The 72,089-nt window shown below is 40.3% G+C and overlaps 1 pseudogene; it reads right to left on the bottom strand.

Annotated features, from left to right (window-relative positions):
- Positions 1-41,826: 41,826 nt before the first annotated feature.
- On the bottom strand, positions 41,827-59,240 carry LOC139354732 (ileal sodium/bile acid cotransporter-like; annotated as a pseudogene).
- Between the last annotated feature and the right edge of the window lie 12,849 nt (positions 59,241-72,089).

Below are 72,089 nucleotides of genomic sequence, written 5' to 3'. Positions count from 1 at the left end.
TGCTGTGCACGAGAGAAAGGTCGCACACCCAAAGTATTCAAAGATGGTTATCTTTCCGCCCCAGAATGTTTAACTGGTAAATTATCACCTTTCCACAAATGGGTCATAAACATGTCATAAAAGGGATTCAAGCAAGAGCTACCCGAACGTGCGCACCTGTCCATTACTTGACCACAATAAAAGGGACACATGCAGATGCCTGAAGGCGAACGCTCATTGACAAGGTCATGAGCCTCACGCCAACGACCTCACGGCTGAAAGCTCAAATACGTCCCATAATAGGCGTTGAAATCACGACCGCGCAACAACTTGCAAGTAGCCGACATATCTCAGTCAAGGAAATATTTTCCACGCTCCGTACCTGTAATTTTAACTCGAAATAAAAAGTCAGAAGTTTATTTTGTAGCATAATAATATTCATTTGTTCATTTACTTTGGTATTGCGAACATTAATTCATTCTAAAATGAAATACATTTTCTGGCTTCATTCCGGCGATTTGCATAGAAGAGGCAGGCGCACGTTTCCGACGTCACTTCAGGATTACAAAATGAAAACTGTTCACCATAATTCGTAGTTTTGAGATCATGTCCACCTCGATTCATGAACATAGTTATACCCGTTACTCGTAGAGTAAAAGGGTATACTTGATTCGTCGGAAAGTATGTAACAGGCAGAAGGAAGCGTCTCCGACCCCATAAAGTATATATATTCTTGATCAGGATCACTAGCCGAGTCGATCTAGCCATGTCCGTCTGTCCGTCTGTCCGTCTGTCTGTCCGGATGAACGCTGAGATCTCGGAAACTATGAGAGCTAGGCTATTGAGATTTGGCGTACAGATTCCTGAGCTTCTTACGCAGCGCAAGTTTGTTTCAGTAGACTGCCACGCCCACTCTAACGCCCACAAACCGCCCAAAACTGTAACTCCTACAGTTTTGATGCTAGATAGAAAATTTTAACTGAAATATATTGTTCTCATCAATACCTATCGATTGACCTAGAAAAAAGATTGCCACGCCCACTTAAACGCCCACAAACCGCGAAAACTTGTGACGCCCACAATTTGCATGCTAGATAAAAAATTTTAACTGAAATGTATTGGTGTCGTCAATACCTATCGATTGTTCCAAAAACAAATTTGCCACGCCCACTCTAACGCCCATAACGCTTAAATCTGTCTACCGCCGGTAGGTGGCGCATTTTAATCTCGCTTTGCTGCTTGCATATCTCCATTTCCCTTCGAGTAACGGGTATCTGATAGTCGAGGTACTCGAATATAGCGTTCTTCCTTGTTTTTATACCCGTTACTCGTAGAGTAAAAGGGTATACTAGATTCGTCGGAAAGTATGTAACAGGCAGAAGGAAGCGTTTCCGACCCCATAAAGTATATATATTCTTGATCAGGATCACTAGCCGAGTCGATCTAGCCGTGTCCGTCTGTCCGTCTGTCCGGATGAACGCTGAGATCTCGGAAACTTTGAGAGCTAGGCTATTGAGAATTGGCGTACAGATTCCTGAGCTTCTTACGCAGCGCAAGTTTGTTTCAGTAGACTGCCACGCCCACTCTAACGCCCACAAACCGCCCTTAAATGTTACTAATACAGTTTTGATGCTAGATAGAAAATTTTAACTGAAATGTATTAGTCTTGTCAATACCTGTCGATTGAAATTTTGCTTGAAATTTTGCTACTCCCACTCTAACGCCCACAAACCTCCAAAGAAAAAAGCTATGACGTCAGAGCCAGACAATGCGAAATGTTTTTACGCGTGTATGTGTGTGTATGTAAATAGTTGCCGGCCGAACTTAGCGGCAAAGAAAAAAGCCCTGCCGGCGCTCAGAGAGAGCAAAGTGCGCGGCTAACTTATTCTATTGAATAATGAACCCTTTATCCATTTGTCCCATTGACGGGCAAAAACCTTTAAAGATCTGTACATCTTTATTTATCTCTTTCAAAGAATATGAATTAGCTTAATAAATACCTATAGATTGTCCCAAAAAAACTTTTCCGTTTTCAGTCCAATGCTCTCAAACCAAAGTAGTTAGGACAAGCCTTGACACTAGAGCCAGAAAACGAAATACATACATACATATGTATTTATGCATGTGTGTGGACATAAAAAATTGCAATCTAATATCCGCGGCAAATAGAATTCTTTCAAACAAAGCTATTCAACCAAATATTTTGAAATACAGAATGTGCCTTAAAATTGTGTATGTTTAGCAAGCATACATAAATATAAATGTTTTTTGTCTATTTTATGTGTTGCTTTCTCATTCTTGGCGCTGGCTGAAACAAAAGCAGAGCCGAGAAATGAGAGCAAGGGAGAGAGAACAAAGTGCGCGGCTAACTTATTTTAAAGTTTGTTATCTGAGTAACGGGTATCTGATAGTCGAGGTACTCGACTATAGCGTTCTTCCTTGTTGTATTTAGATTGTAATGAAAATGATCACCAATTATCTGTCCTTTAAAATGTTCAATAAATTGGTCAATTTTCTCATGAAATTTCATATTGTTAATTTTGTTGTAGGTCCTTACACATCTAGTTTCAACTTTAAAATGATGTATAAAAATTATTTTATTGTTTTGGAGCTACTTTTAAAAAATGTCAAAATAATGTATGCATTGTTAGGAGCACAAACCACGCCCTTAAGGTGTGTTTCACAACAAGGAAACCGGTTTTCCTTAAACCTGTTTCATAACGGACAGCCCATTTTCTCGACATTAATGAGCTGACGACTCCCAAAAAACGTCTGTAGAAATCGTTTCTTTTCCACACCTTTACAAATAATTTGTTTTCCGCTTGTAATTGTGCTTAGATACTTTCGAGTTTGTGAAAAACTATTTTCTCCATCGTTCCAAAAAATTTTGTGATGTGTATTGGTTAACCAAATTGCAGTCTTTCGAGATTTTGTATTTAGCAAAGTAAAATCATATGGTGCTTCTATTAAAAAAGTATTATTCAAGTTTGGATCTTTTTCGAATACAATTCCAATTTCCTTTAGAATAAAATTATTATTATTATCAAAGAAACCTTGAACATCAATCGAAACAGTATCTTTCAACATTTTTCTAATGTTAAACAACTCGTTGTACTAGTCCGTTTAGTGGGTTATATTCAACTAAACGGTCTTGTATGAGGAGACAGTAAGCTTGGGTATTTTCATGACTTGGTGTCTTTAGTTCTATTGAAATTCTCACATCAATAGGACCAATTTTTACTGATTCATTTTGATATGAAAGATCAACCACAATAATAGGGGTCTTCAATTTAAATTCATTTGGGGTCAAAAATGGTTGTGATTCACGATTATAGTAACTAGATTGAAATCTTGTATACATTTCATATAGGTGAGCATACTAATTCTTACTAAAATCAACATTCAGATTATCATATGGATATGACTCAGAATTCAAGTGAACTTTCAAGTTTGATAAGTTATTTGTGATAAGTTCTCCATTTAGTGTAAATCCAATTATGGCAAATCTTGGTTTTTCGCGGTTAGCCGACAATTTCTCATTGTAGCTGTCTTGACTCCCATACCCCTATTTTGGGTTAGCATATGAATACCAACTCCGAAATGCTGTTGGTAGGCTTACACCACTTTTAATAATATCATACATCTTAAAATTTGCAAAATCGGTCGGAGTTACATGGAAAATTTTCCAGATTTTATTCGTCATTTCCAGTTTAAAAACTTGTTCTTTTCTGGTTTGTTCAAACACATCGCCAAGATTCTTAGTTAGCATCAACACTACTTCGTGCTTACAATTTAACAAAACCTTTTTAAAATCCTCAGCAAATTCCAAACAATTTTTTAATGGTACAGAAAAGTTGAAGTGGGGTCCCATAGAAATTTCGTCTCTACTTCTCCATCCAGATTATAATAGATTTTGACTTTAAAGATTATCCAGAGATATTAAGCTTTTTAGGGTAGTAGACATACAGACAAATCGTGTTTTATCAATCTCACATCCATTTATTTTGTACTTAATTTCATCCAAAAAGTAAGCCATACATTTACGGAAAGTGAAGTGTGTGTCGAGTTTTTTATCAGGTTCCGAGAAAAGTATCCCTTCTTAAGACACCCGCACCATAAAAAACACAAACTTACGGCCAAACGTCGACGCTGTGCTCACTGACCGCAAAAAAGACGGAGGATCCGCAGTGGACCAGCCTACCTCACGAGAATCATTCAGCATTTAGTTTTGCAGAAAGCTGAACTCGGTTTTTACTCTTTTTTTCAAAGAAAGTTGTAAAAAACCGCACCCAAAAAAAAATCCTTGAGTGTCAATTTGATAAGTGTGGGTGAAAATGACATTGCACCTAGGATCAAATTTTTTGGATCAATTTGATCCTAAGCGAGTGTCAAAAGTATACTACATTGTATGAAACATTTTTTTGATCCTAATTAGTGTCATTTTTATTAAATCCAGGGTCTAGTCGATACCAATAATTGTATTTCTATTTTCGAAATTCGAACTGTGCCTATCGTGCACCCAAAAAGAAATCGTCATCAATAGCAAGCGTAGTTATCGATAAATCATTGTGAGCTCGACATTGCGAAAAAGACGTCAAATATTTCAGTGCAAGGTGCTAGTGTTTATTGAATCAGGTAAGTACATTCCTAATAATATAATATGTAACATGTATGTAATGTATGGAATGTGTATCTATTCGTTATTCTTCGAATTCATAGATAAACACTGCACATATATATGTATGTAAGCATGTAAGCACTGACGGTGACATCGCTTGCAATTTTTGAATGCAATATTTTTTTGTCATTTAAGTTCACTATGGAGGACAACGATTCTATGCAGATGGCCCGCCTATCCACGTATGTACACCTGGTCGACAGCAGCAAATTTTTAAGATTAAAAATACACATATAACTTCAATTAAAAAACCAAATTTGTATTAAAAAAAATGAAAAAAAAATATTGGTCTTTTTTTGGGTGTAAAATTACCAATTAATTCGTGTCATATTGATACTAAAATCGTATCAAGTTGACCCTAAAAATGGCCTTTTACACCTCGAATGAGTATCAAATTACTGTGAAATAGTATAAATTTGACCACATATTCTTACTAAAAAATGCAAAAGCGTAGTGTCCTTTTGACACCAAAAAGTGTTAAATTGATATTTTCGAAAATATCAAAATGACACCAAAATAGTGTCAATTAGAAGTTCTTCGTATCAGAGATTTTTTGACACTCAATAGTATCACATTGACACCTAAATAATGGCATATTGATGACGATTTTTTTTGGGTGCGGGAAAAGGCAGGAAAACGCGGATGAGTTGAACCGGCGTGGGAAGAAGTAAACAAGACTAGAGGTGCTATCCATCAACTGGTCGCAGCCGCAGTGAGTTGCCTAACACTCAATGAGATCGTTGAACATATCGGGTAGCGGCCACCACGGAGGGGCGCTAGGTACCTTTTTTATTAAAATAGAGCATACTGCTACGCGGGTAAATAAAAGGTGTTATTAGTCATGTCGAGCTCGGATGAAAAAGATAACTACTTATCACCGGTGCAGGCATCACAAAAGCGGAAGCTGGAGAAAGATCTGACATCAGCTATGTCGAAGCTGCTCGACATAAAGTTAAAAAATCTGCCAACTAAATCGGACGTCGAAGGGCTTAAACAAGAGCTGAAAAGCGATATTGGGGATATTTCTTTGCAGGTCAAACAGCTTACCGACGACAATGCGCGGCTCAAAGAAGAGGTTATAAGCCTTCGCTCAGATAGAGAAGCTGATAAGCGAACCATAAATATGTTGCTAGAACAACAAAAGAAAAAAATGTAGTCGTAAAAGGTCTGAAGGTGGAAAAAAACTACAAATTGGCTGTCAAATCTTTGATTGAAGAGAATCTGCAATTAAAAGGTTCAAGGGTTTCCGATGTGCGAAAGCTTCATGAGCGAGATGGCAAAATGATGGTTCTAGTGGAATGTGAATCCCAAGAAGAAGCGGAGAATATTTTGAAGAATGGCCATAAATTGCGTGGAAGTCAGGTGTTCCTTGACAAGGATTTGACATTGGAAAAACAGGCGAATAAAATGGCTCTTCTAGAGCTAAAAAAGTTTCTTCTGGCCATTCGCAGGGAAACAAAAGTAAAAGTCCAAAACGACAGTATTAACGTAGACGGAAATTTGATGTCCTTTAATAATAATAAGGTGCTTATGTGGCAAGGACAACCAGCTGAAAAAAATTAAAGGAAATATACGGAAACAGTTTGGAAATGTCTCACATTATTTATGCGTCCCTAAGCCAAAAGTCGAAGTCAAAAAACTAAAAAGAAACAAGAATAAATGTAGTAGCTGTAGTCCTTTGTTAAAATGTAGTAATGTTGCAGGTGCAAATGCGAATGAAGAGGCCGATACCATAAAGAGACTGGAGATCAGAATATTGTCCTATAGCGTGGCAGGAATAAAAAATAAGCTTATATATAACGATTTCTTTCAGTACATTGCGTCGTTTCAAATTTTCAATCTATCTGAAACATTCCTTGAAGCCAAATTGGATGCTGTCGAAGTCAAAAAAACTCAAAAGAAACAAGAATAAATGTAGTAGTTGTAGTCCCTTGTTAAAATGTAGTAATGTTGCAGGTGCAAATGCGAATAAAGAGGCCGATACCATAAAGAGACTGGAGATCAGAATATTGTCCTATAGCGTGGCAGGAATAAAAAATAAGCTTATATATAACGATTTCTTTCAGTACATTGCGTCGTTTCAAATTTTCATTCTATCTGAAACATTCCTTGAAGCCAAATTGGATGCTGTCGAAGTCAAATTTAAAGATTTTGTGCTTAGATGGGTGCCGCCATCCGAACTAGCGCAAGAGGACGAGCAAGTGGTGGAAAGTTATTTGGAGTAAAAAAAGAACTTCAAGACCGGAATAGATGACACCAGTACTATCCAATTGAGGACTGTAGAAAATGAAAACCTGCACTTGCTGCCAGTGTATATTAACTGCAATCATTGGGAAAGAGACTCTGAGAAGTTATATGAGGTTTTAAAACATGCTCGACTAAATGAAAGTGCACTGATCATAGGGGATTGTAACGCAAGGCTGGGTGAAGCTCAACTTCATGGATTCGACCAACAGTTAGTCACAAGCTCCCTCAATGAAGCCCGTAATGCCAAAGACAAAGTAACAGACGCCAACGGCCGGTACATAATGGACTTGGTCGAGCTGTTTGGCTTCACCGTAATCAATGGAAAGTCGGCAAGGGATGTTTTGGGCGATTACACTTTTATGAGAGGTGAAGCTCGGTCCACCATCGACCTATGTATGGCACGCGGTACATGGATAGAAACTATCAAGGACTTTCAAGTGAGCAGTCAAATATTTTCTGAACATCTCCAGTTAAAAGTTATAGTCATACTCTCCACAACATCGGACGCAAACACAGCGCCGCTTGGACTTCTACCAAGTTTGATTTGGCAAAAACGAGAGAGTGAAAACTATAGGAGAAGTTGAACCGAAACCTGGCAACAAATTCTGTGGCAGATTTGATAACCCCTGACGAAATTGAAGGATTTCTTACAGAGTGCATTACCAAAGCCGCTAATAATCGAGGACGAAGAAAGCCCAGAGACTTTAAGCAAGAGTGGTACACGGAGCAGTGTGAGGCAGCTCGAATACTTTCCTTCAACTTGCTCAGGCAGGCCAAGTCAACAAACGCAGCAAGTGCAGCGGTAATGTATCATGAAGCAAACGCCGCATACAAGTTTACTTGTCAAAACGATCGGATGCATTGGATTCCATAACAGATAGCAGGGCATATTGGAGTACTATTAGGAAACTCAATGGAAACTCATTTGTAAAATCATTGGAAGTTAATGCAGATGTTCTTGGAAAACATTTCCGTGATCTTCTAGCGCCTCCAAACTGGACGCTATCGCTGCACTTTGCAATGCCGTGGGTAAAGAATACTTCTTTAGATGGATGTGTGACAGGACTAGAAGTGGAAAATGTACTTTCAATGTTAAAAGAAAGAAAAGCACCCGGGCCTGACAGGATACCATCGGAATTCATAAAGTACGCTACTCCTCAATTTAAAGCCAGCCTTGTCACTGCTTTCAACAAGTTCTTAAGATCGGAAACAGGCCCAAAGTGCTTTCAAAAAGCTATAATTTTTTCCATCTTTAAGAAAGGCGACTCTAAAGTGACATCTAACTGCAGAGGAATCTCTTTTCAAAATGCGTTAGCTAAAGTTTTCTCTGCGTTGCTACTCGAGCGGCTAAAAAACTGGGTACAAAACAACAATATTCCTACTGAATTCCAAGCCAGTTTTAGAAAAGGATATTCGACAGTAGACAACATTTTCAGTCTTACAAGTACAGCAAGGTCATATATCGACAGCGGGAAAAAGTTATACGCGTTCTTTGTAGATTTCAGAGCTGCCTTTGACTCTATAGACATATATAGACGGCATATCAACGACATTTTTATATATATGGTGGACGTTGATGCACTACGAGCAGTACAAACAAGTGGCCCAACGACACCAAGCACGTGCTTGTTACGCGCGGGGCCCTTTTATCAATTTGGGCAAAAAATACGAGTTCGCGAGGAAGATACAAAAAACAAAAAGAGACGGGACACAAATGAAAATAAAAGAAGCATCTAAGAATGAAGCAAATGAGTTAAAATATTAGTTTTTAATACCGGGATAGAAGTTGAAGTGCAAATTAAATGATAAAGGTTGTTATAATTATTACATAGAACGCGAAAGGGCTCGTGCAGACAAAAATTAGATGTACATCGTGGCAAATTTAGGGGATAATAATTTCGTGTTAGTCTAACAGGAACATTGAAAGTTAGGCGGTTTACAAGTTCTACAGAATCAATATCACCTCTTATAAGATTTTGCATAAAAGTAGTACCAAGCATTGTTCTACGATTTGCAAGGGTAGGTAAATTAAGCAATAGTAATCTCGACTGATAGGAAGGTAGCCTTATGTTTTGATCCCAGTTCAAACTACGAAGGGCAAAAAGAAGAACATTTTTTTTGAACCGACTCAATACGGTCAATATACACTTGATATTGTGGACTCCAAGCCGAAGAACAATATTCCAAAATAGGACGGACAAGGGAGGTAAATAACAATTTGGTTGTATAAGGGTCATCAAATTCTTTTGACCAACGCTTTATAAACCCAAGAACACTCATGGCCTTGCTGACAGTGGACATTATGTGGCAGTCAAATTTAAGTTTTGGGTCCAGAAGAACGCCTAAGTCATTAACTGAATATATACGATCGAGTGGCGTATTTTGAAGAGAGTAACTAACAAAAGTAGGAGTACCCCTATGAAAAGTCATAACGTTGCATTTAAGGCAGTTCAAACTTAAAAGGTTATACTCACACCATCCCTGAAAACAATCAATATCTGACTGTAAGTTGAAACCCGACGCTATATCATTATGTGATAAACAAAGTTTAACATCATCAGCATACATTAGTACACGAGAGTGTGTTACGATAGAGGGAAGATCGTTAATAAACAAAGTAAACAGCAAAGGGCCCAAATGACTACCCTGAGGCACTCCAGATGTCACATAGATCAGTTTTGAGGCAGCGTTCTTGAATATATCCCTCTGAGTCCCACCATTCAAATAACTTGAAATCCAAGTTAATAGATTACATGGAAACCCAAGCTGATTTAATTTGAATAAGAGAAGAGAGTGGTTGACAGAGTCAAAGGCCTTACTAAAATCTGTGTATATAACGTCAGTCTGCATTTTATTCTTAAATCCATTTATTACAATAGATGACAATTCCAGAAGGTTGGTGGTGGTCGATCTTCGCTTAACAAAACCATGCTAACACGGTGATATTAGCGAGGAACATAAATGTTGCAAATGAGAAGTAATAATACGTTCAAATGCTTTAGGAATTGCCGACAATTTAGAAATAATGTGAAGTGGAATGATAAAAGAGTCCTTCCGGATAGTAGGAAAAACTGACGATGAAATAGACAAATTAAAAAGTTTAAGAATCGGTTTACATATGGTTGACGCACAAAACTTAAGCACACACCCGGGGAGTCCATCAGGACCGGGAGAATAAGTTGGCGTTGATTTTTCTAAGTCTCTTACGAGAGAAATTTCCGTAATTTCAGGGGTAAAGATACAATTTGCCTTATTTAAGGGATTAGGGTAGTTAGAATTTGACCAAGCAGCCGAACTATAAGTAGTTTGGAAAAACTCGGCAAATAAATCAGCAATTTCAGAATCCGTCGATGCCTCCATTGAGTTAAAATGTACCGATGAAGGCAATGCTGACGACTTACGCTTGGCATTGACAAAGTTATAAAACTGCTTCGGATCATTTAAAAATTCAAATTTACATCGACTTAAATACATAGAATAGCAATGACTATTGAGAACATTAAAATCCGATCGAGCCACCACATATTTCGAAAAATCAGATGGCTTACCCGATTTCTTATACTTTTTATAAGTGTTTGTCTTAAGGTTTTTAAGTCTTTGAAGCGCATTGGTAAACCAAGGTGGCCTGTTTGTCTTTGAAGGAAACCTATCAGGAACGCATTCATTAAAAAGGTATTTAACACTACATAGAAGTGTTCAGTGGCACTTTCAATATCCATACAATTGTACAATTCTGTCCAATTATATTGAGAAATCATGTCGTTAAGTTTTTATAGTTACATTTTCGGAAGATTGTCAATTCCATTGTTGGATGATATCGGTCTTCAGGTACAAGAAGAGCGTCAATTCTAGATACCGTGACTTCAGACGGGTCTGAAACAAACACAAGATCTAGTTGTCTATTTAATGAATTCCGTATAAAGCTTAGTTGTTGTAACGATAATTCTAGAAGACCATCTACAAAATCATGGGCGGATAGAGGTATAGCGACTAGTGAGCCAGTAGGAGGAGACCAAGAAATATCAGAGAGATTAAAGTCACTGTTTGTGCCTAACCGAAGTAGACACTTCCGGGTCACACCGCGGGACAAGGGGGTAATGAGCACTTGTCGCTGGCACGGGGACGCTATGATGGCAGGACGATCGCGTCGCGGCAATGGTAACGATGGTTACTGCAATGCCGGACCACAGGCGATGCGGAACTGCTCTGGGGTAGAGCTAACGTGGTTAGCTGCTAGTTGAGATAGTGTATTACGAGCCCTATTCCCAGATGTAGGAAGTAGAACCGCGGAGCTAAGAGGTGTGTTGATAACTGTTTTATTCTTCATTTGGAACATGTTTATATACTACTTGGAACAGGAAGTTTAGTGTAATGATTAGTGAAGTAAGCTATATTCTAAAGTTGGTCAGGGAATTATGATTATGGTAGCAGTCTGCGTAGTTGGCTTTGCGTAAGTGGCTGACACTGCAAAATGTGCTGACTGCATTGGCCGGTCAGTGTGCCGTTGAGTCGGTGAGACGGTGAGTTAGTGAGACATATAATATGCTGATCAGCAATTCTCATATGCAGTGGGTGCTACTGAGCGCCTGGTACTGTTCCCAACTTGGCTACTGCTTGATTTGTTGGGTGTGGTCATGTTGAGTACCTTTGGGTACGAACATTCTCCCCCCCATTGAGGGGTACCCTCATTTAAGTCGTGATGTCGGTCAGCCCTTGACCGAATTGTATCGGAAGCACCTAACAAATCATTGACCAAGGTGGATCGTTCCTTCAACTGAGGTTCATGTTTGTAATTCAGGTCCTTCACATCTTCTTGATGCTGCTTAACACTCCTCTTTGCGATAAAATTGACATTACCGTGGGGACTGAAATTGTGCCCTCGTAGAACTTGATCATTTGACACGTCTATGGTATGTGGACATTCTGCAACAAAACTAAGATCTTCCTTGGTTAAGTTTAGAAATGTTGAACCAAAGTCAGCGTTCTTGTAGGTTTTAAATTGATGAGAAGTCGGTTCTATATTCATTGGACTTTTATCTTTTGTTGGATCATGAGCAGCGTTCGGTCCTGATTCCTTCGATTCCAGATATTTCAATCGGTGACCTTTCCTTAAGAGATAGCAGATCTGCCATTCTCCTTGAGACAAGATTCACCTGTGATCCACCATCTATTACAGCGCGACATGTTTGTAATTGACCGTTTGGCCCTTGTAATGAGACCTTGGCAGTCGCGAGCAGAGTATATCCTCCTTCGTTGTCGTAGCCTGCAATGGTTACTGCGCCGGCCACTGGATTGCTAGTCGGTCCTTTGTGTAACAGTGAATGATGCCGTTGCTGGCAGACTCGACAATTGGTCGGTGATCCACAGTTTTCAACCATATGAGCTGTAGACAAACAATTTGTGCATGCTCCTATTTGAATAATGGCTTGGCGCCGTGTTTTGGGGTCCATTTCCTGGAAACGGCTACATGCTCTAAGATTATGTGGTCCTAGGTGACAAATCTTACAGCTCTCTTCGTTGTGAACTGACTGATGGCGTAGTGTTGCTGTAGGTTGAGCGCTTATCGTCTCCAGCATGCAAGCGCGCCGTTCAATAAACGTTAGTACACTCCTTAACGTTGGAATTTCCGTTGGTGCATCCGCTGAATTTTCTAGAGCAGCTAGAGACTGCTGGTCTAGTTTTCTTCTGATAATAAAACACAGGATTGGATCCCAGGATTTTGTGCTGATATCGAGGTTTTGAAGAGTACTCATTGAGTTTTTTATAGTGTCATGTAAGGCCCTTAGTTGGCGCGAGGAACCGTCTATAGGCGTATGGTCAATAATTTTTGCAATGGCGGCGAATACTAGTATTTTTCCGTTCTGGTACCTGGCCTTTAAACGCAACCAGGTGTCGTCATAGCCACCCTGTGAGAAGGCTGTGTCTGTCAAGACGTTTCTCGCTTCACCACGAAGCGAACTCTGTAGAATATGTAGTTTTTGACTGGCCGAATATGGTTTATTATGTACCAATTCCACAAAGAGATCATGGAACCGTGGCCAGTCTAGATACTCGCCGTTGAACTCCGGAATGCTAATTGGCGGAAGTGCCAAGTTTAGGCTCATTGGCGAGTCGTTTTCTCGAAGCAGGTTCATTTCGTATTCCTCGTATAATGTGTGGAACTGAGCTAGCTCTGCTTCTGCCAGGGCTGCGGCTCCAGGTGTGCTGTCCAATTCGTCGTGGGCTTGCCTCAGCAACGCCCAATGGAGATCCAGGTGCCTTTGTAGGGCTGGGGTGACGGTTGGGGCGTTCGAGGCTAATGTTAATGATGACTCCAATTCGTTGCATCTTCTCTGCAACTGTCGGATCACCGTGTCAATTGCGGAATCTCCTTTGACTTGATCTCTTGTTGTGATCTTGATGTTGGCCGACGTTCGTCTCGGGGCCTACGGAAGCCCGCTTCCAGTCGGCATGTTGTCCAGAAAGATATTCTGATATTTTTCGACCAGCTTCTTAAGTGCTAGTAATCGTGAAGGGTACTCACTTCCAGTGGGTAATGCCGCTTGCTGGACTTCTTCATCTAGGTCGCAAAACTGCTGCCAGAAATCGTTTAACTGCTTTAGCTTACCGGAATAATAGCCGTCTCGGTGGCGTCGGTCGGCAGAATCCTTGCCATAATTCTTAATGAGCTGTTGGATTTTCCCTTGCAGCTCGTTTTGGGTGTCTAGTAATCGATTGTGTAAATCGATTCTTGTGTGACTTGTTTCCTCAATGAATGAAGTAGACATATTGTGTGTCTTGGAAACAAAGAATCTTGTGAAGCTGGATGAAGCTGAGTATCCTGTGAAGCTGGATGCAGCTGAGTATCCTTTGAAGCTGGATGAAGCTGAGTATCCTGTGAAGCTGGATGAAGCTGAGTATCCTGTGAAGCTGGATGAAGCTGAAGTTCCTGTGACGCTGGAAGAAGAAGCGAATCCTGTGAAGCTGGATGAAGCTGAAGTTCCTGTGACGCTGGAAGAAGAAGCGAGTCCTGTGAAGCTGGATGAAGCTGAAGTTCCTGTGACGCTGGAAGAAGAAGCGAATCCTGTGAAGCTGGATTAAGCTGAAGTTCCTGTGACGCTGGAAGACGAAGCGGATCCTGTGAAGCTGGATTAAGCTGAAGTTCCTGTGACGCTGGAAGAAGAAGCGAATCCTGTGAAGCTGGATGAAGCTGAAGTTCCTGTGACGCTGGAAGAAGTAGCGAGTCCTGTAAAGCTGGATGAAGCTGAAGTTCCTGTGACGCTGGAAGAAGAAGCGTATCCTATGAAGCTGGATAAAGCTGAAGTTCCTGTGACGCTGGAAGAAGAAGCGTATCCTGTGAAGCTGGAAGAAGCTGAAGTTCCTGTGACGCTGGAAGACGAAGCGTATCCTGTGAAGCTGGATTAAGCTGAAGTTCCTGTGACGCTGGAAGAAGAAGCGTATCCTGTGAAGCTGGATGAAGATGAAGTTCCTGTGACGCTGGAAGAAGAAGCGAATCCTGTGAAGTTGGATTAAGCTGAAGTTCCTGTGACGCTGGAAGAAGAAGCGTATCCTGTGAAGCTGGATAAAGCTGTGAGTCCTTTAGTGGGAAGGGGGTTGCTTGAGTGTGATCCTTTGTTGTTAAAGGATCACGTCGGGGTCACCAATGTTTGTGCCTAACCGAAGTAGACACTTCCGGGTCACACCGCGGGACAAGGGGGTAATGAGCACTTGTCGCTGGCACGGGGACGCTATGATGGCAGGACGATCGCAATGCGGCAATGGTAACGATGGTTACTGCAATGCCGGACCAGAGGCGATGCGGAACTGCGCTGGGGTAGAGCTAACGTGGTTAGCTGCTAGTTGAGATAGTGTATTACGAGCCCTATTCCCAGATGTAGGAAGTAGAACCGCGGAGTTAAGAGGTGTGTTGATAACTGTTTTATTCTTCATTTGGAACATGTTTATATACTACTTGGAACACGGAAGTTTAGTGTAATGATTAGTGAAGTAAGCTATATTCTAAAGTTGGTCAGGGAATTATGATTATGGTAGAAGTTTGCGTAGTTGGCTTTGCGTAGTTGGCTGACACTGCAAAATGTGCTGACTGCATTGGCCGGTCAGTGTGGCGTTGAGTCGGTGAGACGGTGAGTTAGTGAGACATATAATATGCTGATCAGCAATTCTCATATGCAGTGGGTGCTACTGAGCGCCTGGTACTGTTCCCAACTTGGCTACTGCTTGATTTGTTGGGTGTGGTCATGTTGAGTACCTTTGGGTACGAACAGTCACCCAAAACAATCAAAAGGTCACTGTTAGAAAGAAGGGATAGTACAGATTTTATCGCAGACAGGTGGTGCTCATAAATTATTAAATCAGAGCCAGGTGGAATATAGGAACATGTAACAAATATTGAGAATGATTGCAAGGAAACTTTCACACTAACAAATTCAATTTCATTAGGAGTATCAGAGTGAATTCTCTCGGATGTTAGGCTAGTGCTAACGGCAATCAGCACACCGCCTCCCCTACGTGAGGAACGATCGGTCCTATAGGCATTAAAATTGTTTGACAGAGCTTCATTGTCAGATATCTCTGGTTTCAGCCAAGTCTCCGTAAAAGCCAAAATATCAGCAGTAAATGCAGAGGAGTCAGCATAAAGCTTGGGTAGCTTCATATTTAGTCCCCTAACATTTTGATAAGCCAAAAATAAACTTTTTAGTTTTTTGGCGCAGTGGAAGGTCTGTTATTTGTTCTCGGTTTATTGGGAACAAATTCTTTTATTACTAAATCATCATTAAGCCAAAAGCTTTCAGAAAGTAGTACCTTAAACACATCAGGCGGAGCAAATATTTTAAACGACGATATACTACGAGCATATAAAAATCTAAGTTGTTCCACTGAAATATTCTCGGATGGGAATTTTTCACGAATAAATTCCAAAACATCCTCAGATGTGGTATCTGGGGTGAATCTCGAAACAAATAATTGTTTTCTATGTGGAACAACTGATAATTTCTTACGTCCCCCAGCAGCAGATTGCACCTCACTAAGCTGAGAGCCAGAAACGGTAACTTCTGTACCTATAGGTACGGTCGGCACCGTAGCCGGCACTGAAGGTTTTTTTACCACCCGACTTCGAGAAGCAGTGACTTCACCTAAAACAGCTGTATCCATAGGTGCAGTAGGTTCACTTACCACAGTGTCAACAGAGACTGCTGCAGCCACCAAGTTCGGATTTGGGGTGGATACCGTGACCGTATTAACTGCCGCTAAGCTGGTTTTTTTACGTTTAGGCGACTCAGTTAGTAATTTTTTATTATTAAATTGGGCACAAACGGAATTGAACCCCTCATTGAGTTGTTTAATAGCACCAGAGAGATTCAAAAGGCTGTCTCGAGTCTGCTTCATAAAGCCGCTCATCTCAACAACCATTTCCTTGCAGGATCCACATGACCACATGAGTCCAGAATTCAGATCAATGAAGTCTTTGACTCTACCAGTAAATCCTGCGCATTTAACGTGCATCGTCGACTCGCAGAGCCAGCAGAAAATAAAAGGGTCTTTAGTTGAAGACGAAAGAGTACAATTTTTCTTAGAGCAGACAAGAGCCATTTTAAGGAAATTAAATAAAATAAAATAATATATGAAAAATACCTCAAGTAAATTTGGCACTGGGATCAAATTCCAAAACCACAAAGGCACAAAACACGAAAAAAAAATAAGAGCTCGAGATCGCGTAATAATTTAAATGTAAGAGAGCACGAGAGAAAAAATCTTCTATCGATTGAGCGTTGCTTGTGGGACACTGACAACTTTACGCAGGAACAGTTACAATGTAAAGCAAGCAAGCAAGAGAGAGAGAGAGAGAGAGAGACAAGAGCATAGCACACCAAAAGTCTACCAGAAATTTGGCAGGTTCAGAGAGAGTTTAAGTTACAGTTGTAATATAGAGCGGGAGAGAGAGTGAGAATCAAAGAGTTTAAGCAAGTTTAGTGAGAATAAGAATTACACTAACAAAGCTAGGAGATTAAACAAATCTAATATAAATGTTAAAATAACTATAATCTCTGGGAGATCTAGTAAAAAACACTAAACACACTAACCCAGCGGTTAGACTAAGCTTTGTTAATAAACAAACACAAAACACTCGCAAAAAATCACAGAATAGACAAAAATTCAGAGCGCAAGAGTAAACACAACCGTTCACAAGCGACGCTAAATCGATTTTTAAACGTCCTACAAAGCTTGTATACGGATAACCTGGCGGCAGTATGGGATGGAGAACAACTATCCGAGTGGCTTACCACGGAAGCTGGAGTAAAGCAAGGATTTCTACTCAGCCCCCTCCTTTTTTTCCATTTTTTAAACGACATAACGGATAGCCTGCCTTGCGATATTCAAATATGCGGATGCGCGATCAAGGCTCTGTTGTATGCAGATGACATTGTGATCCTCGCCGAATCCCCCGTTGAACTGCAAACAATGATTAATGCTCTGCACAAATACTGTTTGTTATGGGGATTGTTAGTAAACACCGAGAAGTCGAAAGTTCTGATTTTCAAGAGGCATTGGAGAAGGCTAGCACAAATCGAAAAGTGGAATTTAGGGTCTGTTCAGCTAGAAATTGTCAAGTCGTATGAATATCTGGGAGTCTAGGAAAAAAGGACGTTCCAAAGAGTAGCAAGTACAAGCTGTTTAGTGTAGCACGCAGGTCTGGGGCATCTCACCTTATGAAGAAGTTGAAAGCCTTCTAAGATTGTTCTTAAAGAAAATATTTTGTCTACCCAGATTTACTCCGAACAGGATGCTATATCTTGAAACAGGATTGTCGCCGCTGCATATCTTTACAGCTGAAATCCATTTCAGGTACATCCAGAAAATGGTAACCATACCCGAACATAGGCTGCCACGAATTGTAGCGAACTTTCTGGTGCAGGAGCGTAAGCATTGCGTCATAGAATGGGAGACGCTTGCCGAGACCTACGGAGAAAGGCTACAGTTAGGCGATCCTTCACAATGGTCGCAATGGGCGAAAAATATTCTAGCACATATTGACGAAACCTATAGGACTCAGTTCAAAATGGAATCAAGGAGAAGCACAACTTGGATGACTCATAGGTCCCTTAATTATGATCTGGGACTTGATAACAATTTTACTGACGCTTTCACCGTTGAGAAGATTCGTACCATTTTCATGGCCAGGGGAGAAATCCTCCCACTAAGCTATATCCCAAACGTGACAGCCAGAGACACGGTGTGCCCAAACTGCAATATGAGGGAGCAGGAAAACGTCGTGCACTTTATAGGACGCTGCCCCATTCTACGGGAGATCCGCCTGCTGCATTTTGGTAAGGCACAGCTGCAACCGCGGGATGTATTTAATTCGCTGGATGGGCAATGTTGGTCAACTCTCTACGGATACATCAACCATTCTCTAAAGTACCGAAACAACATTTTAACGGAAAGCTTTTAAACACTTCATATTATAAATCCAACACGTAACTCAGCTAACCTAGTTGTTAAACTGATTGGTAGAACGATCTGATATCTGGGGAAGACCCGGGAAGTCAGGTGTAGTACACTGTGCGGTTTTGACACTGGGAGAGCGGAGATCGACAGACGGTTAAAATAACCAAGTCGATATATTTCATTTCCTTTTTTAATTCTTGTTTATATAAAAATTTGTTAATCTTTTTAATTGTACACTTGAAATGCCGTTTGTTCAATGTTTTTTATAAATAATGAACACTACTACTACTACTACAATTATTTTTAAAATAGTGGTAACACTATCAGTTTTAGGTCCATTTGGTGAATCTTATCTAATAGTTCCTTGAAAATTAAGGTAACTTTCGTGAGGAAGCACGTATAAGATTTTGGATAGTAATTCGAATTTCATCGTTCGAAAACTCTTTCTTTGAAATACTCTCATCTTAGTAAACCTTTTCTCGAACATTAAAAATATCGTTCATTGTTTTTCTTTCCACCTTTTATATTATACTCGAAGCTTCAAGCCTAACGACTTTAAAAAATTTTTTTTTTTTAAAGTAAGTAAGCTTTTTTTACTGTTGATCTTCTTTGTATAGCTTTACAATTAGTAATTCTTGGCTGAGGACTTAAGCTACGTATTTTATTATAAATAATCATTCTGTTACCCGAATTTGCCTACGAATCGAAACGTTTTCAACACGTTAATTCACCAAATCTCCGTTTTGATCAACTAAGCCTATAGTTAGTGTACTAATTTCATAGTTGATTGGTAAATAAATTAGGTTATGTGGTGTCACTGTCATTTTATACCCAGGCGGAACATTAATGCCAAATTCATGTAACGTATGATTCGATTGAAGTGTATTATTACATTGAATTTTAAATGTATTTGTTGAACTAATAAGCTTTTTTATTAGTTGTTGCTAAATTAAAATACGAATTTCAGGTTGCTTTAGGCTTGTTAACAATTTATTAGCGAGAGAGAGTACAGCAGGCGAGACGAGAATGCGTTTTATGTCGAGATCAGAATTCGTACTGATTTTACAAACGGACAGCCAGCCGAATGCAGGGCCCAAGAATGCAAGTACACAAAAAACGAGAGAGCTAGAATGGCAAGAGCTACCTTTCGCGATGCAATTAATATAAGAGATCGAATTAAGACGTTAATTAGCTGCTGCGGCTGCGTGACCCAACATACTCCCCCCGTTGGAAGCCTGGGTTTCAACATCATCCTTAAGGGGTAGCAGACACAGCTTGTTTACTGCTCGCTTTGTCACTCCTGATGCTGTCTTCAGAACGGCAACTCGAGCAACCCCATCTCCACCGAAGAGAAGCTCGATCACTCGGGCGAGGGGCCACTTCATGGGAGGCAAGTTTTCGTCCTTAACCAGAACTAGGTCATCGACAACCAGGCCAGGTTTTGGGGTGCGCCACTTGGAGCGCTGCTGCAGTAATGTTAAGTATTCTTCCTTCCATCGGGACCAAAAGATCTGCTGCAAGTATGCCACGCGTTGCCATCCATCCAAGCGATTGAAGTTAAGACTGGTCACATCCGGCTCGACGAAAGAGGAAGACGGACCACCATTCAAAAAGTGCGCTGGGGTTAATACATCCAGATCAGCCGGGTTTTCTGAAATCGAGACTAATGGTCGAGAATTAACAACCGCCGAAATGTGACACACCAGGGTCCGCAGCTCCTCAAAGGCTAAAACAGCAGTGCCAACAGCGCGGTAGAAATGATGCTTAGCGATCTTCACAGCCGCTTCCCAAAGACCGCCAAAGTGTGGCGACCTAGGAGGAATGAAACACCAATCAATAGCCTCCGCTAGGCAAAAGTCCAATGTAGCTCTCTGATGATCACTGCTGAGGAATAGGCGCCTTAGTTCGAGCAACTCATTGCGAGCTCCAACAAAGTTGGTTGCATTATCAGACCAAATCTGCCGCGGCCTTCTTCTAGTGCATATAAATCGTTTGAGGCCATGTAGAAAAGATACCGTAGAGAGATCCTTGACCAACTCCAAATGAATAGCCTTCGTGGCGAAGCAAATGAAGACACAAACGTAGCATTTTACTGGAGGCTTGCTTCGCACCTCTGACTTGTAGAGAAATGGCCCGCAAGAGTCAATGCCAGTGACTTCGAATGCATGAGATCCATCAAGTCGTTCCTTTGGAAGATCCGCCATTATATGCTCCACTACTCGAGGCTTCATTCGAAAGCATCTAATGCACTTGTTTACCGCCTTCATTACCGTCTTTCTCCCCCCAATAGGCCAATATTGGGATCGAATTATGCCAAGTAATGCCCGTGGCCCAGTGTGCAGATTGCGTTCATGAAAATGAGTAATAATGGCAATAGTGACCGAATGACTCCGTGGTAATATAATTGGATGACGCCCATTAAAATCCAGAGAAGAATTCCTCAGCCGGCCATCCACTCTAAGAAGCCCAAATTGGTCAATGAATGGCGAAAGAGATGCGAGCGAGCTGGAGGAGTGCACCATTCCCTTTGACTGCAATGATTTGATGTCATCCCATAAATGTGAGCGCTGGACAAGACGAAGCAACAGCAGTGTACCGCCTTGAAGGTCAGACACCGTGAGCGTAGGGCGATGGATGCGATTACTAAACTTATAGACGTATCCGAAAACTCTTTGAAGGGCAGCAAAGGAGTTGGCAAATTTGGAACTGGACACTATGTCTTCATATGGAGATTTTATTAGCAGGATCCTCCGGCGAACCTCAAGCGTTGGCTTTTCAGCAGTGATTGGGGTCGGCCAGTCAGCTTTGGGACCACAGAGGAATTTTGGTCCATGAGTCCAGAGAAGAGACTCGTTGAGCTCAGCAGGAAAAGCACCTCGGGAGAGAATGTCAGCTGGGTTTAAAGAAGTTGGAACATATCGCCACTCCACTGACTCAGTTAGCTCCTGAATGGCAGCTACTCGGTTCGCGACAAAGATATTGAATCTGGACGGCTCGTCCCGGATCCATGAAAGCGCAACAGCAGAGTCGCTCCAGCAATAAACCTTTCCCTCAAATGCATTCGTCCCAGACACTTCTGCGATGAGCCTAGACAGGAGCTCCGCCCCACACAGTTCCAACTTGGGCACAGTGAGTGTTTTCAAGGGGGCTACCCTTGACTTTGAGCAAAGTAATTGAGATCGGCCTTTGCAAACGATGTAGACACAAGCACCATATGCTTCTATGCTGGCATCACAAAATCCATGTATTTCACTCTCAGAGTTTGGAGAACGAACCAGCCGAGGAAATGACGCATGCTTAATCTGCCCAAAACTCGTACATATAGCACTCCATTCCGTATTCTGTGACTCAGGAAGGCTTTCATCCCAGGATAACTTCTCCTTGCACAGTTGTTGAAGGAAAATTTTCGATTTTGTGATCACAGGTCCAACCAACCCGAGAGGATCGTAGAATCGCGCTATTGCAGACAGGACAGATCGCCTGCAGGGGCTTGAGGTTGACTGTAAGACCGAAAAGGAAAACAGTAGTTGGTCAGAGACTGGATCCCAAGCGAGACCTAAGGTTTTTGCAAAATCAGTGCCATCATCAAACTTCAAATAGGACTCCTTATCCTTGTCTGCAACTCCATCCAAAACAGCCGACACATTGGAGCACCACTTTCTAAGCTTAAATTTTCCCTTGGCTAGAAGTTTTGATGCCTGATCCATAATGATGACTGCCTCTTCCTTGGACTTGGCTCCAGATATCAAATCATCCACATAAAAATCGCGACGTATGACCTCAGCCCCAAGCGGAAACGCTGTATGCTCGTCTGCTGCCAACTGATGCATAGCTCGCACAGCCAGAAATGATGCTGGCTTCGTGCCATAAGTAACGGTGTCTAGCTTAAACACCCGCAATTGATCCTGGGGGGAATCCCTCCACAAAATGCATTGCAAATGGCTGTCCTCAGGCTGAACCCTAACACAACGGTACATTTTGCAAATGTCTCCTGTGATTGCTACTGGGTGTGAACGAAACCGTAGAAGAATCTGGAACAGCTTAGGCTGAATAACAGGGCCTGCCATAAGAACATCGTTGAGAGAATAGCCTGAGGAACTGGCTGCCGATCCATCAAAAACTACGCGAAGCTTTGTAGTGGAGCTATCTTTCTTTATGACGCAATGATGAGGCAAGAAGTATCGGCACAACCCAATGTCAGCGGCAGAAACTGATGACATATGTCCTAGATCGAGGTATTCTTTTATGAATGCTGCATATTGAGCCTTCAAAGATGGCTGACGATTCAACTTTCTCTCTAGGGACAAAAATCTTCGATAAGCTTGCTGGTAGGACTCTCCCAAAAGATCTAGATTAAACTTGGCAGGCAGCCGAACAGAATAATCACCAGCTGGCAAACGATTGACGTGTCTTACGAAATGTGCTTCACAGTCCAATTCTTCCTTAGTAGCGCGTATAATTGGCTCGGCGCAGCTTTCCACTTCCCAAAATCGTCGAAGAAGATCATCTAACCGATCGAAACTATTCTCTCTACTAGCGAGAAGTTCATCTTGAGACGACATTAAAACCGAGCCATTGGAAAGGCCATAGCCTCCAGAAACAACCCAACCCAGACGCGTCTTTTGAATTAGGGGTAATCCAGGTGGGAGCTTGATTTGGCCAACGCACAACATCTCGAAAAAGAGGCTGGCTCCGATTAAAAGATCCACCCGCTGGGGAGCATAAAACCTTGGGTCAGCTAACTGTATATTTTTGGGTATGTTCCAGCTGCCAATGTCGACGTTGAAGCTAGGCTGTCGCTCTGTTATGTTCGGAGCAATCACCGCGGTAATGTTGGCCGAGTATTCGGAAGTTCGGGACTGAATCGTAATATTGACCGAGTGACCGTCCGTCACAAAACTGGAATCTCCTATTCCAGTTACAGATGCTGAGGATTTTATTTTCTTTACTTGAAGCTGATTTGCGAATCGGGATGTTATTAGATGCAGTTGGGAGCCCGAATCGAGTAGAGCTCGACAGGGAACGAAAACCCCAGAACGGTTTTTTACTAAAATGCTAGCCGTTGCTAAGAGCACAATATCATTACTAAATTCCTGTGCAATAAGAGCAGTCGAAGTGGAAGGCAGTGCAGAGGGTGAAGCAGAAGGAAGTGCTTCTTGAAGCTGTGCTCCTTCTTGTGAAGGAAAAGAAGGTGAGTTTCCCAGGTGAAGCAGGGTGTGGTGCTTAGATCCGCATGAACGACAACTACTAGAGTTGCATTGCCGAACTTGATGACCAACCTTAAGACAATTTATGCAAAGACCGAGCCGCTTCGCTTCTTGAAGCCTATTCGCAGGAGACAGGATTTTAAAATTCTGACAATAAGAAATGGAATGCCCTGTATCATTACAGAATATACAAATCCAGGGGTTAGCGTTCGAGGCAACAAATGCTGATCTACGCGCATTGGGTATTCTGTTACTTCCCACCTGATTGCCCGGCGTATAGTTTGCCATGGCGAAATCCATAGTCTCCAACGTCCTGCATCGCTGCTCCAGAAATGATGCCATTGACTCCCACGTAGGAATTAAATTGACGAAGGCAGGGTCCTCTAAACGCTCTTCCCACTTTGCCTGACTTGCCGGATCCAACCTTTGGAACAGGACTTGGACGATGATGCATCCTGCGATTTGTTCTGTCGTGCCCAGTCCCTTGAGAGCACGAATATGAGCATTGAATTTATCGGACAGATCCCGAAGTGTCGAGCCGGAACCACTCTGCACCGCCTTTAGTCCCAGGATCTCAATAATGTGTGCCTGAAAAACCAAACGTCGATTATCAAATCTATTTTTCAGCAAATCTAAAGCAATTGCGTAGTTGCCATCCGAAATTTCCAATGAGCGAATAGTTTCCAACGCTGCGTCCCTCAGGCATGATCGTAGATGCTGCAGCTTTTCTACGTTGGTGAGGTCCGGATGACTATCTATGATCGTGGTAAACATAGAATAAAAGTCAGACCAATTTGCATAACCTCCAGCGAATTTTGGAAGCTCCAGTGGGGGCAGCAATGCTGCCCTATGTCGAGGCTGACGCTGCTGGGGGCCGAAAACTCCCGGAGTGATGCCGTCAGCAAAAGTTGAATGCGAAAGAAGCTGTGAGGTGCGCTTTGAAATTTCGGATCGAACCGATGACTTCAGAGTTACGAGAATGTCATCAAATTTCTCACTTAAATCACTTTCAATTTCCTCTAAATCCAACTCTTCGAGCTCACCGAGCACCTTTTTAAATGACTCTTGAAGCTCATCAATCAACTCTAACCTCACATGAAGACCGGATTCGTCGCATGAAGTTAACGCCGCACTTGATAGGGAATCCACTAAGCGCTCCACTCTATTAAATAAAGCCGTTGCCTTGCGCTTTAAAAATATTGCCCTGTTTGCATCAGCGGTAACATCTCCAAAAGCTCCCGTAGGCATGGCTACAACAACAACAGCAGACGAAATGCCCGAAATTCGGCTCAAGCGGGAAGATGAGCGCAAAGCAAACGAGGGAATAACAGCCCGTTACTTGGCTATGTACGCTTCTATGTATAGCTGATTTTGCGCCTTATATGTAAATTTCCGCAATCACCAACTGCTATTTATTTATAGCGCTCACTGCATTTAAGGCCTTATGATTGTTGCTACGCCAATGCACCGCAGCAGCAAGAATGAAAAAAGTCAATAAATAGACTTATATGATTTGCACTTAGTATTATTTATGCACAAATCACGTCGGGGTCACCAATGTTGAACTAATAAGCTTTTTTATTAGTTGTTGCTAAATTAAAATACGAATTTCAGGTTGCTTTAGGCTTGTTAACAATTTATTAGCGAGAGAGAGTACAGCAGGCGAGACGAGAATGCGTTTTATGTCGAGATCAGAATTCGTACTGATTTTACAAACGGACAGCCAGCCGAATGCAGGGCCCAAGAATGCAAGTACACAAAAAACGAGAGAGCTAGAATGGCAAGAGCTACCTTTCGCGATGCAATTAATATAAGAGATCGAATTAAGACGTTAATTAGCTGCTGCGGCTGCGTGACCCAACAGTATTTTCAAGGTTATAGTCTTTTAGTTTATTGTAAATGAAATCGGTGATATTATTCAATTCGTATGATCCAGTAGTAATTGTAATAACATTGTCACCGATGTGAAAGAGATTATTAAGAGCACACTCATATCAGTAGTAGATATTAGATGATATAGTCTGTTATAATCATTGCAAAGTACTCTAAAAGGTTCATGCATTGCGTAATTAGAGATACAGTGATTTTATACTAAAGGAATATAGTTTCTAGTGAATCTATTTGGCACATTAAAATGCAGGCGACCATTCAATTCGATAGGTGGAAAAAGTTTGTATTTATAACGGAACTATTTCCTTTCAAGGATAATGCAAGGGATCTAAACATATTGAAATATCTTGATAAACTGTGGGATTGTAAGTATCTAGCCCAGCCTTATACTGAAAATTCTCCTTAAATCATAATAAATTGATCAAATCATTTTCTGTATCTTTTTTTTTATATGGACGTTGATGCACTATGGTCAGTACAAACAAGTGACCCTACGACACCAAGCAAAGCTTGTTACGCGCGGAGCCCATCACCGTTTTGGGCGAGTAAACATAATCGCGGACAAAGAAAAAGACAATGTAACAATAGACAATTAAAAATATAGGTCAATATACGAATAGACAAAATACATCAAGTAAAACTAATTAGATACTAGGGAGGATAGTATTATTGATTTAAAGATAGGAAGTGAGTCAGTAGTAGATATTAGATGATATAGTCTGTTATAATCATTGCAAAGTACTCTAAAAGGTTCATGCATTGCGTACTTAGAGATACAGTGATTTTATACTAAAGGAATATAGTTTCTAGTGAATCTATTTGGCACATTAAAATGCAGGCGACCCAGTAACTCGGGACTCTCTACATCACCATGATTAAGATTTCTAATAAACGTAATACCAAGCATAGTTCTACGGTTAGCTAACGATGGTAAGTTAATTAGAAGTAGTCTACTAGAGTAGGATGGTAGTATTAGGCTTGTATCCCAGTTAAGTCTCCGTAAGGCAAATATTAAGAAGTTTTTTTTGCACAGACTCAATCCGGTCTATATGCACCCCATATTGGGTCCTCCAAACAGGAGCGCAGTACTCAAGAATTGGTCGGACTAATGAAATAAACAAGGTCTTTGTGACATAGGGATCATCGAATTCCTTCGACCACCTTTTGATAAATGCAAGCACGCCCCTGGCTTTATTTACCATAGTAGTAATGTGATCGGAAAATTTAAGTCTAGGATCCATGTAGACTCCAAGGTCGTCAGCATGCGTTATCCTATCTAACGCACAACCACTCAAAGTATACGTTGAGTAGTGGGGGCTGACACGAAAAAAGGTCATTAGTTTACACTTAGAACCATTTAAATTCAATTCATTATCCATGCACCATGTTTGAAATGCATTTAGATCCGATTGTAAAGCTAAACTTTGTGCGGGGTCATTATATTGCAGGCACAACTTAACGTCATCTGCGTACATAAGAACCCGTGACTTCGTTAAGACTAATGGAAGGTCATTTATAAATAATGTAAACAGGAGCGGACCAAGATGACTTCCTTGTGGTACACCGGAAGTAACTCGGATTAGGGATGACAAAGAGTTTTTAAAAATGACCCTTTGAGTCCTATCATTCAAACAACTTAAAATCCACCTAAGAAGATCACCTGAAAACCCTAAAAGGTCCAATTTCCGGATCAGTCTGACGATTCTTTCTAAAACCTCCTATAACAAATGAAGTAAACTCCAAAAGGTTGGTTGTCGTTGACCTACGTTTTATAAATCTGTGTTGACAAGAGGAAATAAGGGACCTACAACTGTGTTGTAAATGAGGCGAAATAATGTTCTCAAAGAGCTTCGGTATAGCTGATAGCTTTGAAATACCTCTGTAATTACATGCGTTCAATTTACTCCCTTTTTTATGAAGCGGGATAACAAACGATTCCTTCCATCTGTGTGGGAAATCGGATGTTTCTAAAGACAAAGTAAACAGTTTGTGCAATGGTCTACACAAAGTCTCAGCGCAATACCTAAGCACACATCCAGGGACTCCGTCAGGACCCGGAGAGTAGACTGGTTTGACCCTTTGCAATTCTAAAAGAAGTGAGCTTTTACTTATAACAGGACAACAAATAAAGTTTGATTTAGGAATGACATATGGGTAAGACTGATCTGGAGGACTTGATGTTGAATAGGTGGTTTGAAAAAACTGTTCAAAAAGATCGGCTATGGCTTGATCAAATTTTCAAATTTAAGTGATGATGGGTAACTAGAAGATTTACTCTTTGTGTTAACAAAATTATAAAACTGTTTTGGATCCAGTGTAAACTGGGTCTTGCAATGAGCTAAATAGTTTTTATAACACTGGGCGTTAAGCACGGTGAAATCAGAACGAGCACTTAAGTATCGGGAAAAGGCAGCTTGTGAACCTGAAGCTCTAAACTTTTTGTAGAGTCTAGACTTTACATTTTTAAGTCGTGCCAGCTCTTTGTTAAACCACGCAGGTTGGTTTGAAATTTTAGGATAATACGTATGAACGCATGTATCAAAAACATCATTTAATATGTTATAAAATATATTAACCGCTTCATTTATATTACTAATAAGGGTCTTCTGGTGAAGTAATTGCAGAGGTTCTAGCTATGCAGACACAATCTGGACTGGAAACAAAGCATAGATCCAGTAATCGTCCTAAGAAATTTAATACATGATTTACTTGAGACAATGAAATATCAAGCAAACCGTCAAGAAAATCATGCTGCTTTGAAGGTAACAATATATTTGAGGTTTCGACGGTGGACCATGTCGCCCTAGGTATATAAAGTCACCTAAAACTATTAACTGATCCCTATCTGATAGTTTACTTGAAATAAACTGGATAGCGGACAGATGATTCGCATATGTCGGGAATTCCGATGATGGCGGAATATATGAACATGTTATGTATATAGAAATACCCGGAAGGGATAGTTTTATACACAGAAATTCAATGTCATTTATTTCGTCGGACGTTATTACTTCAGACGTTAATTCTGAGTCAACTGCAATTAAAACTCCACCTCCACGTCGGGACGGACGATCAAGCCTGTAAGTTGTGTACTTACTTGGAAAAACTTCGGAACTTAGAACTTCCGGTTTTAACCAGGTTTCAGTAAAAACAATAACATGGGAAGACAAGGAAAAACTATCAGTATACAATTTGGTCAACTTACTTTGTAAACCTCTTGTATTCTGATAATAAAGCTGAAGAAAAGAATCTAGTTTTTTGAGATAGATGAGGATGTAGATGTGGATGGCTCTTTAAAGGGATTTCCAACTTCCTTTGAACGAATTTTCTTTTTTTAGCTTCGTACTCTTTAAGAAAAATGCCAACAGGCCAAAAATTGGCTGAGCACATAGTTGCAAAATGAGCACAGGGAACACCGATCTTAAAAGATGATACTTCCCTAGCATATGGAAAATTAAATCGTTCAACCTTTAGATCATCAATCTGAACTTTGTTAGGGATATAGGCCGTAATGTCCAGCGATGAAAGGTCAGGATGTAGCCGAGAAACAAAAATTTGTTTCCGCTGCGGTACACAGGTGACTGTTTTAGGTACCACGCATGTGACAGGTTTTGGTACTACGGCATTTACGGCTGCACTACCAGTTTCATTCGGTACTCCGGACGTTAAGTCAACATGCGGCGTTGGAATTATTAAAGTATTGTTTATAGCAGATTTTTCGGGCGTCTCATGCGGCAAAATCTCGCGTCCTTTGCATTCGGAAACCGAATCTTTTTTAGCTTTCGATCTCAGTACCATTTGTGCGGCGGCTGAGATCGACTGCTGTGCTGCAGACCCCGGATCGCCAGAGAGAGTTACACTAGCGGCAACCGTGGGTTGTCTATCGACCGCGATCTTTTTACGCTTAGGAGAATCGGGCTCAGATAGCATACGGCTAGTGAGCTGCGACTCAAGCGCCACAAGCAGATCCGTATTTTTACGGCTGTTCCGGATTAATTCCGTAACAGTGTTTTTTGTAAGCCGCCTTATAGAGAGTGCCTGGGTTTCATAAGCAATGCATTTATCACAATAGTAGCGCAAGCCACTTCTCATGTCGATTGCATCGCGTACCAGGCCCGAATAGCCAAGGCATTTAGCATGAAAAAAATTCTCACACGAATGGCACGGAATGCTCTGTTGTCCAGCCGAAAATAACGACTTGCATTTCTTTAAATTGCAGACAGCCATTATCGCGATATTCCGAACCACAGTGCCAAGAGAATAAAGCTACGCAAGTAAAAGAGAGAGTTAGAGAGCGGGAGAGAATGAGCGGGAGTAAGTAAGCTGGGGGAGCGTAAGTTTTAGATGTTCCAAAAACAAAGTTATAGTTAGAGAGCGGGAGAGAATGAGCGGGAGTAAGTAAGCTGGAGGAGCATAAGTTTTAGATGTTCCAAAAACAAAGATATAAGCGGGAGTGCGGGAGAGTGGGTAACTACCGTTTAGACACTTACCGCTCCAAACAGCGTTTGGAAGAAAAGAAGAAGGCAATTAGAAAAAAACAATAACAACAAACACTGCACAGAGATTAGACGTGCAAACTAATTTTGTTAATTTAAACACAAAACAATCACTATGCACTCGCGAAGCGAACGGATGTTGTTAGGGACATAAAAAGTTATATAGACGTTTAAAAATATGAATTAAACACCGATGGTTTATGGACAAAAAGAACAAAAATTCGGAGCGCAAGACAAAAACACGACCGTTCACTGAAAGGTGATTAGGTGTTCTTCCGTTATCCATTTCGTTTTTTTTGCTAATTAATAAGAATCCGTGCTTGTCCTCCCAACATTTTTGACAAATGTTCACAAATGTTTCATAGTTCATATCAGTGTTAATATGGTCCCGATATATATGCCGCATATTTAAATCATCTTGTCTAACCATATAATAAAGTTGGCCTTGTCACGAATCAGATGTTTCGGTATATGACCATATGTTTGACATAAATAAAAACAGTCGATATTTTTAAAAAATACAAAAATAAGATCTTATGTTATCTTGTTTTTCACAAGCTACGTCATCGAATATCATAATGGAATTGTTTTCGGTTTCACTGGGGTCTAGTACACCGTCATTATGAAAGAATGTATGATATCCCATTCCTTTAAACGGTTTGATTAATTTCTCCAAGTACTCAGATTTAGGTTGATATAAACTTTTTGAAAATATATAAACTGGTGATGAATAAAAACGTTTTGTTTCCCGATTTGAGTGGACTGTATTTCACTTATTAAATTTTTGACATTTTCTTGGTGTCCGATGCTTTTTCTTGTAGTCATAGCACTAAGTCCTTAAAAAATCTCTAAAGTGTGACGCAGCGCCAAAATATATTAAAAAGGGCAAAGTTAGTATTGCATATACCAAAGATAGAATAAGATTCAAAATGAAATAACGGCTGTAATGCGTTCATCAACATCCCGGGCCGCCCTGAAACATTGTTTCAGAATTAGGCAGTACAGCTAGCTCGGTGATGGGCCGGGTCATCTCTCCAGTAGAGTTGAGTCCTTGACGAGGACTACATTGTCTACTGCGATGTTTCGTTCCTTGTTGCTCCACTTTCAACGTTGCTGTAGGGATACATCCTTGACACATCGATTGCAAGTGCTGCCAATAGTCCAGACGGTTGATCGGCAAATGAGTCAGATCTCCCTCTGGAATAGTTGTGAATGGACGTCCAATTAAAAAGTGGGCCGGAGACAAGTACGTAAGGTCAGTGTCAAGTGTGTAGCATAACGCTTGCGAGTTTACCACTGCACTGATCTGAGTGATCAGAGTTTGCATTTGTTCAAAGGTTAGAACAGTTTTTCCTACAACTCGACGCAGATGTAGCTTAACGGAAGGTACTGATGACTTCCACTTCCCTCCCCAATGTGGCGAATGGTGAGGTATAAAGCTCCATTTGATTCCATCATTAGCCAGCGATTGTGTTAGATTGCGATGATGCTCCTGCGATGATAAAAATTACTGCATCTCATCTAATGCCCGTTTGGCACCAACAAAATTCGTCCCGTTGTCGCTGAAGATCTGTGAGCATTTTCCTCGAAGAGACATGAAACGCCGAAGACATGCCTGGAATGTGTCTGTGCTAAGATCGATGGCCAGTTCCCAATGTATGGCTGATGTTACAAGGCAATGAAAGAGGCATATGTAGCTTAGTTTTTCGGGGACTGCGCCCTCTCCTTTCCTTTAGTATAAATGGTCCAGCGTAATCACAGCCTGAGTGCTGGAAGGGTAAAGCTTCTGTTATTCGGATGCCTGGTAGATTGGCCATGAAATGGTGCTCCGTGAGTTTACGTTGGCGGAAACATTTAATGCAGTTGTGAACCAGATTCCTTATCAGGTTACGCGCACCAAAGATCCAGTACTTTTGACGAACAATTACAAAAAGTGCAGAAACTCCTGGATGAAGATTTGTCGAATGCTGTTCGACTTCGGAAGCAGTAAAGGGTGTTTTACATCAGCTGGTAATTGTGAGTTGTCCAGTCGTCCACCAACTCGAAGAAGGCAATCCTTGCAGATTATCGGCGAGAGCTTCACCAACTGGGAGCGGCTGTGAAGTGGCTTGTTTTCCGTCAGTAGTTTGCGGTCTTCCATGAAACATTTCTCAGCCTCTCCGCCGGATTCTCCTTTGTGTTTACATGATGCCATGCGTTGCGCGGTAAGGTTTCGAGTATTTCTGAGGTAATATAACCTCAATATAACCAACAGGCTACAAATGTTTTAAGCTTTGATAGTGGATGTGAAAGCCAGGCCAAGACTATGGTTGAGTTCCACCATGCATGTACTTCAATGTCCTTGTGTTGTAGCGCAGCCTTGACTGATAAGAACAGTCGGCTCAGTAGCAAAGCGCCACATAGTTCTAGACGCGGTAGAGACTGCTGCTTCAGCGGAGCAACTCTGGTTTTTCCTGCTATGACTGAAACAGATACGGTGCCATCTGCTCGCACCACGCTTCTATAGATGACTGCGGAATATGCCTTGATGGGTGCATCTGAAAATTGATGCAGTTCGATGTGATCTTCATTGTTTTGGACAAACCGTGGCAGAAGTAGATCTCGAAAGATGTGTAGGTCGTTGCGGCATTTATTCCACCAGTCCGCAATTTTTGGAGGAAGCTCCGTACCCAGCCGAGATCGAGTAGCCACAATTCTTGGAACAGAATTTTAAGCTGCACTACCATTGGCGACAGAATACCCAGCGGGTCAAAAATGCGTCCCACATCAGTTTACCAGTTTACCCTGCTGCATCCTGGCCAGAAAAAGGGAAAGACGGGTTCTGGGACAATTAGCATATTAATGGCCCCCGACCCCCCTCGTTATCATATGCAGGTTCTAGGACAATTAGCATAATTCAATCAATTAACTGATTTTAATGTCACGATCATGTCCATAAAGAGTGTACTTAATTGCCCCCATCGCCTTTACATCCCCATGTGACAATATTGATCATGTTTCCTTCCCCTCATTATGTGCACTTAATAGTCAGGTGAAAAAGGTGCACGTGAGAAAGGTCGCACACCCATAGTATCCAAAGGTTGCTATCTCAGAAGAGATTTTCCCCATTGCCCCCACATCCCCATGTGACAATATTGATCATGTATTCTTTTTCTCGTTATGTACAATTAATAGTTAGGTGAAAAAGGTGCACGTGAGAAAGATCGCAAACCATAGAATTCAAAGGTTGTTTTCTTAGAGGAACATATCCGATCATGTTGGGGAAAGGTGTGATCACGTACCCTTTTGCCTCATTATCACAGGTGTTGCTGTGCACCTGAGAAAGGTCGCACACCCAAAGAATTCAAAGATGTTTGTCTTAGATGGACATGTCCGATCATGTTTTCTATGTGGGAATCGTTAGATTCACAATGTTTTATTGGGATAAAGTTTAAACATAGAAGTGCTTAGATTAAATTTTAAAGAGATCTGTTTGTCGCTGCTGACTCGTGTGGGTATCGGCGGCATTAAAAGAATCGAGTACTTTATCGAGGATTTTAGATTGCAAACTGATTAAGAGTTGCCATATAACTTAACCCGCTTCGAGTGTGCCGTGTAATAAGCCCGCCAGATTCAAATCCTACATCTATGATTGTAAAACTAATTTAGAAATCAAAAGAACCCCAATAAAATAAATCTCACAAGTTAATGATTCTCAGATGTGGAATATTTTCAAACAGATAATTTTGTTTCCGCCCCAGCACGTTTATTTAAATTTCGTAAAAATATCACTTTATTGTAAAATGATCAATCCAAAACTTAGGTATATGAAATTCCGGAATATAATACGATTGAAATGCTTTGCATTCGTTGGTCCACAATTAATTTTTTTTTGTTGCTTCACTGCATCGCAATCTGGACTTGTCTACAAGTTAACAACCAACCCCCAGCTTAGGCTGAGCAGGCCAGTTCTTACTTACCTTATTAATGTTAATCATTTATCATGTTTACCATTCTCTAGTATTAATCACTTTTTATTATTATCAATATTATTATTACATTTCTCCCTCATGCATGGTCCACCCTAAATCGGGTCCGACTTATTGGCCCTAGAGCTGAGCCAGCACATTGTACCATTCCGAGCCGTGGCTCCCTTTCATTGGCTGACAACGATCGTATGACTTTTGCAAAATGTGCAAGGTCAGCGGTCTGCCACGGGCATGCGGCTATGCATGAGTTTTTGTTCAATCTTAAGTTTAGTTTTAATTTGGATTTGAAATAAAGAGCTCCAGCTCGTTCATAAAACTCCGGCCTTAGCCGTTATATTATTTTGATTATCGAGTTTGGTTATCGTGCCTTAAGGGCCGTGACATCGGAGATAAGTATCTCCCACCGTATACTTCGGAAGAAGCAAGGGAGTCGAAGCTACCACCCGACTCCGCTGTGGCTGCCAATCTTGGTGGCCGCCAACAATCAATCAGCGGGCAGTACTCTACTGCCACCCCCCTACGGATATATCACCTACCGGCTCTACCCCTGCCGCGGAGGAGCCGCCAGCCGGCACGGATAATTAAATAATTGTCGCCCAACGGATTAATATTATTACTAATATTCGAATCCTACCCCTGAAGTTGTAAATTATGTAAGTAGCTGAGCGCCGACAATAGCCAAGGTCTACACATACACAACACACATATGCCATACAATTTCCTACGCCCAGCAATAGGAATTTTTTACGTATAAAAAGTGACTCGATTTTCGATTTCTGATTCAGATTTTTATGAGTGCGTGGCAAATAAAAAATATACATATAACTCAAGTTACGTACACTCGTACTGGCAATTTTTATGTGAATAAATTATTCAAATATTAAATCACAATACACTTCCATGTTCTGCGTGTTGATTTAATTTTGTTCGATCTGGATTTTTTTAAGTGCATTATAATAAAAGAAACCATACGTCTCAAATAACGCACACTGGTGCCAAGGCGATCGACATTTACACGATTTAGTTATGCAAAGGAATATTGTATTTCTTTGTTAAGGTTGGTTCCTATACGCATTCAGAGGGCCCAGTCGTTTTTCTCCTTGTGTTTGTTACAAATTTACCTACTGTGCTTATATTGAGTTTCGTACCAAAGTTATCCAGTGTGTCTGTGCTAATAATATACCCAGTCGAATTGACCTATACTTGTTGTCACCGTTCTGTATTTTAATTTTGTTCTTGGGACAAATTAATCCAACATCTTTGTGTTTTAGGTGACGATCTATTATTTTTCGCTAAATTTTTCGACTTTACATCACCAAAGTGGCCCGTTAAAACCTTTTGTCTTGAGCCCAATCGTCAAATCCTCGTATCTACCTCGCGCCCTTTAACTGCCAATGAGTTTGGAGTATAGAGAAGTAAAACAGGAAATTGATAGCGACGATAGCGAAAGTAGCGAAGAAGTAGGATTTCGCCCCGAAGTTAGGGACACAGATCAACCAGAAATGAACGCAGAAATGGTCCAAGCGATTGTCGCAAATGCGGTCAGCAACGCTCTTAGCGAACAAGAGGAGCGGTTAAGAATCGATTTCGCCACAGAATTAGATGCGGTTAGAACACAGGTTAGCGCGCTGTCAGTCCAAGCGCCGCAGGTGGAGGTTTACAAAAGAGTAGTACCAAACCCTGCAGTAAGATGCGATGTCAAGTTGGGCATAGTAAAGTCTCTGCCAACGTTCAGTGGAAGCCACGATGAGTATGTTTCGTGGAGGCAAGCTGCATCAGATGCCTATGAGGTATTTAAGAAATACGACGGCAGCGAGGCACACTACGAGGCCGTGGTCATAATTAAAAACAAAATTTGCGGACCCGCTCGGTCACTACTCACGTCCCACAATACAGTGCTAAACTTCGATGCAATTATAGCCAGACTAGATTGCACATATGCGGACAAAACGTCCTTGAGAGTGCTGCGGCAAAATTTAGAAATGGTTCGGCAAGGAGACTCCGATCTTATGGCATACTATGACGAGGTCGAGAGGAAACTCACGCTTGTCACTAACAAAATAGTCATGTCACATAACTCGGACACAGCAACTATCCTAAATAAGGAGGTTAGGGATGATGCCCTTCCTGCATTCATTGCAGGGCTTAAAAGACCACTCAAGTCACTCGTGCTGCCAGCACAACCCAAAGACCTTCCGTCTGCACTAGCGTTAGCGCGAGAGGCCGAGAACAGCATTGAGAGAAGTGCGTTCGCGGCATCCTACGCGAAAGCTATAGAAGACAAGTCCCATTGCAATAAGGGCAACAGGCGCAATAGTAAGAGTCAGGGAAAGCAATGGAGAGGCGAGGATAAGAATCCGCACTTTGTCCCTAAACAAAACCAAAATAAATCTCATGAGAACAATCCCTGGCCAAAGCACAGGGATACTGAGCCACTAGACCAGGGTAAAGTTCAACCCATGGAGGTAGACCCCTCAACGGCTAGATTTAGACAAGAAACAAGCTGGGGAAAGCCTCAAAGTAACAACAACTACAAAAGGCAGAACTCGTCCCAGCGTCAATCAGGCCAAAGACGCCAACGCGTCAACAATATAGCCCAACCCCAACAGGAGGCGACGGATTATGCCACCACAGCTGAGGCCGAGGTTGCCACCATCGAGGAAGATAGCGACTCCGCCGAGCTTAACGACCTCCTCCATTTTTTAGGGAGCGTTTTCGACTGCCGTTCGTCGAGCGACAGTTGGCTGGCAAATCAATAAAAATTCTCATCGACACCGGGGCGGCAAAAAGTTACGTGAAGCCCGTAAAGGAGCTAAGAAACGTAATGCCGGTCGAAACCCCCTTCACTGTGAGCTCTATTCACGGCTGATGTCAAATACAAGTGCATAATGCGCATTTTTGGACTAGACGTCCCATTTTTCCTCTTGGATACATTGAGCACGTTTGATGCTATAATAGGCTTCGATTCGCTAACGCGAGCAGGAGTAGCATGGAACCTAGGCAGCAGCGTGATAAAATATGCAAATGTCACTGAAAAGCTCAAATTTTTTGACTGTCAAAATGTCAATTTCACCAGAATCGATGACATAGTGGTGCCAAGTTCGGCTAAAGCCGAATTCAAAAAAACTATTCTGAAAAGAATTAAGGTGTTTTCAACCTCTAACGAGGCGCTCACCTTCAACACATCGGTCATCGCTACTATTCGAACTACGAGTAACGAACCTGTCTACTCCAAGTTATACCCCTACCCTATGGGGGCAGCAGACTTTGTAAACAACGAAATCAAAGAACTGCTGCAAAACGGCATAATCAGGCCGTCCAGATCCCCATACAACAGCCCTGCCTGGGTAGTTGATAAAAAAGGGACTGATGATAATGGCAGTAGAAAGAAGCGATTAGTAATCGATTTCAGGAAGCTGAACGAGCGAACAGTCGCCGATCGCTATCCCATGCCGAGCATACCCATGATTCTAGCAAACTTGGGAAAAGCCAAATTTTTTACTACCCTAGACCTGAAGTCAGGGTACCACCAAATATACCTGGCTGAAAAGGACAGAGAGAAAACCTCGTTCTCAGTTAATGGTGGGAAGTACGAATTCTGCCGACTACCCTTCGGCCTAAAAAACGCAGGGAGTATTTTCCAAAGAGCCATCGACGATGTGCTGCGGGAAGAAATCGGCAAAATATGCTACGTCTACGTTGACGATGTTATCATCTTTTCCGAAAATGAAACGGAACATGTCAAGCATATCGACACGGTGCTTAAGCGCCTACTCGATGCCAACATGAGGGTGGCACGAGAAAAAACAAAGTTCTTTAAAGAGAGCGTTGAATTCCTAGGGTTCATTGTTACCAGAGGAGGGACAAAAACAGACCCAGAAAAGGTTAGGGCAATAAAAGAGTTCCCAGAACCAAAAAATCTGTTTAGCCTCAGGTCCTTCCTAGGCCTGCCGAGCTATTACAGAAGCTTTGTAAAAAACTTTGCATCTATAGCTAGACCCCTGACCGCCATCCTCAAAGGGGAAAACGGGACGGTCAGCAAGAATATGTCGAAAAAAGTAGCTGTCAGGTTTAATGAAACCCAGTGAAATGCATTCGACCACCTTCGTAACATTTTGGCATCCGAAGATGTCATATTGACATACCCTGATCTCAAATCACCGTTTGACTTAACCACTGACGCCTCAGCGAGTGGAATAGGCGCGGTACTGTCCCAGAATAATAGACCTATTACTATGATTTCACGCACGCTAAAAGACTGCGAGCTGAACTACGCCACAAACGAAAGAGAATTATTGGCGATAGTCTGGGCAATAGGCAAACTCCAGAATTACCTGTACGGTAACAATGAGGTACGGATCTTCACAGACCACCAGCCTCTCACGTATGCGGTATCCGAAAAAAATACCAACGCTAAAATCAAGCGATGGAAAGCATTCATTGATGAGAACAACGGGAAAGTATTTTACACACCCGGAAAACAAAACCTGGTAGCTGACGCATTATCAAGGCAACCCCTGAATAACTTAGAGGCTGAAGCCCAGTCTGACGCGGCTACGGTGCATAGTGAGCTTTCACTCTCGTACACCATAGATACCACAGATAAACCTCTTAACTGCTTTAGAAACCAAATTATTTTGGAAGAAGCGGACCATCCGCTTCGGCGAGATTTCATAGTCTTTGGAAACAGAACTCGTCATATCATCAATTTTAATAACAAGGACTTGCTTGTTGAATCCGTTAAAGAGATCATCAACGCCAACGTTGTGAACGCGATTCACTGCGATTTACCTACCCTAGCTCGCATCCAACATGCCTTGAGGCAGGAATTTCCTGCGACAAAGTTCTGTCATTGTAAAACCTTTGTCAGTGACATAACCAACGCTAATGAACAGTTGGAAATCACTAACACCGAGCACAATCGCGCCCATAGGGCTGCCCAGGAGAACGCAAAACAAATTCTCCGGGATTATTACTTCCCGAACATGTCAAAATTAGCTAGCGAAGTAGTCGCAAATTGCAAGGTCTGCAATAAAGCCAAATACGACCGCCATCCCAAGAAACAGGAACTGGGAACTACGCCCATCCCATCATACGTTGGGGAAATGTTGCATATCGACATTTTTTCGACCGACAAAAAAATTTTCTTAACTTGCATTGATAAATTCTCCAAATTCGCTATCGTACAGCCCTTGATTTCCAGGGCAATAATAGATGTACGAGCACCTATTCTTCAGTTAGTAAATTTTTACTCTAACACCAAAACTATATACTGCGACAATGAGGCCTCCTTTAACTCAGAGACAATCACGTCATTGCTGAAAAACCAATACAGCATCGACGTTGTCAATGCGCCACCGCTACACAGTAGCTCCAATGGCCAAGTTGAGAGATTTCACAGTACCCTGGCGGAAATTGCCAGATGCCTCAAAATTGATAAAAAAATCGAGGACACTGTGGAACTAATATTGAGGTCTACTATAAAATACAACAGGTCGCTACATTCGGTCACAGAGTCTAGGCCGATAGAGGTCATCCACGCAAGCAGCGATGAGATGAAGCTGGCAATTAAAGCCAAGATTGACAAAGCACAACAATCCAACCTAGATAGGGTTAATCCTTCTAGGCAAAACAGAGTCTTCGAAGTCGGCGAAAGAGTACACCTTCGCAACAACAAAAGATTAGGGAATAAATTGACACCGCTTTATTCAGAAGAGCGTGTAGAAGCAGATCTGGGAACATCTGTTCTCATTAAGGGGAGGGTGGTCCATAAGGACAACATTAGGTAGGCACTCCACTCGCCACATTCGCCCTTATATTAAAACCCAATCTTTGCTAAATTCCCACAGGCTCTCCATTATATGCATCATACTGCTGTCCACCGCGAGCGCGAGAATCACTGATTTCTCGCACGCTAAATACATCCCGGTGCTAGATGGCAATGTCTTAATATGGGAACAGTACGGCCTGGTCAGGCACTCGACAAATCTGTCCGAGTTTGCCATCATTATCGACTCCACAATCAAAATGCTAGAACTGTTCCCACAGTCCCATATGAGGAAGCTGCTGGAAGTGGACATTGAGCCTGCTCAAAACCTATTGGAGGAACTAAAGATACACCATAGAATGGCCAGGAGCCTTGATTTTTTGGGCTCAGTCCTTAAGGTCGTAGCGGGTACACCCGACGCGGAAGATTTAAGTAGAATCAACACCAATCAAGCGTCGCTTATCGAGGCTAATAACAGACAGGTTGTAATTAACACAGAGACACAGAAGCACATCAACCTACTCACAGACACAGTAAACAAGATACTCAGGGAGAAGAGGGACGGGCTTGTCGACTCAGGCCATTTGTATGAAACACTCCTTGCCAGGAATAGAATGTTAATATCAGAAATCCAGAATTGCATGATCACCATCACTCTTGCTAAAAATAATATCATCAATCCTACCATTTTTAATCACAATGACCTAAAGGCTATTTTCGACGAACAGCTAACAGAGGTCCCTATAGTTAGCCTTATGGATGTATCTAAGATTAAAATTCTTCAAAATAATGTTCTTGTCCACGTTATAGTCCAGTATCCTAGAGTTAAGCGTATTTGTAAAAAGGTCCTGCTCTTCCCTGTTGCACATTACCATACTATGCTACAAATAGAAAACAACATCGTGGCTGAATGTGATGACGGAATCCTAGCAGTCTCAGGTTGCACTTCTACCAATTTGGCCACATTTTGCAAAAAAGCGCCCCAAGACACCTACATGCAGGCGGGGCGGCTACATGCCGGACGCGGCCCAGCAATCTGGAACCCCTTACAATTGTGGACGACGGAGTAATTATCATTAATGAGAAACTGACGAGGATTACCATCGATGACGGTCCCACAACGACCATAATAGGGACCCACCTCATTACTTTTGAGAGAAAGGCGGTGATCAACGACTCCGTATATTTGAACCTCAACCACTCAGTGAATATGAGCCCGGGAATTGCGGCCTCCCCCTTAATTAACATCACGGGACACGATCACATACTGAGTCTACCATTGCTACAGCGGATGAACGAGCATAACCTGCGTTTACTGCAGGAGCTACGGGATGACGTGTCGGATGGAGGTTCCCCGAGGATTTGGTTCGCCGCAGGAGTTGCCGTCAGCCTCATGCTATGCGGCTTGGTCCTGCTCCAACAACACTGCAGGCGCAAACGAGAGGCAGCCCAGCTACAAAAGTCCATCGACGAACTGGCTGTCACCGAGGACGGCGTCCAATTTAAGGGGGGAGTAGTTAACAACCAACCCCCAGCTTAGGCTGAGCAGGCCAGTTCTTACTTACCTTATTAATGTTAATCATTTATTATGTTTACCATTCTCTAGTATTAATCACTTTTTATTATTATCAATATTATTATTACATTTCTCCCTCATGCATGGTCCACCCTAAATCGGGTCCGACTTATTGGCCCTAGAGCTGAGCCAGCACATTGTACCATTCCGAGCCGTGGCTCCCTTTCATTGGCTGACAACGATCGTATGACTTTTGCAAAATGTGCAAGGTCAGCGGTCTGCCACGGGCATCCGGCTATGCATGAGTTTTTGTTCAATCTTAAGTTTAGTTTTAATTTGGATTTGAAATAAAGAGCTCCAGCTCGTTCATAAAACTCCGGCCTTAGCCGTTATATTATTTTGATTATCGAGTTTGGTTATCGTGCCTTAAGGGCCGTGACATCGGAGATAAGTATCTCCCACCGTATACTTCGGAAGAAGCAAGGGAGTCGAAGCTACCACCCGACTCCGCTGTGGCTGCCAATCTTGGTGGCCGCCAACAATCAATCAGCGGGCAGTACTCTACTGCCACCCCCCTACGGATATATCTCTACCCCTGCCGCGGAGGAGCCGCCAGCCGGCACGGATAATTAAATAATTTACATACTAAGTGATGTATAAGTTATCAAACAACCAATATGTACAAAAATACTATAACATTGAAAGTAATGCAATAGCCTTCAAGATACTATATGTAAGGTTTAGCATCTCAAAGCTTAAACAATTCGCTCCGATTCGGAAGCGGAGGCTTCGTTCATTTTGGGCGCACAGATTCGTTTGTAGAGATAGATCCCGAGCAGCGGGAAGGGCGTCATCACGGCCACCGCAACCGGCACGACCGTGGTGAGATCCGACTCCGGAGATTCCAGCGTGGTTGTGAGAAGGAAGATGGCGATACCCGTGTTCTAGATGCCGGTCTCAATGGCTATGGTGAAGGCGTCGGCAGCATTCTGATGGAGCAACTTGGCCGCCAGCCAGGCGAAGATGTAGCCCAGCCCAGGCAGAGCCAACCCAGCTACGACAATCTGCCAGGAAAACAAATAGAACAGGTAATAGTTGGTGATGATGGCGAAGACGACGATGAACAGGATGAGGCAGGTGGATATGGGCTTGAGCAGGCGGACCAGCACCCTGGCGATCCGGGGCAGTCGCCTCTGGACGAGCAGCCCGACCAGCAGTGGAAAGATCAGGCCGCCGCAGTAGGTGGCGATCTTTTGGTAGGGCACCTCCGTGCCCACCCGCTCAAAGACCAGCTGGCCGAGTGTGAAAAGCCACATTGGCATGGTGGCAAAGGCGGCTACATTGCTGATGGTGGTCATTAGCACCGACAGGTGCATATTTCCGATGCACCGCCGCTGGGCGAGATTCCGGTGAAGAAGAGCCCCAGCTGCATGGCCGGTGCATTGGGGAAGATAAAGATGCCCAGTGCGTAGCTCAGCAGCGGCATGCCCACCACCTGCATCACGAATCCGATGCACGGACCGAGCGGCCGGGTGATCAGACCCCTCAGCACCTCCAGATCCAGGGCGGCTCCGAAGTTGATGTACAGCAGCGTCATCAGCACAATGACGGTGTGCACGAAGACGAGATCCACTACACGTCTTGGACGCAGAATCTTCACATCCAGCGTGCTGTCGTTGCTCCAATTGGTGGGCAGTTCACTGGTGTTGCCCCGGTTGTCATACAGTCGCACTTGCAACTTCGTCTGGCCAAGGAAATGAGCATTGACCACGATCGTGCCCGTCCAATCGCGTGTCTCCGCGTGGTAAATTGTCTAAGATTCTCTCCTTTCCACAAATGGGTCATAAACATGTCATAAAAGGGATTCAAGCAAGAGCTACCCCAACATGCGCACCTGTCAATTACCTGACCGCAATAAAAGGGACACACGCACAACCCAGAAGGCGCACCGTCATAGACAAGATCATGGGTCTCACGCCAATCATTCATTCATTTATTTTGGTATTGCGAACATTTTTGTTATACATATCTGCTTTGATTCCGGCGATTTGCATAGAAGAAGCCGGCGCGCGTTTCCGACGTCATTTCTGGATTACAAAATGTAAAGTGTTCTCCATAAATCGTAGTTTTGAGATCATGTTCACTTCGATTCAAGAACATAGTTTTTGTGTCTAGAAGGTATTGAAAATGCTGACCAATTATCTCTCCTTTAAATTGTTCAATAAAATGGTAAATTTCCTCATGAAATTTTATTTTGTCAATTTTGTTTTCTTGTAGATTTTTACACATCTAGTCCCAACTTTAAAAGGATGTATAACAATTATTTTGTTGTTTTGGAGCTACTTTTAAAAAATGTCAAAATATTGTATGCATTGTTAAGAGCACAAACCCCGCCCTTAAGGTGTGTTTCACAATAGGGAAACCGGTTTCCATACAACCTGTTTAATGACGGGCAGCCCATTTCCTCGATATTAATGAGCTGACGACTTCCAAAAAACGTCTGTAGAAATCGTTTCTCTTCCACACCTTTACAAATAATTTGTTTTCCGCTTGTAATTGTCCTTAGATACTTTCGAGTTTTTAAGAAACTGTTTTCTACATCGTTCCAAAAAATTTTGTGATGTGTATTGGTTAACCAAATTGCAGTCATTCGAGATTTTGTAATTACTTAAATACTTATTCTATCTTGTTATTATGTTTATTCTATAATCTAATTTTAAATATTGGTTGTTGTTTAAGATATTTACAAAGAATTATCTTACAGTTCGGCCATCCTGACATTTAATCGACTTGATTATATCTCTATCTAAATTTTCTGTTTTCTTAAATTGTATCTTGGATAAGTCTTTTGTGTCCTGTTATTTTCAACATTTCTGCAATATTTTATATTGTTTTTAACCTCTGACCTTGTTTCGTTGTATTCTTATTCTTTAATTTGATTTTGCATTTCAACTTCCTTTCCGTGCTTTTCAATATCATCGTCTAAGTCTTGCTTTTCAATTTCATCGTCTAAATCTTCCTTTTCAATTTCATCGTCTAAGTCTTTCTTTTCAATTTCATCGTCTAAATTTGTCGTTTCGCTTTCTTTTCTAAAACTTTCGTTTCACTTTCTATCCATATCTTCATATTCGCCGCTTCCCATATTCCTTTATAAGGTATTTGTGATAATTGAAATCCTTCGACATCTGATACTGCATATCTATCATTTTCTAAAGCCTCATCCACTTTGTACGGACCTTTATATTTCGGTATTATCTTCTTGCATGCCCCTGGTACTCAAACAAAATTGTTCAAAACAACGTAGTCACCTCTTTTAAATTTTTTAATAATTCTACCCTTATTTTTAATTTGTTCATTGTATTTTTGACTATTTATTATTTTATTGCTTGCATTGTTTCTTATCTCAATAAGATTTCTTTCTCGATTCCATTCGTCCAACTCTTCTTTTAAGAAGCCGATTACTACTCCTCTTTGGCGTACACCAAATAGTATCTAGCATGCTGTTGTTCCAGTACTTTTATGTGACGTGTTGTTTAAAGCAAACTCTATTTCTGGTAGTACATTGTCTAAAGTTTTCTCTGTTCCTGCACTCGTTAATTTGGCTAACATTGGTCCGAGACACCTATTTATGCGTTCCACTTGCCCATTTGCTTGAGGTGAACCGGTGGCTACTTTTATATGCTTTATATTATGTTTTCAGAAATTCTTCAAAGTCTTTTGAAGTGAATGCGGTTCCCCGATCTGAAACTATAACCTTAGGACGACTTTAAGAAGTAAAGAAATTTGAAAAACCTTTTGTTGCACTTTTAGAATCAGTTGATTTAGTTCCATATAGTTTAACAAATTTTGAAAGTCCATCAACCGCTATTAAAACATGTTTGTTTTGTCCGTTTTTAATTTTTTGCGGGGCCGAAATGATCTATATGTACTATGTCAAATGGTTTGTCACCCTTTGGTATACTGCGTAATAAACCTTCGCGTTTCCCACATTTAGATGAAAATGTTATACATTTTAAACAGTTATGTATGTGTTGTTTAAATTTATCAGATAATTTAGGAAACCGATAAGATCTTATTATAGCATTGTATACTTTTTCGTAACCTCTGTGTCCCATGTTGTCATGATATATCGTTAAAATATTTCTTTCCATGTTTGCTGGTACATAAAATAAAATATTACCAATAAATTTTCGATAAACATTTTCATTTCATTTTTTTTCATTTCAAACGCATTACTTTCTTCTTTCTCTAATCTTTGACGTATTTCATGGATACCACTGTCTTTGTTTTGGCAAATTAAAATGTTTTGTTCTAACGTGTTTTCTTCTAATACTAATATATTCGAAATTCTACTCAAGGCATCGACATGCTGCATTTGGGTACCATCACGGTGTTCAATATCGTAATCGAAGTTTTCTAATTCAAGCGCCCATCTAGCAATTCTTGGGTTTATTTCTCATTTATTTAATGTTAAAGAATTGAATTGAATTTCTTTCCCTGTAAGTATATTTTGAACCTTCTTAAAGCGTATATTATAGCAAGCGTTTCGAGCTCAAAGCTATGATATCTTGATTCGTAATCTGACGTTTGTTTTGAGAAAAAAAATATTGAATGCATTTTATTGTCGTCTTTTCCTTGCATTAACATTGCTCCAAACCCAATTGAACTGGCGTCGCAATGTAGTTCTGTTTCATGTTTTGGATCGTATAAAGAAAGGATTGGAGCATTTATTAACATGTTCTTCAGGTTTTCGAAACACTGAATTTTATCTTCACCAAACTCGAACTTTGCGTCCTTTTTAATGATATTATAAAGTGGTTTTGCTTTAATGAAAAATTCTTTTATAAACTTTCTAAAATAGGAACAGAGTCTTAAAAAGCTGTGAACTTTTTTTGCATTTTTTGGAATCGGGAAGTTTTTTATTGCTTCTATATTTTTGTTATCTGGCCGTATTCCTTTCTTAGATACAATATAGCCAAGATATTCACACTGTTCTTCCATAAACCTACACTTGTCAATCCTAAGTTCCAATTTATTCCTTATTAATCTTTGAAATACTTCCGTCAACGTAATTAAATGTTCCTTAACTGACTTTGATGCTATCATTATATCATCTAAGTAATTGGCAACCTTTCCAGCTCTAATCATATCATCAAACACCCTATTTACGAATCTTTGAAATGTGGCTGGCGCGTTTCTCAGACCGAATGGGACTTTAATATATTCGAATTTACCCATGGGCGTTACAAACGACGTATACTTTACAGAATCTTCGTGAAAAGCACTTTTTAGATCTAGCAGTGTAAATATTTCTTTGTTTGCAAGACTATCTATCAGATCCTCGATCAACGGTAAAGGGTAATTATCTTTTTGAGTATTTTTATTTAATGTTCTGTAGTCAAAACATAGTCTAATATTACCTGTCTTTTTTCTAACCAATACAATTGTAGAAACAAACTCTGACTGGCTTGGCCTTATTATTTCATTCTTTGTTTACTCATCTAATATTTCTTGGACTTTTTCCTTTTCTGAGTACGATAATCGGCGGGCTTATAATGGTAAGGCTTCTCATTATTAAGAATCAATTTTAAGGCATTTAGTTTCCGGCTTCTTAGGGATTTCAGTATTTAAAAAGTATTGCTCAAAGATTTGTTGTAACTTAAAATGATATTTTTAATGTATATTAGTATTGTTAATAATTAATGTATTTTTCTCGTTATCTAATTCAATAGCCATTAGGTTTCGACATTCACTTTCTATTTCGGACATATGTTCTTTTTTTTGGTTCAAGTACAACTCGTTGTTACATTTTTTTTGTTGGCTAATTTTTCTTCCTTGTCGTATAGTAGTCTAAATAATTCTTTCATATTTTGTTTACTTTCGTCTTTACTTACTTTGTTTTCTAATCTTAGTTTACTTTCTTTTATTAACACAAATCTTTCCTTTTCTAAAAAAATCTGTTCCCAAAATTGCAGGCTATTCCATTGTTTCATTAGGTACAACAACATTTTTTTTTATTAAATTCTTGGTTTTCAAATATGTTTTTACATTTAACTATTCCAATGAAAATCAGTTTACTTTTATTTATCCCATAGAAGCTTTTAAGAAAACTATAACTCTCGATGAATTCGGTTGGTACATGTTCTTCACGTATAAGAGAAATGGGACTTCCCGTGTCGATTAGGGTTTCTAATGAGAGGATAAGATTGTTAGTTTGTTTAGTAAATAAATACTCTATTTTTCTTACAAATGACTTTGAATTGCTTGTGCTCTCCAGTGGGTTGATATTCTTGCGTTTCGGACAGTTGATTGAAGTGCGCCCCATCTCAGCGCAGACGAAACAGGATTCAGGTTCCCACTTGCTTTTGCGACATTCATTGGCCGTGTGTCCCTTTGAATTGCAATTATAGCACTTAATTACAATTGCAGATTTATTGGTATCTGCCTGGAGCGTAACTTTGTTGTTGTTCTTGACAAAAATCTGCTTCAATTGAATTTTCCTAAAAGCATCCAATAACTCAGCTGTATTTGAAAATCGTTGCATTTTTGCCTGGTTGCTTAGCGCATAATCCGGTATTCCGTCAATCAAGTGCTCCAGTAGTTCTTCATGACTTAATTTATTTTATTTGATAATATAAGTTTTTCGTAGAAATATTTTTGAAATAATTCATCACTTTGCCAAATTTTCTTTTTTTGAAACTTACGATTCATTGCAAGTTGGGACCCACGATTATCAAAAATGTTTTCCATTTCATAAAGCAATTCATTTACTGGCATTGTCATCGACTCTGAGCAGCTCTGTTGCCATTTGACAGCTTTTCCTTTTAAACGATTGGAAATTAATGCACGTACACTGTGATCATCAAGTTGATAAATATTTTGCAAAGATATAATTTGCTTTTAAAATAGGTGAATGAATATAAGTTATTCGTAGAAATATTCTTGAAATTATTCATCACTTTGCCAAATTTTCTTTTCAAAATTTCATTCCATTTCCATCCCTCTCTAACTAATATCCTTTTATCAATCATGTAAACAGGTTTAGAATTGTATTGCATGCTTCAACCCCTAGCAACACCCACAGATATTGAAAACGTGGAAAATCGAACCACCGATTTGATCTTCACGATGCGGAAATCGAAAATAATCCGCTGTCACGACTGCTACTGGAAGTTAGGGAGATAATTTTTCGTATAAGGGATTCAATATCAGACTTAAAATGTCTTAAATTTAATGGTGAGGCAGACCAATATGAGTTGGACTAGCTTAATATTAAGAGACGGAAATATGTTGGCATTGCAGATACCTTAAAAGTCAGTTCTATGAGGCTGTAAACCAGTGACTGAATGGTATGGAGTTGGCAGCCATCTTGTTAAAAAATTGGTATTCACCAGCGGGAATCTGTGAAATCAATAAATTAGAAAATTCAACTGCAAGTACTAAACCAGGGATTGTAGATGGTAAATTGAATTGTAGGTAAATCCTGACTTTTTAGTGTCTGATATCTTTGAATATATTCTGCTAGTTACATGTTATGAGTTAATATCTGGCATTTGGGGTGCTCAATAATCCCATAAAATGATATAACGAAAAGAAAGTAGAGGATGTCATTAAGAGGGAGGTCAGAACCAGTTTAAAAATTGCGTACATTGCTTAGAAAGGAAAAGGAAAAACCAAATTAAACTTACAGTTTAGGTAGCTTGGGGCAGCCATTGGAAAAGTCAAATCTGTTACAGTGGTGGGTGTGGCTAGGGGTTGAAGCATGCAATACAATTCTAAACCTGTTTAAATGATTGATAAAAGGATATTAGTTAGAGAGGGATGGAAATATCTTAAATATTAAACACAAGTACCCATCTATGTTGCGGAGGTTGGTCGGGGTTGGCAAACCATCATTATTAAATATGAGCAACATATATTTCATCGGCGGGGAACTAGATGGATCCAAAAGATAAATTTTATTTAGATAAGACTAATACTGTTCTTAATAAATTAAAAAGGCACATGAAAACTCATTACTCAATTAGTTAGAGAATATTAAACAACTAGTTTTATCAGGCATTTTGATCTTAAAATCGAAATGAAGGGGTAATATTCCATGAATTTTTTTCCAGTACCTTGACCTTTGCGCCTGCGTCGAGGGATTTAGCGTCAAGGCATTTTAGCAATCCTTTACACCACCACCTGTGTTTATTGTAGATAACCAACTGGACTCTGGGACTTAATGGGATTTAAATTATCGGTGACAAATTTTTAAGTGGAAGTCACAGACATTTTGGACACAGGATACAATTGGTCATTTAGGTGTGGGTATAGACATATGTTATGGTGATAGAAAATGGGATAATCACATTGTTTTTGTTTTTACTGTATTGCGATTTACGATTTCAATTACTTTCCCAATTATAGTTAGTTTTAAATCGTTCTTTGACATTCATATATTTTGTTCTTTATAGACATTTTATTGTAGCTAATAACTATAGTTATGGGATGTAAGGCTAGCTGTCGTAGTTAAGGATACATTTATTATACCTACATAAGACGAAAGAATATGAAAAAAGGAAATGTTTTATTTTTACTATATACTAGTTCAAGTGTAGTGTTGTCTTTCCAATTATGTTTGCCATTATGATATTTTAATTGAAAGATTTGTAATTTGTTTCTACTGCCATGGGCAGATCTTTATTTGGGAATCGTCAAAGTATGAATGACTTACAGCTAGCTATTTTGCGGCTGCGCTGCCTGCAAACATTGGCAGCGGCCGTCATATATATATCGAAGTATATGCTCGCAATTGTATTTGTGCTGTTAGCACTGAGAGCGCGAGAGAAGTTGTACATGCATGCCTTGTATGTGTCTGCACTCAGGCCATGGGAATATGCTGACACTAGCACTTCCCATAAGTTGGGCTCTGAGGCGTATTCATATTTCGGCTGGCCGCAAAAGTTTAGCGGCCGGCACTTTTGTATTTGTTTAAGTACACTGTAACACAATGTTGGTGTCGGTACAGTAGGTACTCGCTACAACGATACATGCATACTACATCTCCCTCCTTTTGAAAAATAACGTAATTCTATGAAGTTATTTTCTTACTATATGTATATGAAATATAAATGAACATCTTGCTTTATAATAATATAAAAATATTTTTTTTTTGTGTTATTTTTTTAATTTTTTTTTTTTTTCGAATCAAAAAGTATTATTTTTTTGTATTTTTTTTTTTTTTAATTTTGTATTATATTTCCATTATAATTATGGTTCTTAATTTATGTATGGTCATACGTGTTATATTTATAAGAGAATTAAAGTGATTATGAAATAACAATTTTTAACCTATCCTTATGTACTGTTTGTTTATTATTTTTGTTATTTGAAATTACTATGTTATCGTTTTCTTCTATACTTTCAACCTTATAAGGTCCAGTATATTTAAAGTCTAGCTTATGCCCAGTTTCATTTTTCAATAAAACCTTATCTCCTATTTTTAAATCATAATCTAAGGTATTTTTGTCATATCTAATTTTCTGTTTCTTTTTATGAGGTTCTAACATTAACCTAGCTCTCTTAAATGCTTGTTCTAGTCTAAACTTAGATTCTTTTGCGTAGTCATCTACATTATATAGAGGTTTTATTTTATCTATGCTATTAATTTTAACAACATTTGTTGAGGCTAATTTGTAGTTTTACCAAACACTAACTCATATGGACAATAATCATGTGCCATAGAGGGTGTCGTGTTGAAACAATAAACAAAATATTTTAGCCATATATCCCAATCCGTTTTATCAGTTGAGATGTATGTACGTATAAATTCATTAAAGGTTCTGTGACTTCGTTCCACAGTTCCGACAGTCTGATGATGGTGTGCTGTCGATGTTATATGTTTGATATTTAAGTTTTTGCATAGGTGTTCGATTAAAGAATTTTTGTATTCTGTTCCCATGTCCGTAATGAACGTCTTCATTGGACCGTACTTTAGAACAAATTCTTTGAATATAGCCTTTGCTACCGTTTTTGCATTTTTATTAGGTACTGGTATGGCAACAAGGTATTTTGACAGATCACATATTAAGGTGACTGCATATTCATTTCCTTGATCTGATTTCGGCAGTGGACCGATCGTATCCACATTTACCTTATCGAATACCATTTCTGGTGTTTCTGTAAGTGTTAAAGGAGTTTTAGTATGTCTTGTCGTTTTTGACATTTGGCATTTTGGACATTTACGTATGTACTGGGTTATGTCTTTACTCATTCCTTTCCAATAGTAGTGTCTTTTGACCTTGGCCAAGGTTTTTGTTACACCTGAATGTCCTCCTTGAATAGGGTCGTCATGTAATGTAGACAATATTGCTTCTTTTTCATTATTAGTTGTTATTAGGGTCACCGGGTTGAGTAGCGCTACTCTTAATGATTTTAATATTTTGTTGCCCATTTTTTTAAATCTATCTATTGAAATATTTTCAAAGATATTTTCCCATGGTGCCACTTTGAGTTGGGTAATTTTTTGTTTACCAGCCTGCAGTTCAAGCCTTTGGAAAAACTGACCTAAGTCAAGACTTCCATTAGTATACAAATCTCCAACATCATATCTTGGTGTAATTTTTTTTCCATGTTTGAAAAAACATAGATTATTATTCACATGCAAGGTCACTACTTTACGTACTTCGTCATTGTTAATGACTTCATATACGATGGGCTTAGAAGCTTTTACTTGAGATTGCCTAGGCAATTCTACTTTATCTTTTCCTGCGCAGGAATTTTGTCTACTTTTTGTCTTGTAGTGACTTGTAATATATTTCCCGTAATATTTTGAAGATCCTTAATTATACCCGTTACTCGTAGAGTAAAAGGGTATACTAGATTCGTCGGAAAGTATGTAACAGGCAGAAGGAAGCGTTTCCCCATAAAGTATATATATTCTTGATCAGGATCACTAGCCGAGTCGATCTAGCCATGTCCGTCTGTCCGTCTGTCCGTCTGTCCGGATGAACGCTGAGATCTCGGAAACTATGAGAGCTAGGCTATTGAGATTTGGCGTGCAGATTCCTGAGCTTCTTACGCAGCGCAAGTTTGTTTCAGTAGACTGCCACGCCCACTCTAACGCCCACAAACCGCCAAAACTGTGGCTCCTATACAAATTTTAACTGAAATGTAATGTTCTCATCAATACCTGTCGATTGACCTAAAAAAAAATTTGCCACGCCCACTTTAACGCCCACAAACCGCGAAAACCTGTGACGCCCACAATTTTTATGCTAGATAAAAAATTTTAACTGAAATGTATTCGTCTCGTCATTACCTATCGATTGACTCAAAAAAAAGTTTGCCACGCCCACTTTAACGCCCACAAACCGCAAAAACCTGTGACGCCCACAATTTTCATGCTAGATAAAAAATTGTAACTGAAATGTATTGGTCTCGTCGATACCTATCGATTGATCCAAAAAAAAATTGGCCACGCCCACTCTAACGCCCATAACGCTTAAATCTGTATACCGCCGGTAGGTGGCGCATTTTAATCTCGCTTTGCTGCTTGCATATCTCCATTTAGCTGAGTAACGGGTATCTGATAGTCGAGGTACTCGACTATAGCGTTCTTCCTTGTTTTTATTCTAGAAAGGGCGTCTGCCACAAAGTTATCTTTTCCCTTTAGATACTCGACTGTGAAGTCATATTCCTCTAATTCGAGCCGCATGCGCGTGAGTTTTGAACTAGGATTGACCATTGAAAATAAGTATGTTAGTGGTCTGTGATCGGTTTTAACTGTAAAAAGTTTGCCATAAGTATATGGTCGAAAGTGTGTAATTGCCCAATGAATTGCTGCTAGTTCCTGTTCTGTAGTGCTTTTATTGCTTTCAGCTTTTGTAAATGAACGTGATGCATATGCTATCGGGAGTTGGAGTCCGTTATGGTTTTGCGTGAATACCGCTCCACATGCTTGTTTACTTGCATCCGTTATTATTCAAAATTCTTTAAGGAAATCAGGATATTGTAATAAAGTTGGTTCTATAAGCTTATCTTTTTAATATTGAAATGATTTTTGGCATTCGGAAGACCATTTAAATGGAACATTCTTTTAACATAATATAGTTATGTGCCGTGAATAGTCGGCGAAGTTTTTAATGAAACGTCTATAATATTTGCAAAATGCTATAAATCGTCTAGCGCTATCTGCATCATGTGGGACTGGATAGTTTCTTATGACCATATATTTCTTGTCGTCTGGTAAGATTCCTTTGTCTGTGCATTTATGACCAAGGAAGGTCACTTCATGCATAAAAAATGAACATTTTTGTGGGTGTAATTTTAAGTTGTATTTTCTGCATATTTCAAAGATGTCTTTTAGGTTTTTGAGCATATGTCTTTCGGAACATCCAATGACTATTAAATCATCCATATAGAGGAATGCTTGAGAAGCTCCAAGTCCAGAAAATGCAATAGTCATCATTCTCTGAAATGAATTTAAGGCTATTTTTAAACCGAAAGGTAATCGCATTAAACGATATGAGCCATTGCTCGTTGTAAACGACGTTATGTTTCTTGAATTTTTTTCTAGTTCAATTTGATGGTAACCTGACATTAAATCAAGGCATGAGAAATACTTTGCCCTACCTAGTTGGTTCAAGATGTCATCAATTCTTGGGAGTGAAAATTTATCAGACAGAAGTTTTTTGTTGATTTGACGATAGTCAACTACTAGTCGCCATTTCTTTTCGTTTGAACCCGGAAGGGTTTTCTTGGGGACAAGTAGAAGTGGGCTGTTGTATTCTGATACATTGTTGTTGTTGTTGTTTAAATTGAATTGGAAAATTTTTCTTCAGTTCTTCTATGATGTTTTGCTCTCTATTACTTGAAGTGTTTTAAATTACATTATAATCGGAAATTGGTTCACATTTTAAATTTGTTATACTAATCAATTTATCAGTACTGGTTGTGTTGAGTAATCGGACAAATGTATTCTGTTTTGATGTGATAGTATTGGCAACGTAAATACCAGGTTGAATCTCCTGATTTGGTATTAATATAGTATCAGTATCGGACATTATTTTGATTTTTCGTACTACTTGAGATCTGGCTGGTAGTAGAATTGTATTATTACCAGAAGTATATGTTATTGGAATATAAATATGAATGTCTATATTATTTGGTCTTATTATAAACCAATGCTCTGTAGGGTTAAGATCTATTTGACAGTTTAATTCTTTTATAAAATCTATTCCTATTATTCCATCACATGGAATTGCAAAATCTTTACTTACTATATGAAAATTATATGGAATTATATATTTGTCTGTTTGGAGTTCTACTGGTGCAAGTCCTTTGGATTTTATGATTTCCTCGCCTATTCCTTGAATATTTATTGTATTTTTTATTTGTATGTTGCTAAAGGTATCTGCATTTTCTTTTAAAAGTGAAATATTTGCTCCCGTATCCACAAGGAACGTAAGCTGCCTTCTTGTTTCTGAATTAGTAAATGGTACGAAGATATTAAGATTGAGGTTTATGGTATATACCGTTGGTGTTTTTAATTTATTGTTTCTAAAGGGGTCTGCGAGTTTCCCGAAATTGGCTGGGTAATGCGGACATTATTGTTGTGTTGTGTGTTGCCGTAATTGCTGGTATTTTGGTTATTGTTGTTTTGTCTATAATTTCCACGACCTCTATTATAGTTATTGGTCTGGTTGTTATAGTTTCGATTAAAACCATTATTTTGGTTGTAACCGCTATTTCTGTTGTAGCTGTTATATTGGTAATACCCATTATTTTGGTAGTTACCACGACCATTTCCTCTACCTCTATATATATAGGCCGGTCCTTTTCTGGCAAATAGTATTGCGTTGGCATTACCCGTCGTTTCCGTACTACACTGTATATATTTGGTGACAGCCTCATTCATTGATGAGAAGTTGCCTGCCTCAAGGATTGTTTTGAGTCGGCCATGCTCACAACTTTTAACCATTGTGGTAATGGCTTCTTTTTTGCTGAATTTGTCAGCGTGTTCGGCTGGTAGGCCTTCGTCAATGTACGAAGCTTCAAGGAGCTTTCGTAAGTTGTCTATTTCTGAAGTAAATTTCTCGGCTGTTTTGCCTTTCTGGCTTGTTTTCGCCATTTTCGCTTTGACTACGTCGGATGTTTCGCCGACTATAGTGTCTTGCAATTTCTTTATTATTGAATTTATTGATGTTTCGTTCTGTACTTTGTATAGTGTAGATCCTATTACTTTGGATTTAATGACTTCTACAGCCAAATCTTCGAATGTGCTTTTAGTCAAGTTAACCAACTTCAAGGCTGTTATGAATCTTTGAAGATGTATCTTTTGCCCGTTAAATTCCGGGATGGCATTCGAGATATCTTTTATATATGCCCTTTGGGCTGCTTGACCTGCCATTATGTTTTCTTTTGTGTCTGGCACGCTTACATCTGATTCTATATCTTCTTCTTCTTCATCTTCTGTTATTGTTATAACTGCAGGAATTGTTAGATCATGTAGATCTTTTTCTTTTATTTCGATTCCTTCGCTCGAATCGGAATCTTCCTTTTCTGTTAGGTCTATGTCTTGATCTATTGTCAAAGGTGTATTTAAAATAGTCGGTATCGATATATTGAAATTATACCTATCTTTGACCGTTATTAGATTTGTACGTAATTTGATCAGTAATTTAGATCATTTTAACCAATTCGTTTTATTTATCGCTGCCCTATTTTCATGTACTAAAGTTCTTGCAGTATTGAAAGAATCTACAAGAATCTTAGCATGTTTATTAATAGTGTCTTTATGTATTGGCCTATTTTGGCTTATACATTTGTAAGACTTGTCAAATGTGTCCTTTAATTCTCGTATGTGGAGAGTTAATTGCTCCCATTCCATACTAAGGATTTATTTTGTTTTTGTGTATTAGTTGCGCATAATTTTTAGCACATTTATATGTCCTAGCACTGGGTGTATGTCTACTTCCGAAAATACTTTACAGTTTCTTACTGTAGACAGTACTATTGCTTTTTGCGTACCGCTGCAATGAACAAGCGGGGAAAAAGCTAGGTCGTACCTATTCATATATTCTTCTTCAAAATCTGAAATTGATAGAGGCTCTGCTCTGTTTCTAAGTATGGCTAATACCCTATTCTCAAAATTTGGTTGATTAGCTTAAATAATTCTTATGCAATCTGTGGTTTCATGTTGTTTGTTAATATATTTTATTTTTATTTTATTTCAAAATTTTAATTCTCTTATTTTGGTATGTCATTGCATACATTTAAAAATATTGGATTTTCATTTTTATTTTGAAACATATTCGAATAATAATTGTTTGTGCTCTATTAATTTAAATCTTATCCAGATCGTTAGCCTGGTTTCTATTTATAGCTCTTTTTGATACACACTTATTGTGGTAGCTATTAAAAGCGGTTGCGGAGGTTTTTTAGGCGGTTTTAAATGTATTTCGTATAAGTTGTTTTTAATTGCAAGCGTATATTTATTTATTTATTTATTTCGCCAACAGTTGGTACCTTAACTGGCTACTTGTCTATTACTAAACTAAATACTAAGGGACGAAAGGTAATTGTAAAGGGTTTTCTTAATTAATTCGCTAGGGGAGTATGGGTCCAGCCGCATGTGAGATGGAAGTTTGTTCCAGTAGAACAAGGCTATACACAGAGGCTCATTAAAGGCATAGTTAGCTCTATATGCCGGAATAAAAAAAGGTTCAAACGACCTTAAAGACCTACCAGGTACGGAAAAGCCTATGCTACTCAGCAATGCAGGGCAGTCTATTTTGGAGGACAGCAGGTCACAAATAAAAACTAGTGCGCCAGTTGTTCTACGATCTTGTAAAGAAGAAAGGTGTACAAGACAACATTTCGCAGAGTAAGAGGGAACCGGGTCATTAAAGTTTAGAGAAAGAAGGGCAAAAGATAGGAATTTTTTTTGAACACGCTCATTACAATTGATGTGTGTAGTACCAGTCGGACTCCAGACAAACGAAGCATATTCCAATCTGGACCTAATGAACGAAGAAAATAGGCTTAGTTTTGTGTACGGAACCATACATAGCGTATGCCTTTGGAATTATGTAATTTATGTGATCAATGAAAGTACATTTGGTATCAAACATAACTCCTAGGTCCAGTGATTCATTTCTTAAGGAAAGAACATGGGAACTAATGGAATACGAGGTAAGGACATTAATTAATCGTACCTAACGTATAAACATTTTGACACGTTCAGAGGCAACTTATTACGAGAACACCAATTTCCCACTTTTACAAGGTCATTTTGAAGAAGTTCACTATCGGAGATTGAATTCACAGACCTAAAAATTTTAAGATCGTCCGCAAGCAACAGGAATTCAGAATTGGTTATGCAATAGCTTAAATCATTAATGAAGATGATGAATAGAAACGGACGCAATGCACTTCCCTGAGGAAGGCCAGAAGTAGCCACATACGGGTTTGAGAAAACACCATTGCACTCTACTCTATAAATCCGCCCATCTAAATAAGATTTAAACGTTAGCTTTAAATGTTAGCTGCTTAGCTACAATTCGTTTAAACATTTTTGAGACATTACTTAGCTTTGCAATTGGCTTAAAATTTGAAACAATATTTTTGTAACCAGACTTGAATATAGGAGAAACTGTGGCAAGTTTCCATCTATGCGCAAATACCCCAGTAGAAAGAGACTTGTTGAAGATAATTTTTAGGGGCTCACAAAGAACACCTATACAGTTTTTCAAAATAAATGGAGAAAGGCCATCGCAGTCTAATTTTCCTGAGTCGTTAAAACTCTCAGCCGCCATATGACAGTCCAAATCAGTAACATCTAAGCACCCAATATTTAGCATCGTGGCAATGGCACCGAGTGAATCATCGTCATCCCACAGCAAGCTCGGTTCAAAGTTAGATGCAAAGTACTTAGCAAATAGATTAGTGACCCCAATATCAGAAGAAGCTGAAAGACTTTCGTACGACATATGGGAAGGAAAGTAGGAGGTTGTACGTTTAGAATTGACAAAGTGCCAGAATGATTTAGGATTGGTTATTAGTTTACCCTCTATATCAGCAATATATTGGCTGTATAAGAATTTATTGAGGAACTCAAACTCACTCTTATGTTGTTTGTACCGATCAAAGTCAGCAGCTTCACCGCTTTCTATGTAGCGCTTATAGAATTTATTTCGGAGGTTTTTGTATTTTTTTAGTCCTTGTGTGTACCATGGTAGTCTATAAGAACTTTGAACTCTAGTTTTAGCGTATCTGCCTATAATAGTAGAGAGAAAAGATATAAAAACTTCATAGGTTGTATTCACATCCGCATGCGAGGGGACTTCCGCCCATCTGATATTAGAAATATCACTACGGATAGAATCTAAGCTGCTAGAATTAATATAGGTAAGAGGCAAAAGAGAATTATTTGGTGAGAAAATATAACAAGTAATTAAGATTAATAGGGGCTTGTGATGAGCATCACACGCGGCTAGAGGATTATCGCTGCAGCATAGAGTAAGACATAAATCAGGGTGTACTAAAATTAGATCTAGAAGCTTATTTAAGTTATTAAAAACATGGTTAATCTGGACTAATCCCATACTGAGAAGCTCATCGATGACTAAGATTTCGTGGGGAAGATGCAGATTACTGGGAACCATTGCTGAAGACTCAAGATCATGAGCCCACACGAGCGAAGATAGGTTGAAGTCGCCCAAAACACATATATATTGGCCATCTTCCAGCTCCTGGTATAGGTGGGCAATGTTGTCCACATGCGCTTTATATAAATCAAATCTACTGCTTGGGGGTATGTATGATACTGTCAGGAAAATTGTTTCCGTAGGACCAGCGAGAGATACACAGAGTTGGTCGAGCAGGGAATCCTCGTTCTGGAGACAAATAGCAATGCAACGCAGCTCACGCCGCACAGCAATTAAAACTCCGCCACCTCGTGTTTTATCAGAATCTCGATCCTTACGGAACACATGATAAAGATTTGTATCAAAGAATTCATTATCGAAGAAATCTACGTTGAGCCATGAGCCATGAGCCATGAGTCATGATCACCATGAGACGTTGCCTGGAAAAGGGATTGAGCTTTCGTACGCATACCACCGATATTTTGAAAATAAATATTGAAATTTGTATTGTTAGCGCATATCCGGTCATCCATGGTCATGCTATCAATAACTGGTCCAGCATCATGGTCCGAATCCGTAAGAGGCCTTTACCTTCAGTAAAGTAGTGGTACGGATACGAATAGGCTGGTGATCGGCGCTCCAAATATTAGGTGGGCAGTCAATATTAGCATTCAAGATATAACTGCACGCAGGTGAATCCACTCCTGGTAATAATGAGCGAGAATGTACTACAGCAGCCTCAGTCCATTGTTGTTGTTGATGGCGAAAGCATCTCCAGAGAGCACCTTCAGAGAGATCACTCTGAGAGGCTCGCCATTGTAGCGCGTAACGTTCGACTGAAGTGTTTTGAATCGAAGGATCTGTACTTGCGGGGCACGCTTTAGGGTCCGGCACTAACTCGTCGGCTTTGGGGGTGTTGTTCTTGCTTTATACTGACCCTGACACTATCTACACATTATTATTAACAGACTAAGAATTGAGCGTGCTTGCGACAAAATTATAAGTTAGTTAACTAAACCGGAAGAAATATAAATAAATTCGGAAAGAATTAGAATTTAAAGACTCAAGAAAAGAAAAGAAAGACAGAAATCTTAATGCAGCGAAGACACGGATGTTATTGTGCTCGCATGTTGCCCACCCTACCTATGATCACCTGCCGCAAGAGCATGACTCTGGTGAGCCCTTGTGTACCCGAGAAAACATCAGCGGAGTTCAGTAAATTTTGGAATTTAAGCTTCCATTTTTATAATAAATTCAAGGAAAGAAAACATAATTAATAGTAATTCAGTAATAGGAATAATGTTTAAACAATGGTATATACTATTAATTAAGAGAACATATATATATGGTTTTTGTAAGATTGTTGTTTCAAAGTTTAGAATTTCAATTCGTTTCAGGGTGAGCTATTAATTTAATTTGCTTGGTTTAATTTAATTAGGATTAATAAAAAAAATATTTTTTTTATAACATTCAAAATTAAATTCAAGTTAATTCTCTTTAAGTACTTAATATTTGTTAGATAATATTTTCGTTAATTTAATGCTTCATTAGATTTGGGATTCGTTTATTATTATTTTTGGACGTTCAAATAAAAGTTTGGTTTAGTTTTCAAAAGATAAATGTGGATATAGAAAATAAACATTTAGTTTTCAAACTCACGGCAACATTTCCATCGGCGAAAGATCGATCTCCAGACGCAGGTGTGCTGGAAACAGATTATGGCGTTTTGCACCATAGGGTTAAAGTTAACTTAAGAATATATTTTGAATACAATTTAAAAAGTAACTTTCTTGCCATTATATCCCGATTCTTTAGAGGCGCAAAATTGTTATTTAAGTTTAGGTAGTATCTACAATAAACTAATTATGATTCACTCCATTATATCTTAAAATTCCCTAGATATTTTCCCAAATGGGGTTCACTGTGGTTGCAGGTTAAATATGCTCGCAATTGGAGCAAAAGATTGGGTTGATCGCCAGAGATAATACAAAGAAATAGCAGAGGGTTAAACCCCGTTAAAATTTGCGCCTATGTGCATTGGGGTAAAGCTGCTGCTGATGTGTATGTGCGGCCTAGATATTTCCCGCGGTGTAGCTGCGTAAGTGTGCGCCAAAAGATTACACGTCCATGTGTATAAGTAGCGGCTCGTGAATGCGCGCATGTGCTAAAGGGTTAGCTCCGCATGCGTATTCGTTGGTGCCAGGTTAGGTACACATGACGTTTATGGGGGTGCTCCACGGTGCAGGCGCCGGATTTCGGTGGTACCAGGTTATGTACGCTTGTAGCTAGGGGGTGCTCCTCGGTACGTGCACGTGGGTTTCCGTTGGTGATACCTGGTTTACATGCTCCTCGTCTCGACGACCTTACATACTGCTAACTGGGCACAACCTGACGATTGGGGAACGGTTACAGCAAATACCAAAAAAAAATACACTATTCTCGAGCATATCTACCTTACGATTGTGCCCCGAAAACGTCTTGGGGGTTTTGGGATTTTTTTTCCCGGGCCGTTGCCGGCAGAAATCTCGCCAATCCAACCAAAAAAAATACTATAACTTGGTGCTGGCCTGCTGGCCGGAACACTCTCGTAGCCGGGACGACTCTAAGTTCCTTCTCTTCAGCTGCCTGAGACACGGGCGGTGGTTAGACACAGAAAGAAAACCAATTCGCCGGGAAACTTACTCGATCTAAGCTTTGGCGGGTGTCTTTACTTAAATTTTTCACTATCGAATCGCAATACTTGCGAGATGCACGCGTACCCGAGTTAAAGTTTCGAACTTGTTTGGGACTGGGGACTTAATTTTTTTTAGTGCATGTGCACTCCGCACTGCTCGATTGAAAAGAAATAGAGCGGAACCGGGTAATGTGGGTCTAGGCTGCCAGCGGAAATGCACCGCAGCCGGTAATCACTCCATGTTGGTAATTAAGCTTTCCAGAGCTCCCCTGGTGCAGCTGATCATGCCAGCCCTGGACAGTTGGTATTCCCAAAAAAAAAAATACTAAGTAAGCTGGGCTTACTAACATCTGTGGTTTGAAACTAAGCATAACAGCGCTACCCTAGTACAGCTGATTACTATCGCCACGGTCAGTTGTCATCTCAAAAAAATACTAAACCGGGCTTACTAATATTTGTGGTTTGAAACTAAGCTAAGCTCAAAAAAAAACTTTTAAAAAAAATATTTTTCTGGGCCGAACTAAAAAAGAAAAATTTCGTTGCTTCAGTCGCCGCTACAAAGCCCTTCCGAAAAATCAGGCTAGGGTATGATGCCCTAGACTGATAACGACTGAAGGCACGTTACTGGCGGATATCTTTCGCATGATATGTGCCTAATAAACGTCCTTGTAAGTCTTCTAGTTCGTAATAAGCATTTCCCAGCTTCTTCCGAACCCTCGATTTCACAAAAGAAGGACCGAACTTGGCATTATAGCCTGTCTGAAAACAGCTTTGTTTAAAAGTTCGGCGAAATACTTCTTGCCCTTCGGCAAAGGACACGATTCGAGATCGAAGATTATACCGCTTTTCATTCTCATCGTGCTTTTCCTGCATTCGCCGACACGCCTTATCACGAACGATGTCAAAAGAATCTTCCCGATTAAATTTTAAGGATCGATCATCTAATAAGTTTAATTTCCTTAACAACGAATAAGTGGAACCGGAGGTAATCATGTGCTGGCCGAAAACCATGTAGTATGGAGAGGTACCTATACTAGCATGAACCGATGATCTTAAAGCACAACATATCCTACCTAGATACTCGTCCCAGTCCTTCTGATCAGGACGCAAATAAGCCCTAATTGCAGAGATTACAGAACGATTTACGCGCTCAGACGCGTTAGCCTGGGGCGAATGCACTGCAGTCAGTGTGTGAGTAACCCCGTACTGTTGCATACGCTTCTGAAAAGCATGAGAGCGAAATTGCGAGCCGTTGTCGGACAACACCGTTTCCGGAGCTCCATACGCCATAAACAACTCCCCTTCGAGGTACTTTATAACGACACTAGTTTCAATCTTTCGAACTGCTTTTAGAAACACATACTTGGAAAAATGATCTAAAACGATAAAAATACCAATGTTCCCACTTCATGACCTAGGATAAGGTCCAAGGAAGTCAATAAAAAGACGTTGGAAAAATCGCTGACTTTCAGGGGCTTTTCCTAAGGGAGGACGCAGTACGAAATTTGGAGCTTTTGTGGTTTTACACACTTCACAGGCATTTATATAAGTCTTTATATCCGACACAAGGCCAGGCCAGAAATAGTATCGCCTCACTCTCTCAATCGTTTTGTGTATGCCACAGTGAGACGACAAAGGGCTATCGTGCGCTCGCGAAAGGATTTCGGGCACTAATTCTCTGGGAACCCACAGCTTCCACGCATACTCATCGTGAACTTGCTCTTCTGTCAAGTGTTCGGCTTTGCGATAAACGTAACCGCTGTCGGTCCTAAGATCGGGAAAACTAGCTTGGTTTGCCGCTACTTTCTCTACAAGATCAACATACCCAGCGCACTTAAAATGTTCCGAACTAAGATCAACGAGCAACCCTTCACGCAAGTCTAAGGCGGCTACTGTATCCTCGTTAACGCGAGACAATTAATCGGGAACTATGTTAAGGGATCCCTTACGATGCTCAATATCGAAACTATACCTCTGCAACGCTAACGCCCATCGAGCCAAGCGAGAATTCAGGTCATGATTAGACATTAACCACTTCAAAGATGCGTGGCCGGTTATGATTTTAAATTTATGTCCTTCCACATAGGCCCTAAAATTTTTTAGAGCTACAATCGCTGCTAGGCATTCTTGTTCAGTGACCGTATAGTTACGCTGAGCCTTGTTCAATTTCTTCGAAATGAACGCAATCGGACGCTCGTCTCCTTCCTCAGAGATTTGTACTAAAACTGCACCTACACCGGTTTTACTTGCATCGCAATGTATCGCAAAGGGTGTAGAAAAATCGGGGCTACATAAAACCGGAGCCTCACTAAGACACCGTTTTAACTGTTCAAAAGCTTTAAATGCCTCGTGATGGCAGTCATCTTTTCAGGATCGGTGCGTATTCCACCGTCACCTGTTATATGGCCTAAATAGCGCAACGCAGCATGCAGAAGTGACTTTTGCCAATATTGATTGTCAAACCGACACGCCTTATGTGAAGAGCTACCTCTCTAAGTACTTCGAGATGCCTTTCAAACCTTGCAGAAATTACCAATAAATCGTCTAAGTAAATGAACACCTCGCTCCTGAGATGAGCTGGGACGACCTTGTCCATCAACCGCGACATTGTGCTCGTGGCATTGCACAGCCCGAACGGCATGACTTTAAATTGGTAGAGGGGTCTACCAGGTACTGTGAAGGCCGTCTTGTCTCGAGATGCAACATCTAAAGGCACCTGCCAATAAGCATCCTTAAGATCAAGACTAGATATGTACTCTGCCTTTGGCAAACGGCTTAAAATGCCACTAATTTGGGGAAGTGGGTATGCATCCTTTTCAGTGAAACTGTTTACCTTACGACAATCCAGACAAATTCTAACTTTTCCAGGTTTCGTTACCATTACGATTGGAGAAGACCAAGCACTTTCTGACTCCTCTATCACCCCCAATTGTATCATTCTATCGATCTCGGCGTACATAGCCTTTTCTACTGCGGGAGAAACAGGGAAATTACGTTGTTTTATTGGTTTAGCCATACCCACATCGATCGAATGCACAATTAAATTGGTCTTGCCGAGACCTTCTTGGGCAAACGATGGAAAACAACTGATTACGTTTATTAGTTTGGCTCTCTTAGCCTTGGACAAATCATGTTGATCGGTTTCGACCTTTCCGTTACTATCGATAGACTCTAGCTCGGAAATATTTAAACATTTTGGAAGCAGATCGAACAGCCTCCAGAAATCTATTCCCAAATACAAATCTTGTTTCAGTGAGGGTATTATGTAAATCGTCAATGAATTTTTGACGTTATTATATTCAACATCCAAGTTTAATCGTCCTACTATCTGTTGAGATCTTCCATCTGCAGTAGCTGCATTAGCTGTTATCGTTTTGTAATCGTACTTGTCTAATACTTCACAAGCTAACTGTCCTCCAACACAACTAATCGCTGCGCCAGAATCTAATAATCCATAAACGGTACGATTGAGAAGACGAATTTGCAAGAATGGGCGAGGATCCTAAGGCCTTTCAATAAGAGAGCTGAGGTACGCTACGCCGAGTTTACATTCCCTAACATTCTTCCAAAATTCTTTTATTCGCTTCGAACTAGGAGATTTAAGCTGTTCCAACTCAGGTGTGTGGTCAATGGTCGTGATAGCCACGGTTTTTAATTCTAAGATTTTGCTGTGTAGCAAAGGACTAGCAGATAATTTTTGTTCGTCAGGGAGGGTGAGTGACACAACTGTGGCTGCGTCATCTATTCGTCGGTCATTGTTGCTTGACTTCGAACGGTGATCGAAGCCTTCTGTCTGAATGGCGACTTCGACATGCTGGTTTTTTGAACACTTACTACAATTCGATATGTATGTGTTGGCTGTTCCACAGCCGTAACAAAAGATTCGTCTCTCAGATACACAGTCCTGATATCGGTGCCCTTCCTTGCGACAGTTCCAACATAACAGAGAAAAAGCCTCGATATCCACCTCATTTTCGGATTCTATTTCTGTTTCCATGTTTTCTTGTTCTTTATTAAGCTCGGAGACTTCCCGCTTAAATAGAGTCCCTCGAGCGTATCCTGAATATCGTTTAATATCGGCCAAAAAGTCTTCACGTCGACGACAAATCTCTCTTAATTTCGAAACTGATCTAATCTCGATATTTAAAAGTTCATGTCTAATTTCGGGACGTAGGTTGTTCTTAAGGACCCGTACTAATTTATGCGGCGTCCATGGAACTTCTAGCTGATCAACTAGTCCTGATATAGTCTCATAAAAGCAATCGAAATTTTCATTTGGCTTTTGCTTAGTGTTCCTTATCAGTTCCTCTATATCCCCATCATCCCTACTTGGTCTAAACTGTTGACGAAAGGCTGCACAAAATGCATCCCAGACAACTTCGCCGTGGGCTTTGTGATATCGCCAATAAAACTCGTTGGCTTTCCCTTCAAAAAGCACGCTTGCATTTTTACAAAGTACCGTGAAATTTCCTTCAAACGTTTCCTTTCTGAGTGTCTCTACTCTGTATATAAAATTGTCGACAGACACCCCTACTCCAGAATATTTAATTTTCCATCCATTAAGTATATGCACAACTTTATCCGGTCGGGTTAGCAAATCAGACGTGATGCTTCTTTGATAACCTGGAGATACCGTAAGAAGCCGGGTATTTTCCAGTGGTTCATTCGTTAAATCGGACTGACTATCCATACTTTCAATGCCTCGAGCAGCAGGTTGTTGAATGTTACCATTGCTACTAATTTGAGACGCCAAAGCTCTTGTTATACCGTCTGTCAATGAACTCTGAATCAATTCTGTCACTTTTTCCGAAAGGGTAGTTAGTAGTCTCCGCTCCATGGCAAGTAAAGTCATAGCGTTAGCGGTTATGAAGCCCGCCGCATTATTACTGGAATTTGTATTAATTCCTGATGTGGAAGGTCCCTCATCCGTTGCTGTTTTATCACTACTCTCTGAAGGCTGCTTACTTTTTGAGCGACTTCGAGTTTGTAGCCCTGAACTATCAAGTGGCTTACCGACTGCAGGCCTACAAGCTGATTTGCATACTGGACATTGTGCGCTTCTATGCACTTCCTGTGAAATTCATGTTGACACGAGGCTACGAAAATTTCGGCGACGGTAATATCGGATTTACATATCGGACAAATCGTAGCTGGGCCACCTTCTGCCCCTTTATTCGGCGATCGGTCCACACCCATAATGCACACCGACAAAAATATTCTCAGGACAATTTCCAAACAAAATTCTTGCCCCAACGTTAACCAACTACAACCAAATTTTTAACCAAGTAAGAGTGTTTATGTTTCTATAAACAAAAATTGTTAAACCAAAAAAAAAAATGTTTATACGGAAACGATATTAGTTGTTTCTATAAACAAAATTTTAAGCCCCAAAAAATATATGTACGGAAAAGATATTAACTGAACTCCTCGCTAGATGTCCTACGAGTCGAGGGTGTTTTTTTTTTAAGTTTTTCGGAAATTTGAAATTACAGAAATAAAAGATTGTTTAGGCTTTATAAAAAATAACCTTTTCTAAAAAATACAAAAGGAGGGAAGTAGTTACTTTCTTATTTCGGACAGCGGACAGCGACCTGTTCAAAACATATTCGCATGTATTCCAGCCTATGAAAAGGGAATATAGTACTTCAGAAAAATGATAAATAAAAGATTGCCACTAACTATTTGTGGATACGGCACTGCTTTCAAGTGATGCCAGTATTTTCCGAACAGTTAAATTAATGTCTATCTTTAATTTACAGAGCATGGTTAGTTCAACGACTTGGTATTTTAAGCTAGGACAGAAGACCTAAGTTGATTTTTGGATTTTCTGTTTTCCTCAGACTAATAGACACATCATCATCTCTGCTAAATTTAGAAAAATTCTTTAGTTAGCTTATAATTCCGGACAGCTTTGAATACTTATATTCACAAAGCATGTTTTCCAAGAACTAAAAATATAAAAAGAGAATTTTTAGAAAAAAATAAGAAAGAAAGTTTTAAAGACATTGAATTTATCTACCAGTGAGTCTTAATGAATAAAAATTACTCAGTAAGGCCCCTACACGTTGAGCGCCACTTTTTCTTATTAATAATAATGAGTTATAACTGTAGCGTGTAACGTTCGACTGAAGTGTTTTGAATCGAAGGATCTGTACTTGCGGGGCACGCTTTAGGGTCCGGCACTAACTCGTCGGCTTTGGGGGTGTTGTTCTTGCTTTATACTGACCCTGACACTATCTACACATTATTATTAACAGACTAAGAATTGAGCGTGCTTGCGACAAAATTATAAGTTAGTTAACTAAACCGGAAGAAATATAAATAAATTCGGAAAGAACTAGAATTTAAAGACTCAAGAAAAGAAAAGAAAGACAGAAATCTTAATGCAGCGAAGACACGGATGTTATTGTGCTCGCATGTTGCCCACCCTACCTATGATCACCTGCCGCAAGAGCATGACTCTGGTGAGCCCTTGTGTACCCTACGACCGAGAAAACATCAGCGGAGTTCAGTAAATTTTGGAATTTAAGCTTCCATTTTTATAATAAATTCAAGGAAAGAAAACATAATTAATAGTAATTCAGTAATAGGAATAATGTTTAAACAATGGTATATACTATTAATTAAGAGAACATATATATATGGTTTTTGTAAGATTGTTGTTTCAAAGTTTAGAATTTCAATTCGTTTCAGGGTGAGCTATTAATTTAATTTGCTTGGTTTAATTTAATTAGGATTAATAAAAAAAATATTTTTTTTATAACATTCAAAATTAAATTCAAGTTAATTCTCTTTAAGTACTTAATATTTGTTAGATAATATTTTCGTTAATTTAATGCTTCATTAGATTTGGGATTCGTTTATTATTATTTTTGGACGTTCAAATAAAAGTTTGGTTTAGTTTTCAAAAGATAAATGTGGATATAGAAAATAAACATTTAGTTTTCAAACTCACGGCAACATTTCCATCGGCGAAAGATCGATCTCCAGACGCAGGTGTGCTGGAAACAGATTATGGCGTTTTGCACCATAGGGTTAAAGTTAACTTAAGAATATATTTTGAATACAATTTAAAAAGTAACTTTCTTGCCATTATATCCCGATTCTTTAGAGGCGCAAAATTGTTATTTAAGTTTAGGTAGTATCTACAATAAAGTAATTAAGATTCACTCCATTATATCTTAAAATTCCCTAGATATTTTCCCAAATGGGGTTCACTGTGGTTGCAGGTTAAATATGCTCGCAATTGGAGCAAAAGATTGGGTTGATCGCCAGAGATAATACAAAGAAATAGCAGAGGGTTAAACCCCGTTAAAATTTGCGCCTATGTGCATTGGGGTAAAGCTGCTGCTGATGTGTATGTGCGGCCTAGATATTTCCCGCGGTGTAGCTGCGTAAGTGTGCGCCAAAAGATTACACGTCCATGTGTATAAGTAGCGGCTCGTGAATGCGCGCATGTGCTAAAGGGTTAGCTCCGCATGCGTATTCGTTGGTGCCAGGTTAGGTACACATGACGTTTATGGGGGTGCTCCACGGTGCAGGCGCCGGATTTCGGTGGTACCAGGTTATGTACGCTTGTAGCTAGGGGGTGCTCCTCGGTACGTGCACGTGGGTTTCCGTTGGTGATACCTGGTTTACATGCTCCTCGTCTCGACGACCTTACATACTGCTAACTGGGCACAACCTGACGATTGGGGAACGGTTACAGCAAATACCAAAAAAAACAAGGAAGAACGCTATAGTCGAGTACCTCGACTATCAGATACCCGTTACTCAAAGGGAAATGGAGATATGCAAGCAGCAAAGCGAAATTAAAATGCGCCACCTACCGGCGGTAGACAGATTTAAGCGTTATGGGCGTTAGAGTGAGCGTGGCAGAATTATTTTGGATCAATCGATAGGTATTGACGACACCAATACATTTCAGTTAAAATTTTTTATCTAGCATGCAAATTGTGGGCGTCACAGGTTTTCGCGGTTTGTGGGCGTTTAAGTGGGCGTGGCAAACTTTTTTTTAGGTCAATCGATAGGTTTTGATGAGAACAATACATTTCAGTTAAAATTTTCTATCTAGCATCAAAACTGTAGGAGTTACAGTTTTGGGCGGTTTGTGGGCGTTAGAGTGGGCGTGGCAGTCTACTGAAACAAACTTGCGCTGCGTAAGAAGCTCAGGAATCTGTACGCCAAATCTCAATAGCCTAGCTCTCATAGTTTCCGAGATCTCAGCGTTCATCCGGACGGACAGACAGACGGACAGACGGACAGACGGACAGACGGACAGACGGACAGACGGTCAGACGGACAGACGGACAGACGGACATGGCTAGATCGACTCGGCTAGTGATCCTGATCAAGAATATATATACTTTATGGGGTCGGAAACGCTTCCTTCTGCCTGTTACATACTTTCCGACGAATCTAGTATACCCTTTTACTCTACGAGTAACGGGTATAAATACACTATTCTCGAGCATATCTACCTTACGATTGTGCCCCGAAAACGTCTTGGGGGTTTTGGGATTTTTTTTCCCGGGCCGTTGCCGGCAGAAATCTCGCCAATCCAACCAAAAAAAATACTATAACTTGGTGCTGGCCTGCTGGCCGGAACACTCTCGTAGCCGGGACGACTCTAAGTTCCTTCTCTTCAGCTGCCTGAGACACGGGCGGTGGTTAGACACAGAAAGAAAACCAATTCGCCGGGAAACTTACTCGATCTAAGCTTTGGCGGGTGTCTTTACTTAAATTTTTCACTATCGAATCGCAATACTTGCGAGATGCACGCGTACCCGAGTTAAAGTTTCGAACTTGTTTGGGACTGGGGACTTAATTTTTTTTAGTGCATGTGCACTCCGCACTGCTCGATTGAAAAGAAATAGAGCGGAACCGGGTAATGTGGGTCTAGGCTGCCAGCGGAAATGCACCGCAGCCGGTAATCACTCCATGTTGGTAATTAAGCTTTCCAGAGCTCCCCTGGTGCAGCTGATCATGCCAGCCCTGGACAGTTGGTATTCCCAAAAAAAAAAATACTAAGTAAGCTGGGCTTACTAACATCTGTGGTTTGAAACTAAGCATAACAGCGCTACCCTAGTACAGCTGATTACTATCGCCACGGTCAGTTGTCATCTCAAAAAAATACTAAACCGGGCTTACTAATATTTGTGGTTTGAAACTAAGCTAAGCTCAAAAAAAAACTTTTAAAAAAAATATTTTTCTGGGCCGAACTAAAAAAGAAAAATTTCGTTGCTTCAGTCGCCGCTACAAAGCCCTTCCGAAAAATCAGGCTAGGGTATGATGCCCTAGACTGATAACGACTGAAGGCACGTTACTGGCGGATATCTTTCGCATGATATGTGCCTAATAAACGTCCTTGTAAGTCTTCTAGTTCGTAATAAGCATTTCCCAGCTTCTTCCGAACCCTCGATTTCACAAAAGAAGGACCGAACTTGGCATTATAGCCTGTCTGAAAACAGCTTTGTTTAAAAGTTCGGCGAAATACTTCTTGCCCTTCGGCAAAGGACACGATTCGAGATCGAAGATTATACCGCTTTTCATTCTCATCGTGCTTTTCCTGCATTCGCCGACACGCCTTATCACGAACGATGTCAAAAGAATCTTCCCGATTAAATTTTAAGGATCGATCATCTAATAAGTTTAATTTCCTTAACAACGAATAAGTGGAACCGGAGGTAATCATGTGCTGGCCGAAAACCATGTAGTATGGAGAGGTACCTATACTAGCATGAACCGATGATCTTAAAGCACAACATATCCTACCTAGATACTCGTCCCAGTCCTTCTGATCAGGACGCAAATAAGCCCTAATTGCAGAGATTACAGAACGATTTACGCGCTCAGACGCGTTAGCCTGGGGCGAATGCACTGCAGTCAGTGTGTGAGTAACCCCGTACTGTTGCATACGCTTCTGAAAAGCATGAGAGCGAAATTGCGAGCCGTTGTCGGACAACACCGTTTCCGGAGCTCCATACGCCATAAACAACTCCCCTTCGAGGTACTTTATAACGACACTAGTTTCAATCTTTCGAACTGCTTTTAGAAACACATACTTGGAAAAATGATCTAAAACGATAAAAATACCAATGTTCCCACTTCATGACCTAGGATAAGGTCCAAGGAAGTCAATAAAAAGACGTTGGAAAAATCGCTGACTTTCAGGGGCTTTTCCTAAGGGAGGACGCAGTACGAAATTTGGAGCTTTTGTGGTTTTACACACTTCACAGGCATTTATATAAGTCTTTATATCCGACACAAGGCCAGGCCAGAAATAGTATCGCCTCACTCTCTCAATCGTTTTGTGTATGCCACAGTGAGACGACAAAGGGCTATCGTGCGCTCGCGAAAGGATTTCGGGCACTAATTCTCTGGGAACCCACAGCTTCCACGCATACTCATCGTGAACTTGCTCTCCTGTCAAGTGTTCGGCTTTGCGATAAACGTAACCGCTGTCGGTCCTAAGATCGGGAAAACTAGCTTGGTTTGCCGCTACTTTCTCTACAAGATCAACATACCCAGCGCACTTAAAATGTTCCGAACTAAGATCAACGAGCAACCCTTCACGCAAGTCTAAGGCG

This window comes from Drosophila suzukii, unplaced genomic scaffold (assembly GCF_043229965.1).
Source record: "Drosophila suzukii unplaced genomic scaffold, CBGP_Dsuzu_IsoJpt1.0 scf_18, whole genome shotgun sequence".
In the NCBI taxonomy this organism is placed as follows: Eukaryota; Metazoa; Arthropoda; class Insecta; order Diptera; family Drosophilidae; genus Drosophila; species Drosophila suzukii.
The sequence above is the reverse complement of the archived record's forward strand: the minus strand, read 5'-3'. Positions and strand labels throughout refer to the sequence as shown.